The sequence below is a fragment of the Argentina silus genome (assembly GCF_951799395.1).
Source record: "Argentina silus genome assembly, chromosome: 2".
Taxonomy (NCBI): domain Eukaryota; kingdom Metazoa; phylum Chordata; class Actinopteri; order Argentiniformes; family Argentinidae; genus Argentina; species Argentina silus.
The window spans coordinates 23542908-23605386 of NC_139656.1; the positions used below are offsets into that span (position 1 = coordinate 23542908).

Consider the following 62479-nt stretch of genomic DNA (forward strand, 5'->3'; position numbering starts at 1 on the left):
CAGAGAAGAATGGGCAAAACTCCTCAAATACAGGTGTGCCAAGCTTGTAGCGTCATACCCAAGAAGACTTTATATGGGGGGGAACTATTCAAAATGCAGTTTATGTTTAAGAGGTACTTGGTGTGAAACTTTGAGAAATGCAGCTTTTCACTTTGTGAGAGACTTTTATGTGAGATGACAGATTTATCGCTAAAAGCCTTTCCAGAGAGTTGCTCACAACATTCCTCCTGTAAACCCTGTCATATAATGTTAGATCAGGGGTATTAGTCAGAAACATATATACTGTAATGGAAAACGCTCTGCTCACCACCGTAGGTGACCCCACTCAAAGGGCTGCCCCCAACTTGATGAGAGGTTAATGTTTGTGGATGAGGCGTGAACCTGAGAACCTCACTGTGATCTTAAATAAAAATGGTCTGTGCTGTTATGCTATCCCATGATTCAACAGCTGTGATGGCAGCGGTCCTCTGAGGCAGGGCATCAGCTACAGTAAACAACAGTTAACAGCTGGGGTCAGGAACAGAGATGGTTAAGGACACAACCAGGAATTCATGACTTTGTGCATGTTGCATTTTAGCTGTACAAAATGAAGCTGATTTCAATCAAGCCAAAATATAATTGTATTTCTTGTTCCTATTAGGTGTGTTTATCCTGAAATGGCCTCTTATTCTCTGTTGTCTCACAAAGGGATGGTGAGGGGTTAGAATGGAAGTTAAAACATGACCACTGATATTAAGTGTGTTCTCTGCATTTTGTTACTATTAAGGTACAGTAACCTACCTTTTTGTATTGAACTTTTCAGAAGATGACAAAACTGCATAATACAAATACTTTTCCTTGCAGTATCCAGTCCCTTGTCCCCATTTTGTATTCAAAGTGTTGAAATATATCACTTGCAACATCCATTATATGAGTAACATGTTCAATCTTAAGGAATTAATTGAAAACACAAACAGGTTGCATTCAGGCAGTACTGTATGTTGGGAATTTTAAATGAAGCGGAATTAACTGTTCTTTCCCCTCCATGTGCTCTATGTACAGTGCAGTAGATAGCTACCAGCTATGTTCAGAGATGGATGTACAGTTCCTCCTGAGCAGGCAGACTCAGGGCCACCTCTCCAGCAAGCACCAAACAGCCCTGGGTCCTTTGTCTGGACCTCATCTCCTGCATCACTTTCTCTATCTCGATGCAGTTTTTTTTGCCTGTCTGCACAGCACACTCCCTTTGGGCACACATGATTTTGTTTTATCCCACATTGTTAAAAAAGACTGTTGGTCAAGACAACCCAGTAAGAATAATCACTTGGTGATTAGACTCCATTCAGCTCTCTCTCTCTCTCTCTCTCTCTCTCTCTCTCACTCACTCTCCTCTCTCTTAAGGATTTCTCACTCTGGGGCATGGGGCTTTTTCTTTCTGCTCTCTCACACTGCAGTTATTTGCGCCCACATGGTCGTGGTGGAAAGGAAATAACCTCTAATCAGAGGGCCAGCACAATGGGATTACCCTGCAGTGCTCCGGCTTTATACGCTGAGATAGAGGTGAGCAGAAGAGGTTCCAGGTACGGAAGCAGGGGGCACTGTCAATGGGCCAGTCCAACCTGGCCCATTGGGGGGGGGGGGGGGGGGGGGTCAGGGAACTGGAGGTATATCCCTCATACCCCAATGCATTGCAAAAAGCAGTCCTTTAAGAGGTATTGCACTCATAATCATGCTGAGTAGGAAGAACCTTCCTGGTGTTTGCCTGTATGTTAGAAAGAAAAACTATCCAAGTTGATAGAGAGGACGGTGGACAGAGGTTTGAGACACCCTCCAGAGGCTCTGAGTTGTATTGCAAGTCTTCTTTTTTTTCAGAGGGCTTTTTGGATCACTGCAGCGGCCAGCAGGTGGTGCTGCAGAGGTGAGTTTGATCAATGTGCTGCTCAGCCAAGCAGCTGTACTGTAGTATGGGGAGGATGGAGGAATGAGGAAGTGGAGGGGCACCCACATCAGGATAATCATCATAACTCTGGGTGGCTGGCATGCAGACAAGGGAGTGATGGCTGCTGTAAATCCAGCATAAGAGAAAGAGGCTGTCATGCACCCTGTGGTGGGGAGACAGATCCTCTGCATTACTTTACGAATTAGAGGAGTCCCAGGGGGAGAGGGTTCTTTACTGCTCAGGGGTAAAGGCCTACCTTATCATCGCAGCAGACAGTCCTAATGACTCTCTCTTCAGTTTGGGCTTTGACAGAGTGCCTATGGGTTGATTACTGCTGATTATATTTTTCTTCCCAAGAGAAAAAAAACAAAAAATTGTTGTCACATTGTGGAACACAAATCTAGTCACAAAACTTTATCAATTATACACATTTTTTTTTGTGATAGAGTTGTGATTACATAACTTTTTAGTTTTTTTTCAGTGAGAGGTAGTAATGAAATTAGAATTGGTGATAGTGATAATCCATGAAATTCTCAGCATGACATCCTCACCCAGATAATCACTAAGATACAGTACTTGTACTGTGTAACTGAGTGGCACTGTGGGCACTTTACATAGCATATCGGAAGAAGCATTGTGGATGTGTTGGTAAATAAATAGTGTGTGTGTGTGTGTGGGGGGGGGGACCTCAGGAGGGCTTCCAGAAGCCCAGAGGTTGGCTGGCACAGGGAGGGGGGTGGGCAGACAGACAGGAACAGCAGATGGGTTTGGGCGTCCATTTAGCAGTGTCCCGTCAGCCAGGGCCAGCTGCCACTCTCTAGGCCCCCTGAGAGGACGACCCTGCACACCCCCCCTCCACCCTCCCACCCCCCACCCCCTGAGGAGTCCCCAACATCAGGAGCCCCAGCTAAACGCTCCCCTCCACTGCCCTTTCAAATGAACACGTCTGTATTCAGCTTTATCGAAGGAGATATGAAAAATTTGCAGATATTTCACATTATATAACATCACGGCACCAGGTTCCCAATTTAATGACGTACTTCAAGCTGCCTGATATTCAGTAAGGGAGTGCAGCTGACTGTGCTCACAATGGCATTAAGCCATAAGATGATATTTTTATCAGCTGTTTAGCAAATAATGTAATGTATATTTTTTCGGATTAGATTGATGATTCATTGCAATACTGTAGAACCTCTACCGCATCGCACAATTTTTAAATTATTGGTTCTCATTCCCACATCAGTCTGAAAATGCACCATTATAGCAAATCAGTGGAATAAAATATAGGTTACTGCCAATCTATGAGTGTACTGTAGAGTGTGCTGCATACAGTTACCTACAGTTAAAGACCACACACATCAGGGGAGGCTGGTGGAGGTAGAAATCGGATGGTGGGCTTTTTGCAATGCACATAACGGAATGAGGAATGGTATCACACACGTGTGTGATACCATTCCTCATTCGATTTCATGCATTAGAATGAGCCTCTCCTCCGATTTCGACTTCCACCAGTCGGCCCTGATACACACGTATGGTTGTTGATTCTGTTGATGCTGTACTACTGATCACTACTAAGTGTGGTCAGACAACAGTGATGTATAGAGTCCATATCTCCCTACCCATGTGTGTGTGAGCAGAGTGGCTGTGGCCCAGGAGGCAGTGGTACCCCAGACGGCTCTGTTGCTTTAATAACTGGAAGTGGTAATGATGGGATTTCCTTGCCCAGACAAGCAGGCTGCTTCTGTCACTCAATCTGCCCCGCCATTTTAAAGAGGAGCATGGCTATGTCACGCTTCCCTTTACACACCATTATACACACACTCATACTGTATACTGTGTACACACACACACATGCGCGCGCACACACACACACGTGTTCCCCCCTTTTTCAACCCCAATCCTTTCTTCTTCACTCGTTTTCTCCTTCTTTTTTTTTTTAAATAGCTCTTTGTTCTCTGCCCGTGTCTATTTTTATCCCAGCATTCAGGGGAGGAGTCAGAGAGATGACGAGGCTTGGGAGATTTGCTCATCTCCATGGCAACTGTATTGAAAGCCTTAACTGTCTAATATGGTCCCTTTTCTGCTTTCTACGCCTTCGTTGTCCTTTCCTATTGTTACATTGGCTGAGATCAGTCCTTTACCACACGTTTTTCTTTTTTAAACACTCTCTGAAAGTATTCCCATGCCTGCTGCCTCCCATGCATTCTAATCTCTCCATGCTGTGTCCCCCCTCGCCACCCCCCTAACCCCCCTCCCCCCCCAACCCCAGGAGCGGATTGAGCTGTCTTTTCCTCTCTGAACCAATGGGCGTGCTGTTGTAGAATAAATCTGCACTATCCCACGCCTCACTCATGAGAGGCGATTGGATGTCATGCGTTTTGCGACCACTGTGAGGCCTACTTTCATGAAACCAGAAATGTCTGCGTCCTCTGCTTCGTGCAAGGGGGTTTCCCCATTTTTAAATGCGTCCTGCTGAGGAGTACATGCCTTGCCTTCTGACATCTTCTCCCTCAGCAAGAAACATGTCACGGTGCATCCAATGCCTCTCTTTTACCAGCATCCATGTGGATTGTATCAGACCTGTTATCCACCTTGTCTTTCCCCTCTGTCGGGAGGTAATGCTACCGCCACCTCAGGATATTTGATTAGTCAGGAGCGTTTTATTCAGCGTGCACATCATTCTGCCTGTGTATGTGTGTGTGTGTGTGTGTGTGTAATGTGTGTGTGTGTGTGTGTGTGTGTGTGTGTGTGTGTGTGTGTGTGTGTGTGAGTGTGTGTGTGTGTGTGTGTGTGTGTGTGTGAGTGTGTGTGTGTGTGTGTGAGCGTGTGTGTGTGTGTGTGTGCATGTGTGTGTGTGCGTGTGTGCGTGTTTGTGTGTGTGCGTGTTTGTGTGTGTGTGTGTGCGCACACACATGTGCATGTACATAGCTGCTAGCGGGGTTCCTACTAGTCACATGTTCTGGCCACTGACTGGCAGTACAAACATATTGTATCACTGGAGGCTTCAGTGTACAGAAGAACAAGAAGCACAAATACACACAGATGCATATAGAATCACTGGGGCTATAACTGTACGGACATATTCGAGAGGGGGAGGTTCAGAGGAGGCGTTCAAATGAAACACAAGCAAGACAGAAATAACTCTGGACCATTGAGGCTTACTGCAAACACAGACACACACACACACACACACACCCACTCACAGTGCTTGCACACATCTGACTCCAGTGAGAACGTCCATCCATGCTTCCAAGCAGCAGTGAGCAGCTGAAGGTAATTATCTGTTGCATTCTGTGCCAGTCTTCACAGGTGATGTCGAGGTGCTAATAGAGTCCAATACTCCGGAGGTGCTAAACACTCCCCCCCCAGGCCCGCCCGGATACACCTAGGTGGCCCTGTCACTGGCCTTCCGTTCTCCATGGTGACGGTCGGCCCCCTCAACGTCACATGGCAACGAGGGAGCAGGTGGACACAGCAGGGCCAGCTGTGTTGGTAATGGCTTCACCTGCCACACCTGTCACAGATCCAGAACTATTACACACATTCACACACACCCACCAACACACAAATAGGTACACACTGTACAGTACACACATAGGCTATAGCCATACAGACACACATACAGCAGGCTACACAGACAAACAGACAGACAGACAGACAGACAGACAGACAGACAGACAGACAGACAGACAGACAGACATGGCTACACAGACACACACACACACACACACACACACACACACACACACACACACACACACACACACACACACACACACACACACACACACACACACACACACACACACACTCCAGAAATCTTATCTTCATTTACAGAGGCTGCATGGGGGAACAGATTTAAAGGAGCCATTTTCTCCGGTGCCATCTCCATGAGGATCTCTGACAGCATATCTGGGGGCATGGCCGGCCTAGCTGAGTCTGTTTGGATTTCACAGCTAATTGCATATCTGAGAATACTTGGGGTCTAATTTTTATACAGTACACTATCTATCTGCAACATTTGTCACTATACCAAGCATTACCAAATTGAGACGGCATGAATTAAAATATTTTCTATTGGTTTGCCATTAGATCTGGGACAGTAATACGTAGGGCAGTACATCTCTTGTTCTATCCATTCTAATTAGATGGTGTTGGCATTCAGTGTTTACCTTCTTTTCAATAGTAAACTCACAATCCAATGCAAACACAGCGCATGTGGTCGTATATGTCCGCAGAGAGAGTAGGCACCTGAATAATCACAGTGAGTGCCTCTCAGGCGGGAAATATGGCAGCCTCTAATGCAGAACATTATGGCTGGTGTCAAGGGGGTGTGACCCCAAACTGGAGTGAGTGACAGTCAGGCAATCTGTAACAGTGTCTGAGGTCACAGCTGCCCACCCTGAAATACCTCCCAATCAATATTGGCAATGAGAAGCGGTGTGACGAGTGGTCTATCAATACCTCTGGGCAAAGGGAGGTAGATTCATCAATCACTCTGGTCCTTCAGGTCTTGTTAGACCCCAGGCACTTAGAGTGGCAAGACAATGGAGGTATGTTATTATTATTTATTTATTTTTTCTTCCAGAATATTAGTTTCTGAAATCACAGATTATGTTGTACTGTATGTACTGTACAGTATGTCAGCTGACCAAAAAAAATACAGTTTTGCTGAACCCATGAAAATAACTCATATCAGGCAGCACTTTGTAAAGCAGTGACGCGATAGGCAGAGAGACAGATAGACTGCTTTTGAACAGGGAAATGACATTGATGGAGTATAGCACGATGCTAAACTACTGGACCACTGAGCAGCACTTCCTATACTGTCGATGACAAAAGAGATCCATTCCACACGCACTGGAATTTACAAGTTGCTTCTTTTTTTCTCTCGCTCTCTTGGCTTTGCTTACTATCCCTCAGCTTTTACTGCATGATGAATGTGGAGACAGACAGTTGTGCGTCACCTCTGTGCTGGCAGTCGCAGTTGTGTGGAGTGATTTAGTGGGTTCTGATGCCCTCTACCTGAAGAGAAAATAGAACAAATGTGGGGAAGTGTCCCTCCTCTCTCCCACTCTCTATAAACATCCCCATGGGCCATTTCTCTTTACAGATGCTCCATGGTATCTGTCCGTCTCGGTGTGTTCACTGAACTCACTCATTCAAGGCCGAGTATGTAGAGGACACACAGTATAGAGTGGACCCTCAAGTTTTTCTGCATAGCCCCCCCCCCCACCCCCCCTCCCAAATAACAAGAGAATGCTTGAACACAATAATGGCATAAACAAGACTTTAAAACAACTAACCTATATCATTTCAGTGCAACATGAATGTGAGCCTGCTCTGACATCTTTGAAAAAGATGAATTGCTTGTGCATTAGGATGATATACGGGATTCATAACACCCATGGTGACCTTATGTAACGTAGAACTGCTGTAATAGATTCCGCAGGAGATAGAAAATGAATCCACATCTTCACAAGTGTGGGCAATATAGTATGTCATGTGACACATGTTTTCCGAGCATGTTGTGTGCATTCTATCACCCCAAAAAGGACGCAGATCCATGCAAGGGCATTCGGCTCCGACCTCTGGTCCCAGAGGTAACCTCTGTTGGGAAATCAATGAAGCGTGTGTACGGAGGGGTCCCTCAGGATGGCCTGCATCTGCACAAATCACCACTGTTTTGTCACCATTTTTTTTTTTTTTTTTAAAGAACTCAGATGAGATCAAAAGGCACAAATGTGCCACATTGGAAGGAGCCACAACAGATCTTCACATCTTCACAAATAACCATGACGTACCAAAGGGATTGATGATGAGATTGGTCTTATATCACACTTCATATATAGAATATAGAATATGATATTTATAGAATATAGGCCAGGGCCATTGTATCAAGAAATGGTACATACAATATTTTAATTTCACAACTGTAAAAAGGTTGAGGCTGATGTTTATGATGATGTACATACAGTAATGATGGTGATGATGGCCCAATTCCCCATCGCAGGCTCCAGAGATATGTGTCCTCTTTGCATCTTCTTTTCCCCCAGGAGACCTTGTCCTGGAACAAACATAGAGAGGTGGTACTGCAAGAGGTTTGTCCAAGATGGGGGTGGGTTGTTTAAACTTAAAACCTTCAAGGGTATAAAAGGACATACGACTGAAATTCATAATGGTCCTACTATGGTACTGTGGTTGAGTAAGATATCTCAATGAATACCCCTCTTCTCTGTCTTACTTCCTTTTCGCTTTGTTTCAAGATCCTTGAGTGGGTTCTCGTCTCCACCCCCCGGGACTTACAGGCATGAACAGTACTGAGCTGTGCACATTTAGGTTGACAGATTAGTTTACATTTGGCGTGACACCACAAGAGAAGGGCTTGGGTTGCCCGCAGTGGGGAATGCTGCATTCTGGGTTGGTTCTGTGTGAGAGGCAGAGGAATAGGGGAGCCCAAACCCCGACCCAGCAGGACCTGCCCATGGGTTCAGAGTCCCTTGTCTTTGAAAATACGAGATTAATCATCTACTGTATATGTGAGTTTATATACCAAGTTAAGCAGAAATAAGCCCTGGGGAAGATTCTGCTACTAAATTAGTGGCCAATGAAGGCTGCATTACGGAAGAATGCATAATCAGGCTTCAAGAGTGCCTAATTCAACACTGACCATCTCTGAGAAGATTGTGTGTGTGTGTGTGTGTGTGTGTGTGTGTGTGTGTGTGTGTGAATGTATTTTTGCGTATGCAAGTGTATGTACAGTGTGTGCTCATTTCAGGAAGTGCTGAAGTCATTTAACAGCTGATAAAGAGGTGCTATTTCCATAATGCACATGCATTTAAAAAAAAAAAAATAACGTTTTTCAATTAGCTTGGTTGGGTTTTCCTCGTTCTTTCTGTGGATGAGGAATGGGAATCTCAAACTAATGTGTGCTGTTTACATCCAATTATTTCCCATCTATGTGTGGCCACCTATAAAAGTGTAGCGCAGCTGCTCTGAGACGGCTCAGATCCCTTGGCTGAACCCACCCCTCCCCCCTGTCCCCTGGTGTGGGGTCCGCAGCTGTTCCTGTTGGGGAAACCGTGTGGTTTGGACCACCAGGGCCAGAATAAAATCTACAGCACTGTGGCGAAAAACTCACACGCCTAAGGCAGTGGGCATGAATATTTACTCTTGGGCTATGCCGACGGCCATCTTGTATACTGTACTCTTTGAGAGTAAGTGGTGGGGCCGAGGCTTTGTACTGTAAGATGGGGGCTATGAGGACATAGCATAGTGTGGATGTGACTCAAGGCATGTGCTGTACGAAGTCACTGACCTAAACAAGGTTGTCCAAATATAAAAGACGTAAAGATGTTCATGTGTGGGCGGTCAGTAGGACATAAATATTTTACATATCAGGCGATGTCACCTGGCTGGAAGATAAAGGACGAATGCTTTGATAGGTAGGTGGAAGACTTGCAACACAAACGTCTTTGGGACAAACACACAAACGTCTTTGGGACAATTTTGACAAAAATGCTTTGAGTGGTTTCTTTGCTAATGTTTGCTAATACCTTCCCCTTACAACGTACCTGTACCTTAACCACTTCGAAGCTATTCCTAACCCTAACCCTAACCACTAGAAGTTAATGCCCAACCCTAACCTTAACCCTTACCCTAACCACTAGAAGTTAATGCCCAACCCTAACCTTAACCCTTACCTTAACCACTGAAGTTAACGTCTAATACTGCCTAACCGTCACAGAAGTTGTTGCTAATGTGCTTTGTGGAAACGGTGAAGATTAACATCTTACATAAAATATATGCCATTTATCCAAAGCGACTTACATTGCAGTAAGTGCCTACATTTTTCAGTATATATGATCCCAGCAGGAATCAAACCCACAACCTAAGTGTTGGTAGCGCCATGCTTTACCAACTGAGCCACAAAGGACCACATCTTCATACAGCGGTCACACGAAAACATGTTTACACTTTCTAGGTACATCACATTACGTATAATATCACACAAATCATTGATGAGATCACATTGATTCATGCAGAGAAATGGCCTGGAGAAATCAGTCACGGTATTCTAACCTGATATTGGTATGACCTGAGTGGAGTCTCCCAAATGAGTCTTTAATTGACTCAAACTGGAGCTTCCAAAGGATGACAAAGCAGGGGAAATCCAGCATTACAGTAGGCATGCAACTTAATAGACTAGGGACATCTAGCTGGAGGGGTATTTAGCTGGGGGGACGCATCACATCTCCTGCAGCATCTATTTTGAGGCACAGTAATAGGGACTCAGTCAATATAAATTCTAAATGTACAGGCCTTATATTTAGCTCTTTGTTCGTAAATATTGCAAAGAATCCGGGGGGCTGTGAGAATTGAACCTTTGAGTTCAGGCTTCAAAGTGGTTCGGGATCTTTGTGATCCACACTCATTAGTCCGGTGCCAAATACACATTTTAAAATGTGTATGATTAAAATGAATACGAATCATATGTATTTTAAACATTTGGAGTTGAAAATGTCTGGAATACGTGAGGAAAGATGTCGATGTCAACACTGTTTAATCGGCTATTTCAGCCTCTTGAAAATCATTCTGGTTCATCATCCAAGACTTGCCTTAATATAGTTATGACTTAACAAGATTGCTAAACACAGAACATACAGCGGCCAATGTTACTTTGCTTCACTGAATACTGCAAAGTCAGGCACAGGGCAATTAGTTAAACTCAACCCTCAGTTGGACGGTGATTCGATGAAGCCCTCTTGTTTACTCTGGCAACAAATTACAATGTTTCATACCACATGGCTACATACAACTACAGTATGTTAAACAATCTGGTGGGTTTATACAGTATGCCTCAGCCTTCTACTGAAGTCTATCACAGGGAAATGGTCTGTCCTCTCCCTCTGACCTTGTCCAGGAATACAGCCCCTCGTAAAATGTTTGAAATGCCTTTCACCAAAGTCAAAACCTAGTCAGAATGTACAGTACAATCCATGTCATTCCCAACATACCTGTGAACATTAACCAAACAACCCTCTCTTAATCTTTCCCCACCACTTTTTTCCACCCTTCTATTTTCATAACAATATTATGCAGAGTGATTTATCTTTAGGAGTTTAATTGACCTTATGCAAGGTGCCGGATTCCCAGGACAAAGTGGCAGTTAGATTAATGCAGCAGAACGCTCAATGGGCCAGTGTGTGTTGAGGACTGTCAGAGGACTCCACCCTGCTGAGTCTTTACATGGGAACGTCTGGACTCTGTGTCCTACTGGACGTTGGGGCAGGGTGTCCCTCTCACAGAGAGGTAGTCCCATCCAGGCCAGGCACTGTTCCACTGGGCTCAAGCACTTGGGTGTCCCTCCTACTTGGTCTCCCTCTCTCATCCACTTCAGTCAGAAATATGCTGTGTAGCAATAAATTAGTCTTCTTCTTCTTCTTCTTCTTCTTCTTCTTCTTCTTCTTGTGTTCACGCAATATGTTTCTACTACAGTATACTGTACAGTACACTTACAGTGCACATTTGGCTGGTTGAGATAAATGTCAGTGATGGAAGAAGAAGACAGACACAGGGAAGAAATGTAAGAAGTGAAGGGCTTAAGAAGGATGTGCACAAAAGTCCCCAGCATTCTGCCAGGACGGCACAGTGCGATCATTGAGCAGGTGTGGACTTAAACCACTTTGTGTTCCTCCTCAAATAACCACTGAGTATCACACCTTTGGAGATACATTGAAGGATTAAGAAATGCCACCTGTATCATTTTGTGTATCATTATGGAGGTGTTTTATGCAACTACAGTATTAGTGTTCAACACTGCTCCAGTAAGATTTCAATCCCATCACCATCAGCATGTACACACGGTTAGGTAACATTTGGAATGCTTTGAGCTTGATTGAATATGTGTCTCATACAAATCATTACATCTTAATGGTCCCTCCTAAAGACCTCTTCACCCCCACTACCCCCCCGTACCCCATGTAAATGTAAATCAATTGTTGTTGTTGTTGTTGTTGTTGTTGTTGTTTGTTGTTGTTTTACTCTGCACTTGAAGGCTATTTTAATGAACATGGGGAAACTTCCTCCAACAATTGTATTTCTATGTGGCTCTGTTTCCTCATCGGTATGCTAGCTGTGCACAAGACAGACTGTGATTGTTTTGTGTAATCCATCCATGCTCTGCATCGCCTGTCAAATTAATTAATCATCAGTCATCAGGTATTATGGGAAAAAAGGAGGCCTGTTTAATGTCCCCTCCCCTCAATATACACACCAATCTATCAATGTATCGATCTGACCGCAATACATGCAGGCAATGAGGCGTAGTACAGTACAGTAGATTGCAGAGGTTAAAATGGCATCAGTGTCAATTCATTGAGAACCCTCTAAATGAAAATAAGACATACAGTAGCGCGCAGGACAGAACATTCTACAGCAGAGACATCCTAATGTCCAGCTAGCTGTGGTGGACAGCCCCTGCCTCTCCATCTCCCCCCCCCCCACACACACACACACCCCCCACCCCCCACTTCCACAGCGCCTGTGGAGAAATGTGAAAAGCATGTCATCCCTGAGTAACATCTCCAAATATAGCTGAGCTCACTGTGGAAGGAGATGCATGGATAGAAATAAAGAGCTGTGCTTTCCTACGTGACCTTACTCAAAGTGAGATGGTTCATTGGATTGGTTGTTTTACTGTCCTTATTCCAGTCTTACGCTGCAATAAAAGACTGCGTTCAAAATTGAGTACATTGTTTCAATTTGTTTCTCCCCTTCATCTAATAACAACTTAGCACAGATGGATATTTTATGATGCCATTTTACAATAGCATTGTAGAACTGAATGGGACAGTGTCCTGATCAATGTCATTTTTTTCGGCAAGGTTATAACAAATTATGAGATTCTGACATTTGTGTTGGGGATAACCTTGCTGGGTTGTCAATTTGGAAGGTGAGTTATGAATCAAAGAAACAAGGCTGCCCTTCATAAACAGATACTGCCACATTTCAGAGTCTGTTTTCATGTTTATTCAATCCAAATGATCTTGTTCTGAGACCTTTAAAAAGCAATAAGATGTTTGTGGATATTGATGGTGACCTCCTTGACCTCTATGGTTGCCCTAAGGGTGATGTTTCACTTTTCCTTTGGCCCATATGATAATCCTTAGTGGTAATCACATCACATACCTGCCCAACAATGTCACAGAGCATGTCTCTAATTTGCTTTAGTGCTCTATTCTCTATGCCTCTGTGATAAGCAACGATAGCCACCTAATCTTGTAACTAGCGGTAGCAATGAGCAATCTCGTCAATTAAAAATTCCCACATGAGGATGGGATCCCAAAAGGAACTCCAGTGAATGATTAACCCATTCTGGCCTGCCTGCAGCTTTGTAATTATACTTTCTCAGAGTTCTCCCCCCATGTGTGTTGATGGCGAATGCTGAAATCCATCCCTTCCTAATTAACCTTGCCTGACACGGCTCAGAAACAGATATAATGGACCATTTCACAGCTGACGCGCTGGCCAGGGCTCCAGTCATGAATCGACTGATCCACAGTGAAATTGTGACATTTCTTCACTGATTGCAATCGATATTTGATATTTTCTAAAAAAAAAAAAAAAAAACAGATGAACAACAAACATGATAAGTCCTTTGTGTCAAGTGTGTGTGCTAAGTGTGTGTGTGTGTGTGTGTGTGTGTGTGTGTTTACGTGCACACATGTGTACATCTAAAACAGTTATAGCTCCTGATTTTGGAACAATTAAGTAGGATTTATTTTCACACAGTATAATGGACAGTTGGGAAGGTTAGGAGAATGTGATTCTGTTCCAGAGTGAGTTCCCTTCGGTTTGGCTGGAATAGGAGGGAATAGCTACAGTATGCTGTAGGTTTGGAGACCCTTTTCGTCCTAAATCATGGACAGAAAGCCATGTGAAGGGTGGCAAGTTTTTTTTTTACACAGAATACACTGTACTCGATGTCCCTTCTCTCTCACCCACAAACCCATGCTATACCAAACATTAGTAGTCCCAATGGACCTAAAAAGCTTTTAAATGCATCTCAAAATATTTATGAATCCAAATACAGTTACATTGCTGCAACAACTGAGTGCCAATGGTGAATGCTGTTAAACCAAACTACAGAATAGGGTCAGATTTGCAGACTCAAGCATAAAAGTCAATTTGGGCAGCATTAGATAATATTGACTTGCCATAGGCAGGAAGGGTAAATAATGACACTGAAACATGTACAGTATACTGTATTTCCTAGCCTTTATATCGTACTATACCAGGTTATGTGCAAAACAAGTGCATAGCTTTGAAGTATTTAGTCATTCACGGCTTGAAAACCTGTATCATTGTGCCCATGTCTCTTTTTTTATAGAGTTTATATGATAGCCATTCAGTGGCACAGGAGACATTCAAGATTTGGGAATTCTCTTCGGACTCCAGAATCTTACCCAGATTAGATTGATGTAAGTGCTATTATTTATTATTCATATGGAGCCATTAGGAATATAAAGGTAAAGGATAACACAATGTGAGTGTGTACGTGCATGTTCCTGTGTGCCTGCCTGTGTGCGCTTGGTGCATGTGTGTGTGTGTGTGTGTGTGTGTGTGTGTGTGTGTGTGTGTGTGTGTATGTGTGTGTATGTGTGCATGTGTATGTGTGTATATGTGTGTGTGTGTGTGTGTGTGTGTGTGTGTGTGTGTGTGTGTGTGTGTGTGTGTGTGTGTATGTGTGTGTATGTGTGCATGTGTATGTGTGTATATGTGTGTGTGTGTGTGTGTGTGTGCGTGTGTGCGCGCGTGTGTGTGTGTGTGTGTACGTCATCAGAGTTCTCAATATTTCTGTCTCTCCTCATTCACTCTTACTGCTAGGCAGATTGCCCAAGGTCTATAGTCTGAGTTAATTTATCTATCAACAATTATGTTGTTATGGGGGCGTGTGTGTGTGTGAACTTCATAATGCCACAGCCCATAATACACCCACAGAATACAGAACAAAGCATAATGTCCCACCTACTTCCTCACTGCCTGGACCTCATATTTGTGAATACGCTGCATTGGGTGTCTCCATGGCTATCCCCACACGCAGCTCCAATCCCAGTCGCACTCCTCTGAATCTGAAAGAGACTGAGATAGAGGGGGAGAAAGGGAGGGATAGGGGGTGCAAGGTGGCTACTCTTCACTCTCTGTGGCTGGTGCTTTTGAGGGTTGTTGTTTTTTTATTATTCTTAAACGCAGCTATGTGTGCTGGAAAGCCTCCGCTCACTGAATTTTAAAATACCTCCAGCACCATTGTTTTTTTTCTCCTGTGTGTACCGAATACAAGCTGCAAGCAGTCACGCAGCTGTTTCCATGGCAATATCTATCTGTGTGAGGAATTCATTAACCCTTTCTCGCAGGGGTTCCGTGTAGAAATCCCACGTAGAATACAGATAGGCAAACAGGCAGGGATGCTTCTATTTACAGATAGCTTCTCACATTTGATACATAATAGTAAATCCACACAGGCTATTTTTTTGGGTTATGACACAGTTGCTGACTTCTGTTGTTTTCATTATTTTTCTAGATATAGAAATTATATCTATCTATCTATTATATTACTGGAGGCATCAATTGACAATTCAGCTTTAACAGAAATAGAGTCAGGAGGTCTGTTTTGTCTAAATGCCATGGAAAGAAAAATCCATTTGAATTTTCTTTATCTTACGCCGTTGACAGATACAGGTGGGATTTGCATTTAGCATTGCAGCTGTAAAACAAAGGGTTAAGAGGATGTCCAGATGGAGCTCCTTCTTTGCCCCTTTAAGTCAGGTTCACATCACAGGTAGACATAGCGAGGCCCAAGATGTTTGATAAACAAAAGAGCTTGCTGAAATTCAGCTTGTCAAAGAGAGAAAGGAGACACAGGCCAAGGGAGAAAAATATGTCCATAGAAAACCCAGGCACCCACGCAAATACACACGCACACACAAACACGCATGCATGCACACACACGCGCACACGCACACACACACACGCACACACACACACACACGCACCCATGCACGCACACACACACACACACACACACACACACACACACACACACACACACACACACACACAGATAGACACACACACAGATAGACACACACACACACACCTGCCACTTCACTGATGATTATCCAGAAGATGGCTTAAGACACGGGGGCGTAAGTGAACACAACAGCTGAGTTTCACAGACATCAGCCCCCTGTCTGTTCATCTACTGTAGCTCAATAGGCCAGCCTCAGATTGTTGTCACACTGTGGCATGTGTGTGTGTGTGTGCGCGTGTGTGTGTGCGCGTGTGTGCGTGTGTACATGTGTGCATGTGAGCGTGTGTGTGTTTGTGTGTGTGTGTGTGAGCCTGTGTGCGTGTGTACGTGTGAGTGTGTGTGTGTGCATGTGTGTGTGTGTGTGTGTGTGTGTGTGTGTGTGTGTGTGTGTGTGTGTGTGTCTGTGTGAAGCAACTATTACATTACGTGATTGTGCTTGTACCATTGCTGAATGTGCCCCATCGACATGATGATGACTTGTAAGAATATGGTTCAATAACGATAGACCATTGTGAAGATTAACCTTTTGCTTGCCCTTTACAAAATACTTAATTATTCATGTGTTTTGAATTAATAGGTTCCATGTCTGTACAACTAAAGGTTAATAAATTGAGAGACAAGGGTTGAGTTAAGGGACAATATTGCAGACATCCAGTCCTTTTTTGCATCATTGTACTGCACCACCACTATCAAGCATCAAGTGTTGGGCAGGGCCTCATCCTTGCTAATTTGGGAGCAGGTCATGTGACTGTGTGAGATGTGCAGTCTCCTGGCTTAGAGGACAGATGAGTGTTTCGGGTCAGTTAGTAGCGAGCTGCCTGGAGAGAGGTGAGCCTGTGGTTCAGTCCGATATGGGGATGCACAAGTAGACTGTGTGTGGCCTGGCAGTACTGTATGTGGGTTATTGATCGCATCTAAATAATGACATTTGTATGAAAAGTGAGGCACTGTGGATACTGTGACAGCATCAGTAAGTATATCCCCAATGTGCATGACACATACAGTACAGTATGGTACAGTAGGACTGCTATATTCTTTTCTATGACAACGTTGTCCTGTATTGCTGTTGCCACAGTAACCCACACATTTCAATAGGCTAGAAGAGTTTCCTTCTTTTTTTTGTGGACAAAGTATGACACACTTTCATGATCCTTTTTTTAAATGATTGTGGTTATTCTCCTGCCATTTTCAGTGAATGGAAATGAGTGGCGTGAGATATCGTGGTAGTTAAGCAAAATAATGCTCTGGGATCTGAGGGCCTTACGTGATGGATGATTGGGAGCACCCAGCCTTTTGTTTGTTGTTTTGCTCCCTGCCTATTTTGTTCATTGCCCTTCTTGTTTATGCTCCGTCAAGACTTGCTCATCCATTTGGTTTAGAGCTCCTGTATCTATTTGTGTTCATCCACCCTTTGACTCTCCCTGACCAATATTAACCAAACATAATGACTACAACAGCCTACAGACTATACGCAATCCAGTAGTATGACCTAAATGACTGATCTTGAATGTCCTCTACGTGTCTGTATAGGAACACACCTTTTGTGGTGGTTGTTCATTGACATGGATGGAAATCCCCCTAGTAACCCAGAGTGAAGGAGGTTGTGTGCTTCATGAGGATGTTTACATGTTTACGACCTCCCTGTGGCATCCTATTCACACTGTCAAGTCGTGGATTGTCATTATGATGAGTTCAATAAGTAACTGTAAAATATATGAAAGAATGGAAGCAAAATCTATCTTATCCAATTTCCACAATTTACAGGGTTTTTTGTTACCATAAAAACAGTTCAGGTGAATTTCATCAACATGCACCAGTCTCCCTGAAGGTCCAAACACAAGCAGGGAAAAATTAGGGTCGCATGACTCAACATGCACTTATGCATTGTTACTCATTCTGGCTCCCAGGACTATCGGCCAGACGATATACATTTGAATAACCCAAAATAGTTTGAGGGATGAAGAACACATTACCTGATCCAGCGGGGTTAGCAGTTAGCGAATCTAGAGGTCATGTCCTCCAGATTGATTTCCACTCTCAATAAAACTATTGTCCACTATTCACTGGCTACTGAAATTCATCATTTCTTTTTCAGACGAGAGCACAGATCTAATGCAAGTGACGTATCAAGCCCTGTGACCTTAATTTGCTGCTGCTTGTCTTTATAGCCTCAGGGAAAGTGGTGCATGTTGACAAAATTCACCTAAACAGTTGTTTTATTGTAAGGAATGCCCCTTAAACCTTCCATACCTTTTTGGAGCATCATTGCACTGAGAACCAAACCAAATGACCTCCATAACCACTTCAAAGACTTTTCAAAATCAGTTTAGGGCCATCTTCCTTTTAGAGTAGTGTTCAGAGTTTGTCATTGGCCTTCGCATTTTGTATTACGTCTAAAAAGTGAACTGGTACAGTACACTCATGACCAGGGAGAGAGCAGTAGTGACAGAGACCAGGGAGAGAGTAGTAGTGACAGAGACCAGGGAGAGAGCAGTAGTGACAGGGACCAGGGAGAGAGTAGTAGTGAAAGGGACCAGGGAGAGAGTAGTAGTGAAAGGGACCAGGGAGAGAGCAGTAGTGACAGGGACCAGGGAGAGAGTAGTAGTGAAAGGGACCAGGGAGAGAGCAGTAGTGACAGGGACCAGGGAGAGAGTAGTAGTGAAAGGGACCAGGGAGAGAGTAGTAGTGAAAGGGACCAGGGAGAGAGCAGTAGTGAAAGGGACCAGGGAGAGAGCAGTAGTGACAGGGACCAGGGAGAGAGCAGTAGTGACAGGGACCAGGGAGAGAGCAGTAGTGACAGGGACCAGGGAGAGAGCAGTAGTGACAGGGACCAGGGAGAGAGCAGTAGTGATAGGGACCAGGGAGAGAGTAGTAGTGACAGGGACCAGGGAGAGAGCAGTAGTGATAGGGACCAGGGAGAGAGCAGTAGTGACAGGGACCAGGGAGAGAGCAGTAGTGATAGGGACCAGGGAGAGCGTAGTAGCATGAGTGAGTAGCTGTGGTAACTCATCAGTGAGATGATACCCAGAGCAAGATAGCCCAGAGCATTCATCAGTTATACAACCATTGATTTTCACATTCCTTTCTTCCTTCAGCCAAGGCGCTAGTCGTCAAGGTGAGACTTGAGGAAAGGCTGTGTCTTTCAATCTCTGGTGCTCTACGGAGGTCTGCCGGAACTCACTAGGTCTATTGCTGCCAACTTTGACAGAGGATGGTCGTGGCATGATCACTTGTTAAACCAAGGTACGTTCCAATCCTCAACGCTTCTCCTGCATTTGGGCACTTCCCCTCATGCATTTAAAAGCGTTGGATTGGTGCAAGCATCGCTGAAGAGAGTTTCCACTCTATTCCGTACACTAGTCCATACCTTTTTAAATCCATGAGGGGGAGTGTACAGTCCAAGTGCACACTGCTGTCATAGTTGGCAGCAATTGGCCCACTGTTCCCCATGGAGGAGAAGCAGAATGATGGTGTGCCTCAGGGGGGGCGGACTATAGCCCTCTACCCAACACTGTCATCCCTCCCTGTCTGTTACAATGTGTGAATGTGACCCCTCCAAAACAGATGTGTCACACGAGTCATCGAGTACATTAACTCACATTGTACTGTACTGTAGTGAGCTGTTTGTCGAGGAAAGAAGTTGATCACTCTTGATGAATCCAAGATGGTTTCGAGATGTATTTCTTGATGACCAGGCTTCTACATGCGGAGTATGAAGAGAGACCCAGTTTATTGTACGTTCTCCTCAGCCACCACATTTCCATTGCTCAATGAGGGAGATGGTGTTGAAAGAAGCACAACGTGTACTTAGTGTGTCATGCCAAGCCTATATGCAGTGCCATTAGTAAAACACGGGATGCTCATTTCTGTCTCAACAGGGTGGTGAGGTAGAAAATGTAACATGGATCATCTGATTATGATTTTGAAAGCTTAAATATTTTATTCAAATGCTGTCTGTGTTGTTTAGGGGGGAACTTGAGAGATGAACAGCAAGAGGAAAAGAGCAGGAGAGTGACTGGAAGGCAGCAATGCATTAAGCATGTGATACTATTTATATCAAGAGGAGTAAGGGTGACCCAGTAACTCACATGCGTTATGCAACATGTGAGGAGAAAAAAAAGAAAAAGAGTACCAACCATTCACATCTCAGGGGCTTGGATCGCCCTATCTCAGAGGCCAATTAGAGCCAGGTGCTGTGGTGATGACCCTGAGACCGGGGCAGCACTGTGCGTGGATGGGCCTGGCGGGGAAGGCGAGAGGACAGAGGGGTGGATTTGAAGTTCCCCAGAGGCTGTGATGGGACTAAGGGGGATCCGTCTGGCACACTGTCTGAGAGGCTCTGTCTTCACACAGCTCCTCTGCTGCACTGACCCTCCACCGTGGCCTGGTTATGTACTGTATGCTGAAGACTTACAGAGAATGGTGTTGTGTTTCCCTACATGAAAGCAATCAATTCAAGTGAAATACCTGTCCATCATTTTCACTGGAGTATAAATGGGAAGCTATTTGTTGAAGTAATGACAAACTTGTTGGCATTTTTTGACATACAAATGTAAGCAATTCAACAACCAACATGTGTGATATTTACAAAAGTAAGACTGTTGCCAACAAACAAGTCATTGCATTATTGCATTTCCAAACAGCAGGCTTGGCCGTGTTCATTGAGTCAGCAAAAAGAAATGCCTTAGCTTCAGTGAAATGCAATTCTCTCTCTCTCTCTCTCTCTCTCTCTCTCTCTCTCTCTCTCTCTCTCTCTCTCTCTCTCCTCTGTCTCTACTCATCTCTATCTCTCTCTCAGACAGTACCTCCAGAACATTTCTTTCTCTTTAATAATTTACTTTCTACAATATAAACAAAACATACAATGTGTTTTAAAGATATGTTATTTGGTATGAAATCTTTTGTGATTACAGTTCACTAGAGAGGGTTTGAGATAACTTGGTCCTGATTGTAGACATACAGTATAGGCAACATAGTGCACAGCATGTGAAAGTAAGCAATGATGCATGTTAATTATAAGCGTGTCATGTATATATATATTTTTTAAGGAAAATTAATCAAATAACACCAAGAAAAACATTAGAAATATACATATTCAACATCATGCCCTGTATTACACTGTATATTTGAATGAAATTACTCATGCAACAAATGTAATTAACTTTTAAAATGTAAATATAGAGGCTTAGAATTAAAGTTAATGAAATCTCTCCGGGCAGATTGCCGTGAATTAAGAAAGCCCAGGAGTAAAGGCTTGCTGCTGATTAAGATCACTGTCAGCTATTGGCACATCTGACAATGCGCTGTCCACTGATATAGATTAGCTGTTTTAACACTTTTTTTGTGCAAATGTGTACTTTATCACCCTCAATTAAGTTCATGATGCAGAGAAAGCCTAAATAGTTGCTGGTTTGGCCTCAATATCAATCAGTCCAGAATCCCTGACACTCCCACATCACCAGACTCCCAGAATAGAGGGGTTCCCCGACAGAGAGGGGCAATACTCTGTTACAGGTGTAGGCTGCATTTAATTCAGTGTGTGACCATCTGTATCATGTATTTGATATGAATGGCATTCCTCCCCTGATTAGATTACACTAGCCTACTGTCATGATGCTGATGATGATGAGGATGATGATGATGATGATGATGATGATGATGATGAGGATGATGATGATAGAGATCATGACAATGATGAAGATGATGGCCATCACAAGTCTCAGAGCCATTATGACGCTCACATATTTTCTCTGCTTGGATTGATTTGAGGGGCCTATACATCGGACAATGTCTGCTCTTGTGTCCCACAGACGCCACAGTGGTGGCAGTGCTCCTTTAAATGAGCCTTTGCACATAGCCTTCGAAACACCACAACTGCATCAGTGCTCGCTGGGTTGCTTAGCAACTGGACAGCACATAGATCCCTGCAGAAAACCTCCTCTTCTGTATAAAACACATCTTGTCTGATTGTAATATGTGATGTGCATATTAGCCATTTTCCTATACTGATACCAAAGCTGATTATGACTCAAACACACACTTGAGACAATGTTTTATTCCTATGGTATAGACAGTGTGTGTGTGTGTGTGTGTGTGTGTGTGTGTGTGTGTGTGAGCGCGCGCACGCGCGCGCGTGTGTGTTCATATGTGGCAAAGTGGTAGAAATGCATGAAAACGCACCGGCACACACTCTCAGCATTCTAATGGGTTGCAGGGAGAACAGACTCTTATGGGCATCATTTCTCTTCATTCCTTGGCGATTCAGCGCATGGATAGGCTGCCGCTGAAATTGCTCCTTAGCTTTCAGATGTTTTTTTTATTCAAATGAATTTTAGCATTTTATACATTAGGAAAAACTCATTTTCCATAAAAGCTTCACAAGGGAATTTACTTTCAACACTTGGTTTTCACCATCAAGGCTCTTGCGGGTGTTCTTCAATCTGTGTCATTATTTGCTCAGTGTTTCGTGGAGAAGACGAACGGAACATGTTAAGGTATTCAATCGTGAGATAAGGTTGGACAACGGAGAGGACTGGGCTTTTCATTAGGTTAGCATCAATGACATTAAATCCAATGTTGTTACATGCATTGGCCGATATATGACGGGTCATCCATATTTCGCTGTACCTAATTTTTCACCAGAGGGGTAATATAGCCCGCTCTGACGTCTGCATCAGATATTGCCCAGTGATTTTTTTCACTGTGCATTTTCCCCTTAGTGACTGTGTTGAGAGAAGCAAATCTACATCATCATCAGCAACAAAAAGGGAATGAAGATTTCATTTATCTTTTTTTTTTACCCACCGCTCCTCCCACCCCCCATCGTTTACAGCTAAAACAAATCCTTAAACACAAGATACATTGTGGAACAATCTCTAGCGCCGGAGCATCGCTGGAACCATGCCTCTTCCGCAGATTTGGACTGGGAAATTGCAACTGCCAATTTAATCAACAAGACGCTGCTGCACGTTATCAAACGCCTTTCATTTGTGCCGGACTTTTTTGTATATAAGGAAGAATACTTATTATCACTTTTTGAAAGCCTTGAGTAGGCTGCTTTGAGCAAGATGTCTGATCTTCTGGTGTTGGTTGAGGGGGTCTGTGACCTGCACGGATTTCCATAGCTTGGGAAAACAGCTGGGACCAATTACAAGGTTTAAACACACGCATATTTTAATAAAGCCATTGCATGAGTAGATGCATCATATATGTTTTTCAAGCAAGTTATTTTGATTGGCTCTCATACTTTGTTTTCACAATTTTTTTGGACCACAGGCGGTTGGATTATTGAAACTCTATAAGGATTTGTGGAAATGTTGGGTCCTCAAGAAGATAAATTATGTGGAATTTTCTCTGCTTTGGCGGCTCTGTCCTTCGTTTGCTTTGCTCAAAGGTAAGAGAGCATGTCTGAGGTTTATAATTTCAAGTGTTCAGTAGGAAGATAAAAAAAAGCACACACTGGAAACCAGCTTTTGTCGGTACCGACATAAGAGCGACATGACTACTCATATATTGCACTTATAGGAAAACCTTTTCTGCGGCGCGCGCGCGTGTGTGCGTGCAAAGGATGCGCGTGCATGTTGCCTTTTGTAAAACCCACTCCAATGTCCAAATTGTAAATAGCCGTTAATTGGCTTTGGCGATTATCAATCTGATACGACTGTACAGTCATACTGTAGCCTACCCGGTAATTAGGTAGCTGTAGGCTGGATAGCCTACATTTAGATTAGTCATAGCCTACTAGTCTATTGATCAGCACGACCGTTTAATGGATATGAGCCAGATGAATGAGTCTCATGTTTATTCAACATAGCATTGTCATGGTCAAAATAATCATAAATCCACAAAAATGCAAATAATCATGGCAAGTCGCTGCTTCCACCCCCACCCCTATCAACAACATGTCGCGTAGCCTTTTACGATTCATCATTGATCATAGAAAATAAAACAAAATCCCTTTGTCAGTAATTTCAAGTAGGCATACATCATCAGCCAATACATGGAGTAGGCCTAGATATGTTACTAAACATAGGCCTACTAAATTAAATATTCCCATAGCCTACTCTTCAGTCTTTCTCTCCTATTGCGTATTTTTGAGCACCTGTAACCGCCTTTGGAAGATGATGAAGTGGACCAGGCTAATAACGATTATTATTATTTTTTTTTTTTAATGCTTGTATTTATTGTTCAGCGTAAATTAAGATATGTATCCAGCATGTAGGCCATCATATTAACGACTATATCACGTTATCACAGTACAGTCCCAGGCAAAATTATAGGCTATTTAAAGATCCTGACATCCTCCTGCTAATCATCAAACAGCGGTGGCCCCAAACTGGGTCTTCCATTTTGACGTTTTGACATTTCGATAGCATTCCAGTCGCCCACCATGACAGGAAATGAATAGGATGATCACATTAATACGAATATAGCCGATGCGCGCGTACACGCAGAAAGCTGACAATTTGAATTGGATGCTTTTTGGTCGTTATAATGTTATTGCCCCATGATATGATGAATGATGTGGTTCGTGATATTGTTGTTCAATGTTGGTTATGTCCATAGGTCTGTGTCAGTCATGTGATTATTACTTTTGTTTAAAAATATTAATGTTTTGTTGACATTATTTCTCAATGTTCAAATACATGCCACTTAGATGAGGGATAGCATGTCAGGTGTGCCCTAATTTAGATCTCTAAAACACAGATGGCCTCACTTTCAAAGGTGCTGAGGATGCCATATGCCTATTGAAAATGTCCTTAGCATTGAATAAGTTGTAGAATGCATGTCTAATGAAACACCTCAATCTGAAACAAAGTATTTTTGGATGAGGTGTGTGAGGGTGTGCTAACTAATTCCAGTATAGGACGCACTTGGAAATGCCCTTCCAAAAACAACTGAGCAAGATGTCCAGTCAATACCGTCAGACATTGAAAACTGTTCATCAGTACATGGTTTCCTCCCTCAGCACCTCCACTGGACACACCGGAATGTCTTGGGCCAAGACCACCGTGGACAAGTTGCTGAAGGGCTATGACATCCGTCTAAGACCTGATTTTGGAGGTATGTATCGAGGATACACCTGTGGTTGGAATACATTACCCCACCTTCCTTCATCAACAATGTAGACAAGTCTGGTCGTTATTTTTCTGAAACCAGTTGAAACGTTAGCCTTTGGCACACCAAAGGCAAAGGCTTTGAAGTGACTGCTACCATCTCATTGCTATGCATCTATTCACTACCACATATGGAAGATGGCTTCTTCTCCAGAAGTAGGGCACACGCGCAGAGAAGCAGTCTAACACTACAGTACATTTCTTGGCATCCAGCTACTGTACACTGAGGGATTGTTAAACCAAAGCTACAAGCTATTGGAAGGGGTCATTGACGAAGCTATCACCTACTAAAGCAGGAATGTACATATTTTGATATCCTACTGCTATAATTCTAGAAAACAACACAGCAGGTTAAACTTTGTACTTATGTTTAAGTTTTGATTCATTCAAGAGTCATTGAAGCAAACTAAATGGCATAAAATAGTTTGCTCAAAATACAAATGTACATGTCTTCAGACAGCCCTTGATTGTTGTCATTACACCCTGACAGTTTTTTTTAAGTTAATATTTGGGTTTACTTGATACAGCAGCCTCTTGCTCACAGTAGGCTCATGGGATCACACATGAATGGCAGCCAACGTGGCACACTAAAATGCACTAAATAGCATCAAGATTTCCCGAATGCAACCTGTATAGTGACATTACGCCACAAAACTGTCTAGATCAATCTACAACAGCCAATGCCTATGTTGTATTTTCAGTAAACTATACAGTACACCTACGTTAATTCAAACTGTCTGTGGTCATTGTTCTTGATTTTGATCCATTGTAAAATGCAGATGAGGCCTTATTTAAGTTAATCCTGTGCAATGATACTGTGTCAGTATCTGCTGGAACACTCACGACGAACAACAATATGTAGTGAGATGAAGAATAAGTTAAGGTTTGATGGTGCTTAAATTGTAACATGAAGCAACATGGCAATATCACTAAACTATTACAATATTGATCTGTTTTGAGAGTCTTGAAAGAACAGGGTTGGGTTTTTTACAGTGTGATGTTGTTCTGACCTTGGATTTGAATTTGACTGGTCAAAGTATTGGCCAAAGCCAAGCATCCTCGTTGGAACATATTTTCATATGCATGTTTCATCATAATGGACCATTTTCTTCACTTATCACCTTACATGTACTCTCAAAAACATAATACATTATTCAACTTGGTAAACAGGAGATGCAGAACATCTGCTTTATTTTAGAAGCAGACTGAACACCCTGATGAGATACTTGGCTGGCAGATTTGCCAGAGAAGCACAGGGGGTTACAATGACGCTGAAAACCACTTTCATGCGTTCGTTCATTCATTCACAGCCATTATCTACATTGTCAGGTTTCTTTATATGATCTCCATCTCTTCAAGGGGCAGTTCCTCGGATGCAGATTCTGCCTAGTCCTGGACTAATACACATCAATAGAGAATCTCCATTAAAAGTGTGATTTAGTCCAGGACAGGCTTAATCTGTGTCTGAGAAACCATCCCTCTCTTGGTTGATTGATGAATGAAGTTGCTGTGTCTATACGGTCCACACTTGAGGTCACAAGAAAGAAAAAAAAAACAGCACAGGATGCTTTTTCATGTCCAGTTCTCTCCCTTTGCAACCCTAGTCAGTTCTCATTGTGCCTTCACACTGCAGCAAGCTAAGTTGTTAGTCTGAGTGTCCCGGGCAGGGAGCAGCAGCGCCTCCTTCCCCAGCCGCGTGTCCCTCAGGCCAGGGAGCTGCAGTCCATCACATTCTGATAATTCCATCATCAGTCAGCCACTTCTGTCCTGACACAACTGCTGACCAACTTCAGTTCCGGAGAACAGACGAGGGCTGCGTTTTAATTGGGCTCCATGCTGGACCCAGAGTGTGTGGCTCCTGTAAGCCTGGCCAAAACCAGCAGCGGAGATAAAACTGCCCCGAATGCTTCGGTGGAGAGTGGAGGCTGTGTTTTAAATGGTTGAATGCTAGGTTGCCGGGGGTGCTGCCGTAGGATTCAGTTGATGTGTGGTGGCCTTAACGCTAGAAGAGCCCCATGAAAAGCCCAGGCTGCAGTTCCTCAACACAGCCCCCTGTCCTCTCCTCTCTCCATTGATCTCTGAGCCAACCTGGAATTCAACTGACAGAGCCCTAAAACAGTCAACACAACCAAATGCCAGGCTTTAACACATATCTTCCCACCCCAATCCCAACCCTCAGCAACCCAGGGATCATATCAATTCTCCATGGTTTTGCTTAAAGACAATTGAAAAATATTTAAAGCAACACACCGTATATACAGGTATGTTGCGTGGCGTGACTGATAAACCCGTTTTCGTGGGATTTCATTTTTATCATCATTTTGTGAGGTAAAAAGGGCAACTGTAATTGTTTTTTAGACTTTCCCACACCCCTCCCCCCGTATATATATATATATATATATATATATATATATATATATATATATATATATATATATGCAGACTTTGCATATCTGGGTCCAGGTTTGCATGCGTAAACAGTTAGTTTAAAGACAGTTGCAATCAAACAATAAAGATGTCCAATGTATTCAGTGCTGTGTAAGTTGCCAATGGTGAGGCTTTGTATTCTTGTACTCTTATACTCCCTGCATGTTTGTGTGGATTATTGGCTTTGGCTCAATGCTTCTCAACAAATAGCCCATGGATGTAGTATACTATCTGACGGAGAAAGAGCTTGTGCTAAGCAGAATCCAAACCACCCGGGTGCTCGTTGAATTTGATTAAGCATTGAGGTAACTAAAGACACAGCACAGAAAAAGATGTCAAAGCACTTGATGATGATGGTGGTGATGATGATATTGGTGGTAAGGTCAGTGGTAAATTTATAGATGTGAGGGTAGATTAATTTCTAAGGCAAAGATTCTGATGAAACCAATGTGAGCTGATCGTGTGAACCCCCCCCCCCACACACACACACACAGGCCATCACATGTTTACTGGACAATCTCAGTCCGTTTTTAGTGTAGGACCCACATACTTTACAATGTTTTGTCATTTCACTGTACATAGCTATACTGTATGATTGTTCTGTCTCTTCTCCACCCTCATTGTCATTTAAAAAGCTACCAAGTCCATGGGTTGATTTTGTTCTCTCAAATATAAATGCACCTGTGTAGTCAGTATTGTGTCGTTAAATCTTGTATTGGATGTTGTCAACTGCTTGGTTAGATTTTGACAACAATCTCCTAAATCATACTGCCCCACTAATTGATCCAATTTGGTATGTGCTCATGTCCTACTATTGTAGTTTTACATTATAATTCCCGCTATAAAATGTATATGGAATCAGCTATTTTCTCACTGACAATGCCACTAAATGAATTACCTTCTATAAAAGCCTTATTTACAGTCCCATTTATAAGGTCAGCTTTTGACAACCTTGATTTTTTGTGAGATTGTGGTTTGTCATTTGAAGCCAGGCCAACAAAGACACCTCCATGTGACCATGGGACTCCACACCAGGATTGTCTCAAGTCCAAGGCCTCATCATATTAAACATGGTGCAGGTTTAATTAGTGAAATTGAAAGGAAAGCAGTTGCCTAGATACACAACACTGTCACACCCGCGGCCATGATCCATAATGGCTTTTTGTAACAGAATTTCTCGACTTTAGTTTTTTGGTTTTGGTTGTAAATTGAGGCTGTTAGAACGCTGTGGTGTGGTCGCAGCAGTGAGTAATGTGCTGCTCTTGAACTTGTTTTAATTTCAACAATGTGAGGACACATCGTCATCCTACTGTCACTGCAGGGAAAGAACAGCACTGTGAGAGCATGTGGTCAGGACTAAAATCCCTCCTGCTTGCACCAGACTGGCATTTGCTTTCTTTTTTTCTTCATATTTCTTTCTTTGTTTCTTTCTTTCTGTCTTTCTGTCTTTCTGTCTTTCTTTCTTTCTTCTGCTCTCTCTCTCTCTCTCTCTCTCTCTCACTCAAACAGACATATGCACTCCCTCTCTTTTCTCTCTGTCTCCCTATTACTGCACAGACAGACGCATGCACACACACACACACACACACACACACACACACACACGAAGCAAGCTCAGACTGCACAAGAACCTGTCTATCTCTTTTGCATCAGAGGATCATTTTGTACAGAGATCCCTATCCGAGTCAGCTGCCAACATGATTACAATCTAAAGTGCACATCCCAGACTGCTACATCTCACTTTTCAGACCACCTCAATCAGGTGGATAGAGTGCTATTGATATAGTATATTCTCTCTGATCGTTTTAAGCTCTGTTTATGATAAGATTGAAATAGAATAACATAAGACAGGACTTCTACATAAGCATGGCATGACCTCTGACAAGCCTTTTTATTCATGAAATATTCGGGTATGTTCTGAGACATAGATATACTATTGTGTTTTTGTAAGAAGCACAATGAACAGTATTACACGTGAACAAATCAAATACAAGATGTATAAGCAAAAGTTGTCTATTTGACCAACATCCTACACTGTCTGAACTAATCAGGATATTCTCTTTATATCAGCTTGAGGATATACTCATGTTTGTTTCGATCTAGTTGATGTCACATATCACAATATGACACATTCCGTCATATGAGCACAGTGGTCAGGTGGTCATATCAGTCAATAACTGATCAATGATTAAGGCAATGGTCCAATAGGGAAGCCACTGGACATCCTATTGAAAAATTAAACCATGAACTGAGTCGCTAATTGCATTATCTTTGAGCAGCTCACCATTTGGGGTTTTAAGTGGCCTCAACGGACTGTTGGAAATCTAATAAAAACCAGTGGTCTGTAAATTGTATCAGCAAGTGTTTTTCTCCGCTATGTTATCTAATCTTCCACCATTTTAGTGCCATTGGCAGCACTTTAACAGCTTTCTTAAATGATTTGACAGCAAATTTGTTTACAATGGAAATTATTTCCATTTTACTGTTATGTCTATAACGTCAGTGAATACCACTGTAAAGGTAGTCTATCTTGATATGGATTACCAATCTTGTAGTCCCGGCAAGTGTAGTCAACTTACATTTTGCTGCAAGGTGTAGCTGAAGGTTGTTAAACATCATAGATGCATTTATACAGCTTCATTTGTCATAGTATACTCAATGCTTCCATACAGTATATAGTACTGTACTGTCTCTGATGATCGCAAGGTCGAATTAAAAACTGAATTAAAAACTTGAACAAGGTGTGGCCATACACATCTGATTTATATGGCAATTTACATGATTGCAGGGTCTATACATTACTGTAATGGACAACATATCTCAGACAAATGGCAGCATTCAGCAGCCTGAGGGGAGCAGAACTCGTTAGTGATGTGATTTAACACCCCCAGCCACACAATGGGGCGGCCACAACAGAACACTCGAGTTCTAGTTCCTCCTGGTTCCGAGTGTCCCCTTCCCCAGCACAATGTATCCGAGACTGTGTCAGATACTGTAGACAAATGTATTTGGAACGCAAACATGGTAGCGCATATTTCTGTGTTTGTATTTCATTACAACATTATGACCAGTGCGAAATGAGTACTGTAGGAGCTCATGTTTTTTCTTTGTACGAAATGGAGGATATTGTGAAGGCCTGTCACAGTCAGGGGGCAGACTGCTGCTACGAACATTGCTACAGTGCTGCATGCGTGCCTTTAGTGAAGGTTTGAGGTACAGGCGTTCAAGTGAAGCATCATTACCTCTTGTGTTTGTGGTCACCAAACATTGACTCTCAATACTTGTTTAATCCATTGCTCAATGCGTCTCCCCTCCCCTCCGTGACAAAGACAATGACATTAAGATGAGAAATAACACAGATGTGTTGAGGGTCCTTTTGAGATGAAGGTTCCTCTGATGTTGCGTTATTTTATTCCTTCTGTAAATCTGGTATGAGGCTGCTACTTTGTTCCCTGAGGCTGTTTACTGCTGGTGTTGGAGGTCCTGGGCTGCTATGGGCTGTCAGTGGTGGTGGTGGGAAGGTGGGGGGGGGGGGGGGGCAGTCGGGCAAGGGGGGGGACGGGACAGAGACCAGAGCGTGGTTCTGCTTCTGCCTCTGCTACCATCGTCATTGATTTGGGTAGGGGAGCGGGGATCATGAGTCACCAGTGTGCAGTGGTGCTCCGGATCCTACCGAGGGGAATTGGGTGTAATGATCTCGCACAAGAGTCGCAAAACAAAAAGCCAAGCTGCAGTCAAGTCGGAGCCAAGCGGCGAGAAAACCCGGCTTAGTCGTCACCTCCGTCCCACACCCCTCCCCCCAGGAGGACGCACTTTAAATGTAGCTGTCATCACTGCTGAAATGGGTTTTACGGTCTCAGCTTCCACCGTTAAGAAAGCTTGAAATGGGGGTGACATATCACTGGTGCTGCGAACATGCTCCTCTTACCTCTGAGCCCAGAGCTACGCCTCTCAAGGCCTCAGTTCAATACCCACTATCCGACCCCCTGTGTGTGTGTGTGTGTGTTTGTGTGTGTGTGTGTGTGTGTGTGTTTGCGTGTGTACTGTGTGTAGAAGAATATGATTTATGTGGCTTCTGCCTCATACATAACAATCCCAAGATGTTGCCATATTCACCACAATAACTCATTATCACTTCATCGCTAAATTGGGTGCTGGACCAAAGTTTTCAATTGACCATAAATGATAAAATGGCAAGAACTGTTGTTTTGTACAAGCATATTCTCAACATGCCCAGCGCAGGTTTTCTGCCCCTAAAAGTGCAAGTTTCTGACTGGGGACAATGTAGCTTCTGCCCCTGTGTACAGTAGGTGCCTCTCCTATATCCTGTTGCCTCCACAGCTGGCTCTCCTGTGGAGTCAGATTCACACAAGCTGCTGCATACTGTAGAAAAACTTTCTTTGATGACTCCCCTAAGCCTGGCCTGGGGGTTTGTCACAGTCTACTGTAAAGCTGCTGGCCATTTGTGTTATTGGTTCCAGTTGAGGGACCAGGGACATTCCAAAGTTAAAGGATCCTCTACAGTGTGAAACACCGTGAGGGGGGGGCTGCAGTCGTGTGGAGTGTGAGTCTAGGAGCTCACTCTGGCTGTGTGCATCATTCAGCCATAACCGTAAGCACCTGATCTCTGACTACTACTGTACTACTGTAATATGGGCACCACACACACTCTGATGCGGCTCAGTGCCAGTTCACCCCTCAGCCATGGCATCAGAGCACGGCCACCAGTCCCTCTCCCCGCCACACGCATCCCTGTTTTTACTGATCTCATTCCCCATTGAGCCCAAATGAGACCCAGCTGCAGTGTGATCTTATTTGTAATGGCAGAGTGGTAAATGTAGTCATGGAACAGCAGTGACGTGGATGCTGAGTACAGTATGTGCACTTAATGGGTGGACGAATGCAAACGTTGTTGTTTTGTAGTTGTTTATGAGATTCAGGCATTTCTGCCATTGGCGGAGGCAGACGCTAGTTCTATCCATGCCATCCGTTTGGATGTGTTGTCCATACACGGTATCCAAAGAACCACATCCCTTTCTAGTGTCTTCATGAAAGTAGAATGGCTCACAGTGGCCGTGTACAGCACACGTATGTGCAGAGAGTTATTTCCATGCTGTGAAATGTGTCCTTTTATAATCATGACTCCTTATTGATGCAAACAAGCCTACAGTATCTTTTCAAACCTGCATATCAGCAACAGCGTTTACATGTTTTATGCATGCATCCCTATAATAGCCCACTCTACTGGTTTCACCCCACACTTTTGCTACATTGGAGGCGTGTGTGTGTGTGTTTGTCTGTCTGTCTGTCTGTCTGTCTGTCTGTCTGTCTGTGTCGCCACATGTTAAATGATGGGCCGTTTTGCGTGTGGGCTCATTACCCGACCCACTGTAACTCAGGGCAAAAGTAATGCACATTCAGCACAAAACAGGAGTGTGTTGTCAGAACACCAGGATGGATGTCGGAGCGTGCAGGAATGATATCTATCCTGATGAAGAGAGAACAGAAAATGATTTATTGCAAAGAGAGCCCCGGCGAAAATGTTTAAGGAGGGAGCACTGCACTCTTCCCTTTTCCCCAGGTGTGTGTGTGTGTGTGTGTGGGGGGAGGGGGGATGGCATGCAGGGAATGGGAGGTGCTTCATCTTCAATTTCAAAGTGTTGTTTTCAGCAACTTTAAACTGAAGGAGGTAAAAAGCGCTGATGGAAATTACACCAAAATAGATCCCAGCGGAGTGCGGAGTACAGAAACCCCGGGTCGGACACCGGTGAGGGATCTTGCATGCAGGGCGTTTTTTTTTTCTTCTCGACTCTCCTCCTAATGCCCCCAGTGACGCCCTTTTTGCACCCTCAGTGATTGATGGAAGGTGCGTCCTTGAGAGGGCCGGGGGAGAGACTGGCCAAGGGCGGCGTGCAGCTATCCAATTGTTTCAGATAGATAAACAAGGAAAGAAATGTCATTTACGGCATCCAGAGATTGATGCCGCCAGTCCCAATGCCAGGAAGCGTGCTTAAAAGCCCATCTCATTATTAAACTCCACGTTTCTGGAACCACACTATGGTTTTCTTGGATGAGGCTACCTTTCTACCTACCCCTTTCTCTCTTTGTCCCGTGTCTTTCCTTAATTTACTTCCTTTCGCTCTCTCCCTCCCTCTCTTGCTCTATCTCGTGCTCTCTCTCTCTCTCTCTCTCTCTCTCTCTCTCTCTCTCTCCCCCGTGCCCTCTACGTCTGACACCACTACGGTATAGTGGAGGCTGCTGGAGGTAGAAATTGGAGGACAAGGCTCATTGTAATGCATGGAATGGAATGATCCATGCATTACAAAGAGCCCGTCCTCCGACTTCTACCTCCACCAGTCTCCACTGGTATAGATCTGATGTAATGACCTCCCTTCATTCATCAACCATCGTAAGTGTCAGAAGGCTATTTCATTAGCCTTAGTTACCTTAATTATATCTTTCAGTGCCTCTAAAGAGATGATGTACTATTCTGGCCTACTAATGCATTAGTGTTTACTGCTAGATTGTGATTGTTATGTTAATGGTCGAATAGAGCAATGGACATCTGGGGTACTGAGCTCGGTGTGAAAGAGAGTCAATTGACTCTCTTGTATTATATGGATACATACACACTATATCACTTATGTAGCATCGCTACTAGCACTTTTATGCACTGCTTTCACTACTGCAACAATCAGCACTGCTGCTACTGCTACTACTGTAGTACTACTGAAATTCTGTGTAATAGTAACACAAATAATGATGATAGCGATATGATTTTGAAATGATAATTTGGGCTAATTGTACGTCTACACATTGCTCTTGATAGTGTGGGTGTTCCCAATGACTATTGAAGCATAAATATGGCAGCCATGAATTATGACTCAGAGCTTCCACCACCACATGTTTGAAATGGCAAGAACAACAATCACCATCAGGCTTGAATGATGTTAAAACATTCCTCCCTTAGCACATTCTACTGATGTCTCCTGTACAGCATGACTCATAGACTTTGGCACCTTGGCTATCTTGGCCACCCTGTGCACAGTAACATTGAACACAATGGAGGCATGCAGAGTAACATAGCATCTTAGTTTATTGGTTTGTTTATTGTCTCAAGAATGAGCTTTCATGGCAGCGAGTGCAGATTCAACACTATGTATGTAAAGCACCGTGCTTCCCTTGTAATGTTATAGTGAGAATGCTGCGCAGTTGCCATGGAACCCTCTGTTGCTAAGCAATGAGTCGATTATTAGATTATTTTTTTTTTTTTATATATCTGAGCCAGAGTGGTATTTTCTTCGCAATGGCGTTATCCAGCAAATTTGTTTTCTGTGTGCAATTGACTGCATCCATGGAATAGCATGACCAACACAAACCTCACAACAATGCAATTACTCCAGTGTAACATAGAATTGGCAAACACCAAAGTGCAACAACAAAATCCTTATTATCCACGATGTCTTTGCTTCATCTCCACCTTCAAATGACTGGCGGTGTGATATGACAAGCTTCAAATAACCTTGCTCCACTGTATATATCCATACTCCTACAAATGCAGCTTTGTTAGGCGTCACACAGCCCTTATCTAGCAAACGCCTGAACCGGAGCAGAGAGTACATCGAGGGACGTGGGAGCCGGTGCCATTGCCTCAGTGTGCATATTCAAGGCACAGCACAGTGGGAGGTGAAGCTTTCTGGTTTTAAGGAAGTCCTGACACTCTTAACGTCACAATGAAATCCCCCCAACAGCCATCCCAACACCATGACCAGTCCCAGGCCTTTGAAGTGAATTAGGACAATAGATTTAACAGACCTGCTATACGTACTCACTGCAAAGCCAGAGATGCTATATACCATGTATTACCATGTATAGAAACTGTATGTGTGCAGGTAGATACATTCTCTGAGTGAGTCCCAATTCCTCCCCAACCCCCCCCCCCCCTACTGTTAAAACTATTTAAGATCATTATTATTGTCTTTACCTGTATGAGAGAAGAATTGCAGCATCATGGATAAAAACCTGCTGAGGGAGAACTGCTGGCCCAAAGAGGAACCAATCATAAAATGCCTCCATCTATCTGCGGTACTCCCGATAATAGAATCAGTTTTTTCATGGAGCATATCCTAGACCCTCTACTGACTTTCCCCTCTGTTTAAGAAAACCAAAGCTTTTGGGGGAGAGTGACAGTAGTCTGAATGGAGTCAGCACCTCCAGAGATGCCACCTGCTTTACATTTGTCATTTAAAATGTGTACACAGATGATGGGGCCATCTGGCTGCTGAGTGTAAAAAAATGTGCAGAAGAACAAACTTTTGAGGAAGCAATGGACCTGCTCAGCGAAGCCCACAAGCACAAAATAAGTAGAGGGGAAATGTCGAACAACGCCAAGGTAGAGAGCAGGGAGGATTCAGTGTGCTGTGTCTTCGAGGTATCTAGAAAGCTGCTCTACCGACAAACGAACTCATTTTTCCTCATTTACTGCCCCAACCTATATCTGATTCATGCTCAATGCAATGGCATGCAGTGTACAGTATCATTATTTTTGTCATATGCTTTAATATGGCATTCCTTGCATTTCACTGGGAAGTAAAATATTCCTGGATGTTCTCATGTTTGTTTCAGTGTTTTAGTGTTAGGTTTGATTTATAAAATTGGTGTTGATGTTAGTGTCTGCATAAGTATTGGTATTAAAGCCACAATCCGTAATTTGAGATGCAGTGGTATTATGGTATATGCCCATTGATTCTTGAAGAATATTACTAAAAGATGCCTCATGAACTTGATACTGTACAACTGTCTTACCCCATCACAATCCAAAATACAAGGCAGTCTTACTTCAATGTTTACAAAGAAAGGGAATGTAAACACATACTTTATGGCGATGGCCAGACTACTCCGCTGTATCCTTAAATTACGGATTGAGACAATGTTTGTCCGTTTTTTGACAGACTAAATATTTCGGAATAGTTGAATTTTTGACAGCCTTCACTATACATCGACAGATCAAATCAGATGGTGACATTATATGTATACGGTTGTTGTGTTGTTCTCTCTTTGCTTTGTGGGTGCACGAGAAATCAGAAAAGTGTGTTGAATGTTTTGTGTGTCTAAACCTTGTGATTCAACCTTGTGGGGGGGGGGGGGGGGGGGCATTGGGATTTTGCACTAAGCCAGTGGTCAGTCCTTGCATCCAGAGTACTGTCTCTGAATTTGAGAGTGATAACATTTCTCGAACCCCTTCCCTCAGCTGTATGTGGGGGGGCTGATGTTTAGTTGTTTTTTCAAATTACAGATTGTGGCTTTAAAGGTGAAGCATGTAGTTTTGCACTTTGCTGCCGTCTTTGGCCATACTGACAATTTAAAAACATAAGTAAGCTAGAAAATAAGGTTTCTATGTACACCAGATTTTAGAAAGCGTCTTGTGTGGACTCTTCACTGATCAAGTGATCTCATTCCTTGATCGCTGCCAATTTATCATGGCCGTTAAGCACTATTTTAAAATCGACATACTGCACCTTTAATGTTAGTAGTGCTGGCTGTGAATTGAGGCCTCTAGCCGCTTTACATCTACAATGCTTTTTGGCATTGGGTCTTTATATACTAGCTCCATGGTTGGGACCACACCCACTTTTGTCAATAGCTGAATTAGATGCTCATAGCCAAAGCCAAAAATCAAAGACTTTGGGATAAACAAGTGCAAACCGAGGATTAAGAATATCCATTCTTCCTGTCTTTTAGATTTAAATTAAAATGGAGAATGTGTTTCCTTCCTCTAAGGGCTGTGCCCTGTTTGGCATTGGGGAATGTGCTGAGATCAGAGAGGAAAGGAGACTGGTAGACAATCAAAGATCAGGATATCTTTTACATGAACTGAAGTGCCTGAATGCTGGATGCAGAATTGGTGCAAGTCTGACTTTCTTAAAGATTCTTTTTTTTATAACCAACTCTCCTTTTATGTGCCACGTCAATACCCGGCGAGTTATCAGACTCTGCTGGAAGTAGTCCCTACTCTGGGATATCAGGTCAGAGTTTGATGTCGGCAAACAGCATCAGGTCACGGCAGTCAGTGGCTTAGAGGCAGCTTATTGGGAAAGCACTGGAAAGTGCTGACACACTCTGATGTGATAATTGCAAATAGTAGTTGGGGCTTGGCTCTGGACATCACTGTTCGCCCATCTAACACACACACGTACACACGTACACACGTACACACACAAAGGCTCAATTCTCTGACTTGAAATCTTGCTCTACTATCTGATATTATTGCTTGGACAAATACTTAAAACATTATCTCCAAATTATGTACAAAATGTGAAGCCATGAATTGATAGAAACAGACATTTGAGGATTTGACGCTGCTATTGCAATGTTTCCTTTCAACTTGCAAAGTGCAGCTGTAGGTAAGTGCTTTTATTTTGAGAAAGCCATGGCGGCAAAGTGGATCCCTCTGTTTCATTGAAGCAGGGTAAAAAATAAGCAGAGAGAGAGAGAGAGAGAGAGAGAGAGAGAGAGAGAGAGAGAGAGAGAGAGAAAGAGATCTTGGTGCTTTCTGTTTACAACTAGCGAACGAATGTACTTTGACATCTCTGGGGAAAATTGTTACTGGTTGCCTTCACAAAGCGCAATGGAAAATGGCCCCACTTTTTCCTTCTTTTTTTTTTTGAAGAGATGGGTCAGGGAATATGACAAAGCTGCAAGGCATTTAAGAGAGAGGTGGGCTGCCGTGTCAACATGGCAGCTGTAGTGGGAGGAGAGGGGGGGAAGAAAATAGGATTACAAAAAAAGGAGAGAGGAGAGATGTGCACTCTCAGTCAAGTGCTGTGCTGGTTAATATTTCAGTGCCAGTATTTGGAGAAACATGGTAATTGTCCGATCTCTTCAGAGTAGGCCTGAGCAGGAGTCATCTGTGGATTATTTGAAGGAAGGAAAGTGGGTACGGTACACATAAACAACAGTAATGGATTTGAGAAGGACGCAGAAAATCACTGTTTTGAAGTTTAATTTGAGCCCCATGAAAAATGACACAAATTGAGACGCATTCTGAAATGCAGATATGGTCGCCATACAAGACCATCTTTCACAAAGTTCCCTCCCTCTCTTTGGGTGACATTTTTACATCTTAACTCACTCCTGCAATGCGCAAACATAACATAGTTGACACCTCAGAACATAAGATTTAAAGAGAGAGTTACACCCAAATTACTAAATCACATATGTGGTTCTGAAAGTCTATGGAGGAGGACAGATTTCAAATAAAAATGTTGGTTCTGTTTATCTGGGCACTGTCAGTAACCTCTAACTATTAGCATTGTGAAACAAAAAACAATGGAAGTCAATGGATCCTAAATTAGCATGTTTGAAATGCCATGCCTGTATCATCTCAAAGTCGAATTGAATTTTTTCAGAGAATTTGGGATGATTTGGGCATGACATTTCAAACATGCTAAGTTAGGGTCCATTGACTCTCCATTGGTTTTTGGTTAGAAATGCTAACAGTTAGCAGTTAGTGACAGTGCCTAGATAAACAGTAGTAACCAACAAAGTGTGGTTTGAAGTCTGTCCTTGTCCATAGACTCTCAGGAACAGTCCCTTTAACAATCTAATAAAATGTATGGTACACAGCGATATCGCAATCTACTGTATAGTACATAACTAATTGCCACATCACTTCTTTTGAAATGTTACGGTTACTGCACACAACCACACAACCCCTGTGAGTTAAGAATACAGCAATGGGGGCCTACAGTATGTGTTTGAGCTGTGACAGTGGAGAGAATGTGGAACAACTTTTGGCTGGCTATGTGACAAAGCCAACCTCCATTGCCTGCCATAGTTTGAGAGATCCTTTGTTCAATGCCCAACATTGAAGTACTGAACAGAAATGTTGTGGTATGTGTTTTGAAGGCCACCTCTGAAATATGAATGCAACTAAGAAAACATTGCTGTTGATGGCAAGCCAGCCATTTCAAGTCCACAGGGAGGTTGTTTCCCATTAACAAATCTCTGACTCCATAAATGAAACACACCTGATGAAGCTGACCAAACCAAGCTATCTGTTCATGCAAACCTGTTCAAAAACTGCTTAAGCACTGGACTGTGAATGAACCATTCAGCTGGAACCTTTGACGAATTCCTGCACCAAAAGGTTGGACATTCCTTTCAGCCATTTTTGTTTGTTTTTGGTCATTGTTTTGTGGTCATACTTCCTTTCTCCTTCATTTGATCGTTATGATTCACTGATCTGCTAACTGGGAAATGACTAATTTGTTCCTTGTGGGGGTGACACAATTCCCTTGTGCTGAAATTTTGGAATTGTTACAAATCACAGAGCGAACATTTGGGGTGAGGGGAGGAGGGGGGGGGGGTGTCCTTGCTTTGAGCTCCAAAGTTGGCACTGCATGAATTATCGCCAGATGTTTTGAAGGTGAAACACCTATGTTATAACCCAACTTCTATAAGGAGAGTATTTCAAACAATCTCTCATTTTTTTATAGAAGTGAACCAATCCTGCCTTCTGAGAGATTAATGTATATGGGATTCCATGTTGATGTCAGAATATTTAGAGATTTAGCCAATACAACATACAATACAATGCACACACATATTGAAGATATGCAGACACGTATTGAGGAAAACATATTTTCTTTTGAATTTCTGCAAATATGAAATGATTAACTGAAAACCAACCAGAATCGTTGGTCCCTCATCCATGTTATTGAAATGAATCGAAATGTAGAGGTGGATATACACTCACTGAACACTTTATTAGGAACACCTTCTCATGGTGGAGGTGGTGTAATGGTGTGGGGAATGTTTTCTTGGCACACTTTGGGCCCGTTAATACCAATCAATCATTGCTTGAATGCCACAGCCTATTTGAGTATGGTTGCTGACCATGTGCATCCCTTCATGGCCACAATTTACCCATCTTCTAATGGCTAGTTCCAGCATGATTATGCACCATGTCACAAAGCAAAAGTCGTCTCAAACTGGTTTCGTGAACATGGAATGAGTTCTGTGTTTTTCAGTGGCCTTCCCAGTCACCGGATCTGAATCCAGTAGAACACTTTTGGGATGTGGTAAAACGGGAGATTCACAGCTTGAAAGTGCACCTGAAAAATCTGCAGGAATTGCGTGATGCAATCATGTCATCGTAGACCAGAATCTCAAAGGAATGTTTCCAACATCTTGTGGAATCAGTGCCACGAAGAATTTAGGCTGTTTTGAGAGCAAAGGGAGGCCCTACCCAGTATTAGTATAGTGTTCCTAATAAAGTGTTCGGTGAGTGTATACAGTAGTGTTCTTTCACTCTGCAGTCAAATAATTGTTCAACACAGTAGTTTTTAAAACCCAAAAATATGATTAGCTTTGAACACTATACAATGACAACTGTTGTTTCATATGGGAGCAAAGGTCTCAACCAATTTATTCTGATATCCTTGATTTTAATGATGGTAAACAAACTCCTTGGGGCAAGGATCTGGAGAAGGCTGACTAACCAAAGGCTGACTTACTTAGTCATACAGAGAACTTACTGTAAGCATATTTGCGAGTAGTTTCAAACCTTTTTGACCTGCTGTTTGCTATGACTTTGACCACTGTCCACTCACTGTTATGTGCATATATATAGTCATTTTTTATTTTATTCTTTCAACTGACCCAACATAGATTGCTGTCTGTTGTAAAATCCAGGCCACTGATGACAGTATATGAGTGTTATTGCATCTGAAGGAATATTTCCTTATCTTATTCACTTTGAAATTGCTGAATGTCAACATGCCATGACATCTCTGTCAGTTCAAGTTTCTTGTAAGAAGGTAAAGGTACTGTATGAGGAGATAATCAAAGATTACATGATTTCGGGTTTTGAATGTGAAATGAACATGATGAACTTGAATGTCATATGGGAAGTTGTATGAATATTCAAAAAAGATTGAGTCAAATTCTACAGTATATTGGTGTTACAAAGGCGATGTGTGTAGGTACTTGAGGGTGATTTACAGTAACATACATGTGATACTGGCTTGCTATTAGTCCGAAAATACCTTCAGTATCCTAAAAAAATGGGTATTGACCACTCTTGCCATTGTTTCACTTTCCACATGCCAAATGAGAAGAGCTCTGAGTTTCTTTTGACAGGGTGACCTGACCAGGAAAAGATATGGGTCCTACAAATGTGATGTTTTAAGTGATAAGGGTTGTCTTCATGCTTTTACTGTGTTTTTGTCATGCTTTTACTTAATGCTTGTCATGCTTCTAGCTATCATCAAGGGTCTTCTGCTCTCAACAGAGGCTTGTTCCCAGAGTGACGCATTTATGACAGTTTCCCGGAAATATCCGATTCACTGATACTGATGTCCCACTTTAGAAATGTCCAAATTTTGCCTTATGCGTAATACACATAAAATGTTACCACAAAGAGCTTCATAAAGGTTTTTTCCAAGGTACATACTGTACAATAATGATCATTTCCTGAGATGAAAGATAATAATTTGGATAATGTTGTTGTTATATGTATTTTTACCCTTTACATTAATCAGGATTCTAAAAATGTATTTTTCATAACTCTGTGAGTCATTTCTCAGAGAATTTGGTGTCTGACTGCACAAGTTTAATTGTGTTCCCTCAGGTCCTCCAGTCATCGTAGGAATGAGCATCAACATCGCTAGCATCGACTCCATCTCAGAAGTAAACATGGTGAGTAACAAACCTTAGTACTGTACCTATAGTACATTAACTTAAACCCCACTTTCCCTCAGCATTGGTGTCATTGGTCTTGGGATTACTGTTTAAGTAATATTGTAATGTAAATGAATGATCTTATGTTTATCTTACCTGTGTTGTATACACAAATCCACTAGCTCTACCTTTTGGGCTGACTAGTGTACGCACCTATGTATACCTTTACCTATCAGCTTGCTATCTGAACCACCACTGATCAGATTGTGGTTGTGTCGTATGAATTGAAGGGATATTGTTGCAATCTGCTCTCCATTGTCCTTCCAGCTAATATCACTTTCTTTTTGTGACTCCTGGTTAAAACAAGGTGTATCTATTTGATAACAAACAATAACATGGTATCAAATTACTTTCATTGTAATGTCATTTGTAATACTATTTCAGTCAGTCTTTTTTGCCCTTTCAAACATTAGATAACCATAGACATGGTGTGCATCTGTTATGCTTGATTCTATTAGCTAACTTGTGATGGTCAGAGAGCTGTGAGAAATCAGGCTCAGTCTTGTGTGTCTTTAAAGAAGACAATATGGCTGGTGTCTGAGCAATGACATCATTCTGTCTCTCTACTCTCCTTTTTTTTTTTTTTATCTTATTCAATGTGGCACAGTCGCTCACAGAGTTCACTCCCCCCAGAAGCAAAAGGAGCTTTGCTATTTTGTTGTCGCTTTTTCTTCTCCCTTCAACATTGCCATTTGGAGTCACAAGAGGATTTTCATCTAGTTTCAAGAAACATCCGATTTTATTTTTAATTTGATGGAAGTAGTCACTCATGTATGAAGCTGTTGTCGTTATTTTTATGAGCAAGCAAGTGTAGCACTTTGATTTATTCATCTTGAAGTTGTTGTAGAGGATTCTTTTGTACTCTTTTGGTGTTTTTGTTTTATGTTATTTTGGTTTCCCTGGACATTTGAGGAGGCAGAATAAAGTGCAAAGCAGAGAAGGTTGCCAAAGGTTCCTGTGTACAGACAAAAATACAGACAAAAGGAATGTGTAATTTTTCAACTTAGAAAACTATTCACAAACTGAACATCCAATGTCTAATGGCATTACAAATCTGTACTCATTTATATTTATGTAAATTGTTTCCGCAATAGAAAACTAGATCTTTTTCCAACAAGATTGTTTTATTGGCATGGGCCTTGGTAGATGTTGCAATCAGATGAAAGCCATACAGTGTAAAGGAAAGTTACTTCTTTGTGTTAATATTTCATTTTATTCTATTTTTCACGATGCCGCAAATAGATTTTTTATGGAAAATATGTAATACCCTTTTCATAGGGTAAGACTCTGCAAATGTAGGTCATTTTATGTCCAGCTGAATAACCACTCCGATTAGCTCTCAGTCTGGTTATAAAATGTGATGTACATTATGGTTCACTTGTATTTTAAGACAATTATATTGAGATTTTAGGACACTGACGTTCCCAAAATAATTGGCAGCATTTATCATGCAAAATTCAGAAGGACTGCACTGTCATCAGAGGGCTTATTAAACTAAACTTGGCCTTCACATCACTTTACTGTTAAGTCTATCTATTTTGCTAGATTTCAATTGTATTCCAAAATGCCTTGTTCATGCTCTCACTTAAATATATACATAATAATGATGACAAATGTATTTATTTATAGGTGTTTCTTTACACTGTACATATACTGTAGCTGCACTTTGTATATAATACAGTACGTATGTTCAATGCATAGTAAGCATAGTATTTAATCAATGTAACAAGCCATATAATGTTCCATTTGGAGCCATCTTAAGAACATTAACAGCGCTATTTACCATTTAACACATACTGTCTTTTTGTGAGAAATTAGAAATAAACATCACACCCGAAACCCCCTTCATTTCAATCACACTTTGCTGTTTTCCTTTTTTCCCCAGGATTACACCATCACAATGTATTTCCAGCAAAGCTGGCGGGACAAGCGTTTGGCCTACGCTGAGCTGGACCTCAACCTGACTCTGGACAACCGTGTAGCAGACCAGCTGTGGCTCCCTGACACCTACTTCCTCAACGACAAGAAGTCCTTCCTGCATGGTGTGACAGTGAAGAATCGTATGATTCGACTGCATCCTGATGGCACTGTATTATACGGGCTGAGGTAAATATAGTACTTTCACTTTCAATTGCATTACACTGTCACAACGCTTTGACACCTGGCCTATCAGACAGAACCAGACAACAAGATTTTGGAAATCGTGAGACATGAGAGGAACTTCAGTAGCAGCACTATGTCTCAATACTATTCAGGGCCTCTCAGTTTCATTCAAATGTGATATCAATAGCTATTGGTTATTAGTCGAGGTAGATAATCACTGCTCTTTGAGTTATATAATGTGGTTGTGCTTGGCCACTGATGTTGCTTTGTTCCACAGGGCAGTCCCATTTTGAAATGTTTCAATGCTAAAAACAAATTCAGCTGTAAATGTTAATTATAGGAAGCTTACAGCTAAATGCACAGATGCTGCTGTAATGGCTACATTACTATGTTACGCCTCTGCTCCATTACCTCATACAACTCCACACAATCAGTGGGGATGGCATTTCACTCTTGTCATGTGCTTTTCCTGTTGTCTGGAACGATTAAATATAGCTTAGGTCAGCCTCTGGAAAAGGATTTTGTTATTTTTGACAAAGCAAAACCTTGCTCATGCACATGCTCATTGACATAGGATATAATTAAAGCATTAGTGTCAGGAAGATAATCTTCTCACACTCCCAGGTCATCTTTCAGACAGCCAGCATGCAATTAGTAAACACTATTCCTGAGATTCGCAGGACTTCATACATACAAGCCTCTTGTCTTCGGTCTATCCAACCAATCTCTGGAGCTGTCACTGTGGTATTGATGAGAGAGTCTGAAGATATTCGGGAATGAGAGGGGAAATTAATGGAGTGTTAAATACTTGCTTAATATATCTCCTGGTGGAATCAGCTGTGGGTGCAGGGGAGGGGTTTAAGTGTTTGCAGCTTCCAAGTTTTCCCCGCTGTCAAGAACAGCAGAGTGAGATCGAAGTAAAGACTGAAACAGGCTCAAGTAGAGTACAGAATTGCTGGGGTGTGTGCAGTGCATTTACACCTTTAATACATCCTCGTGTGACACCACTTACCACGGCACCACACCCATTTTAATGTCTATTTGTTCGATTTATTTCTTTGATCGACCCGATCGAAGAGTTTTTCTCTGATATGAGATAAAAACCTATACTGTACGCAAATCCAGGGTGTGTTCAGTAGGCACCAAAAAGTAGACAATGTTTGGAATAGAAGGGGTCCTAACTGAATTAACATGGTGTAGAACCAATGTATTTCTAGAGAGCAGGATACAGTAAGGCATAATTACATGTCACAATGTTAATGATCTGATTCCATGTTATTGTGTACCATGTTCTGCACAAGACAAACTAAAACTTCACCACTCACTGGATTGTTTCTTGGAGGGGGTGGGGAGTACTCCTTCCATCCTGAATTCTCTGCCCCAGAAAAAAAAGCCCACAGAAAATGCTCTAATCCCTTACCACCACATTGTCCCAGTTTCATCAATGAAACAGACTAGACAGGGAGTCTGCTATGAGAGCGCCCAGAGGGACCCACCCAAAACGACTGGGGGCTGCTGGAAGAATGGGAGCATCCTGGGGCCCTTTCAAAGCCAGAGTACAGCCGGAGCCCTGGGGCCCAGGGGCCAGAGGCTTTGTTTTTTCTCACAACTTTTGGCTGCTTTGCTTTACAGGAATCATGTACCGTAAACTTGTGTGATGGAGAAAATGCACAGTGCAGAGTGAAAAGTCCTTTTATGATAAAAAAAAAAAGCAAAAAGAGGAGTGATGAGCTCCTGTTTTGGCATCGAAATTGGAAAACATTCACGACAGCAGGTGACGTACTGGCAAGTAAGGCGCCAAGTATGAATTGTGGAAACGTACAGGCATCATCACAAAGGGTCACTTGTTTGTTTGGCATTTGCAGAGAACACTGCACAACACATTACTTCCCCCATCACAACATATACACTTCACCAGTACCTTGTACTGTACATACCATTATTAATTGATTAGCTTTCTCCAGCTCTGCTTTATTGAGATGTTTTGTATGCAATTGAATGTGAGGTTATTTTCCATAAGAAAAAAACAGGTATGAGGCTGATGATACAGTACCAATATGGGGCATTGTCATTTAGTTAACCAATAAGGTATTATCATAAATTGGTTTGTTTCGCTGTAGGTGTGGTCCCTTGTGTTAGCCTAAGCCTACCCAATCTAAAGGTCTTGCTATGTGGCTGATTGTACACCAGAGTGGAAGACCACATGGCATGGACCAAGGCCTCTTAAATTATCTATCCCAAATGTAAAATGGGCTGTTATAAAGTGTAAATTTTGCCTCCACTCTCCCCTGCACCCTAACGCACAAACACACAAACTGTGTACCTATCAAACTCTCCGCGTGAATGTGTCGGTGCATCTGACACAGAGGTGATGAGTTGAAACTCAATTACTTTTTCTATTCAGGCAAACCAGTGAGCTCCCTATTTCATTTACACAAGAAGCCTGAAAGCGGGAGAAAGCTGGTATGATTTAACAGCACAAATGTAATTACTAAAATGTGCTGCACTAGTAAATATCTCAGTTAAACGCCAAAGACTCCCACACAAATAATCTGTAACCAGTGCGGTTTTCCTGGGCCACTGGATTTATTGAAATTGAATATAATGCAAACACTGCTCATAAACACACCTGGCAGAAACATATTTCTATATCAAAGTCAATCACAATTTATTGTGAAATTGAAACACACACAATCAGCAAACACCCAGCATTGCTCAATTTTTCTACTTATGCAAAGCATCCTTTTTTGGAAGATAGACTATTGCTGTTAAATTTGATGTGGGGTATGATGTGTTTGAAGGATGTGCGTGTTGTTGGTGTTGAAGTTAGAGGTGTTATGTTCTTATGTTTCTAAAATGCCAAGTATGCATGCTGGAGGTATCTACTGTACGTATAGGGAAGTCTGTGGTGGGGTCTCCCACTTTTTACCCTTTCTAACCAACCTCTGTCTCACACAACTCTGATTAAGGTTTTTTGGAAGTGCACAGTCAGTCACAACATAAATTAGACTGTCATGAGGCCTATACGCACCCTAGAACACTGCTCACTGTGGTACATTAATGTTGGATTCCAACCTCTCTGTTTGGAATCCACTTGCCTCAGTCAGAACACATCCTTAACAAAGTCACTTTACACTATTTCCTTCATTCAAAATTCATTAAGAAATGACCACCGCTATTAGGGAAGAGCTCCAACCCATGGCCAGATTATGACGAATGAACCAACGTGTATCTCTCTCTCTCTCTCTCTCTCTCTCCCCTTCCTGTTCTTCTCTTGCGCCACAGAAACAGAGCAGGTTGTATGCAACACTGGCCTGCCAATGATTGCAATACCTTTTTTTCCTTTTTTTCAACAGGAGACAACTGCCTAACATTACTCATTTAAAGATTCACATCGTGCAGTCAAGGCTAAGCTACGATTTCTTAAGGTTACCAAGGTAACAGCGGTTCTCTCTCTCTCTCCCCCTCTTTTTCTCTCACCCTCTATGTCTCTGCTCTCCTTTTTTTCCAGAATAACCACCACGGCAGCTTGCATGATGGACTTGAGGAGGTACCCCCTTGACGAACAGAACTGCACCCTGGAAATTGAAAGCTGTAGGTGGACGTAATACAAACACCTTTCACCCTATCCCTCTCCTCAGAGGCTCCTCACCCGCTAAATAACCCCTCCCCCACCCCTCCCTACACACACACACACACACACACACACACACACACACACACACACACACACACACACACACACACACACACACACACACACATCCTCACTCACTGCCTATGTTTCTCAAGCATCTCAGCATGAATGTCATCCTGCCATTTTCACTGGGTATCACAGCAAATTTTTTAAAACACTGAAAAGGTACCTTATATGATTTCAAGTGTTTGTTTTTTGTTTAGCTCAAGTCTGTCTATACATTTAAAGCACAAGCAAACATTTAGATGTGTCATACATTTTCCATTTTATTGCGCCTACTGTAGCCAAAAAAACTGATGCATATACTGTATGTATATGTATATATACATACAGTATATATGTGTGTGTGTATATATATATATATATATATATATATATATATATATATATACTGATGTATATACATTTAGATATTCACAAAATCACTATTTTCAATCCCCCCCTCCCAAAATTGTTGCTGTATTCTTCATCTGGCCATCGCCCTCTCATCCAATGTGGGTTATTCGTGCATTTTCAAAAGAGAGATATAGCCAAGGTCCTCAGGTCAAAAGCGTTCCTTGTAAAAACTAGTGCAAAGTCTGGGCTGTTGTAACTTGGATTCTGGGGTGGTTTTGAATGGCGTCCTCTGAGACCTGGAGTCAGCAGATGTGATCATTTGGATCATTTGAAGCAGCCATCTTGGCCAGCAATATTGGCTTCTCTGACTGTGTGCACCATTTCTTATAGATAGCTCAGAGGCCAATGACTGCAATTGACAAATGCAGGTGAAATTGAACATGCTTGCAGGTATATCAATATATTGACCACTGCATTCTACTTAACCTGGTAGATGAACTATCTGTCATACTGTAGCAACATCAGTGGTGTTTTTCATGGCACAGTCGTGCAGGAGCACGGCAAAGGATGGATACATTTATTGAGCCAAAAACACAAGTGACTCAATTTTGCAACCCAGTGCATCAACAATTTACAATGCAAATTATGTAAATGTCAAACTTGAAATGGATCAATAGAAGGTACTCTGCTGCTGTTCCAGCTATGTTGCTGTAAGACAGAATGCCTTGGGGAGATACTGGAGTGTCCATGATCAACTCAATAACATAGATTAAGACGCAGCCAAATACATACAGTAAACATTTAAGTCATAGTTCTTCAACCTCCAACTTTATGAACAGATTAAAAAGGGATATATCACAATCCTACCCAGGGTTTTATATGGTCCTGGACAGGCAGAAGAGGGGTAATTAAATGTAAAATATAGCATGGGCATTCATATCTTGAGAAAGCGATTGCAATGAAGAGCTACTGCAGAGTGAATGTGTGAGGTAGCGTACCGCCTTGAACTGCACGACGTCAATCGACATCATAGGTGCCTTTGATGCCATCCATATTTTGATTGAGCCTCTTGAGAGTCCACATAAATCATGACACACAAGCATGACTTGACACATGTCATAAATATTCATGTTTGTGTCTGACATAACTTAGCTATATCATAATGCATGCAGTGATCAATTCATTGAGCGAACTGGGTGGAAAAAGAAGTAAGGAAGTGAGTTTGGGCTACGAAGAGAACACCCATTTTCTCTGTGTTGGTCTTTTTCTGCCTTTGTTGGCAAGAATCAGAGAAAACTGAATCTTTATGGGGTTTTTTACCCCCCCCCCCCCCCCTCCACCCGTTTCCCCTGAGACAGATGGATACACCACAGACGACATTGTGTTCTTCTGGCAAGGAGGTGACAGCGCCGTGACGGGGGTGGACAAGCTGGAGCTCCCTCAGTTCTCCATTGTGGAGCTCCGTCTGGTATCCAGGGAGGTCAGGTTTACCACAGGTAAGGGCTCCAGTCACACAGCTCATACTTTAGTTGAAATATACATAAGCCTTTTATGAGGCACACTTAATCAAAATGCAGAAAGGTGTTTGAATGGTCACACTACATTTTGTTGTCTCCCTTTATATTTCCATCACTTTGTAATGGCTGTGTAGAGGTTGGTTTTGCTTGCAGGATGGAGCAAATCTTATCCGGCCACTTCCCCACTCACTGTTGTGCGTTATTAATCTCATTCTGATGGGCAGCACTTCCAACAAGCTGCTTAACAATTCAGAGAAGGAGACCCGAAGAAGATTTAAGGTCATCTCCATGTGACAGTTTGCTTGAATTAATTTAGAAAATGTTGCCATCATTTAAGTGGTCTTGCCCTGGTGTGTATATACTTGTTTATTTATGTAGATTCACCAGGAACCAGGAACAGACCTGCAGGGATAAAATATGTATGCCCAGCTATTGATTCATTAAAAGATTTATTGGAAGGGCGAGATGATCATTTCTCATTGTGTGTAGCTCACAGTCAATTGCCTTTTAAATTAAAACCATTCATAGCGATCTTAAGTCCTTTCTCCCATTTTGATAAAGTGGTTATACAAAGTCCCTGGTTGGAATGAGTTATGCATCCATAGTGGTAAATATATCACTCCAGCTGAAGTAAGGAAAGTCAAATCCACAGGGAATATCCTGATATTTCTTTCACATCAACAACTTGTTGTTGAGGTTCTTTTTGAATAATCGATACATGCAATGCACCAATGAATATCTCATCACAAGCGACTGACATTTTTTTTCTCTGGGACAAGCAGAAATGTTAATCACATAGGTTCACCTCACCAGCTACACCCGCTCCTCACATGGTTCCCTCGCCCTCATTTACGTAGTAGGAAGCCTTGCTCTCCAATTACGCACCTTTTAAAATCCCCTTTTGGTGATATTTAGAGGACAGAGAAAGTGCTAAACAGAGGAAAGCACAGCAGCTCTCCGTGACAATTCTCCGAGGGACGCTGGTGCTGCCTGCTGAGATGGGGGGGGGGGGGGGGGGGGTTGCAGAAAAATCTGCCGTGTTTGCGACTTTCTGCCATGTTTAATTGGAATCGAACTTGTCCCTGGGAAGGAATCCATTGCTTTGGGGAAATTAAGTGCTCCGTCTGAACAAATGGAGAAATGACTACCCCCGCGCATTGTCAAAGTGTAGACTTTGGAACTCATAAATTGTGCTAACGTTTCTTCCCTCTCTCATTTGAACATTTTAACTTACGTGTTTTCTCTGCCTTCTCCTTGTCCCACTCCATCACTCCCATCTTCTCTCCTTGTTCCCTCTTGAAAGGCTCCTATCCCAGGCTGTCGCTGAGTTTCAGGATCAAGAGGAACATTGGCTACTTCATCCTGCAGACCTACATGCCCTCCATCCTGATCACCATCCTCTCATGGGTCTCCTTCTGGATCAACTATGATGCCTCTGCAGCTCGGGTGGCCCTGGGTAAGGCACTGCCACCACTGCAATGTTTCAATACAGCGAGTATTCCCAGTGAACGCAGTAGGCAAGGTTGCCTTTAACGTTGCTCACAAGGTTGCTGTAACATTGCGGTAACTTATGTTGCCACAACAGTACAAAATGCTACGCACAGCACAATTGTGAATGGCCATACACAGATTAGTGACTACCTCCCACTTGCACAAAGAACCCCTTACAACCACAAATAAAGTGTGACTTCCATTGAATATAGAGAGCAATAAATCTCTACTCAGCAGTAGCAACTTGTCCAACAATGTTTAGAGGCACATACTGTACATCCTCCTCAAAATCATTACCTTGCATTTTCATATCTGTTGACTAAATATCCCTGTATCCCTGTTGACTGAATATCCCTGTATCCCTGTAGACTGAATATCCCTGTATCCCTGTAGACTGACTGAATACTTGGGTATGACTACTGGTTTGTGTCTAACAATGACATCTTTTTGTTTGTGTTTGCGTTTTTTCAGGTGTTACAACGGTGCTCACCATGACAACCATTAACACCCACCTTAGGGAGACCCTCCCAAAGATCCCGTATGTGAAAGCCATCGACGTCTACCTCATGGGCTGTTTTGTGTTTGTGTTCCTGGCCCTGCTCGAATATGCCTTCGTAAACTACGTGTTCTTTGGCCGGGGCCCCCAGCAACAGAAGAAAATCAACGAGAGGCTGAACAAAGCCAACAACGAGCGGCCGCGATACGAAGAGAAGCGTCTGAGGGAACAGGTTGGCATCTTCAGCCTCCTTCTCTCTGGCCAATTGATGTATTTCTTCACTATGTCAATCAGTGTAAAACAACCATATTGTTTTTATATCCCTAGCACAGGCATCTGTTCCTTTTCCACAAAGACCCCAACACCTTATTCCCCTATGTGAGCTTGTGTAAGACAGTGCTTTCACAAGCATAGTGATGCCACCCTTCACCAGATACGCATCCAACAACCATCATCCATTGCTTTTCGTCAAGCACTGACTCTTAAAATTGAAAGAGTATGAGTATATGAGTATAGGTCTGGATTGGTGTAAAACAACATTTTCATTCTCCTGTCAGGTTGTTGTCTATGTTTTTGCTGTGGGCTTGATTCAGTCTCACCACTGTGCCTTACCTGGGAGTTACATTGGACAAACATTTGCCAACTTCCCCCAAAAGATTTCCAAATACCAACATGATACGTAGGAGGAAACATCAGTATGCAAAGAGATGTGGATGCTAAAATGGTCAGACTGAATGAAGCCCCTTGTCTCTGTGTCTGAAATATGACATGCCATGCTTATGCAAAAAATGTTCTTGTTAACCTCATGTTTATGCGTTCTGTATTTGAAGAAAAAAATTGCTTAATTGTCAGTGTTTTATAGGCATTTTAATGTTCTCTTCACTTTTTTTTCACATTGCAAGGACTCCATTTCCGCGCCGTTTCAAACCAACACCCTCAGGTCATATACACAGAGAAGAAATCTGTATCTCGAGGAACAAAGAAAAGTTGGGGTACATGCATTTAGAAATCATATGAGCTGTGGGACAGCAGACTAATTGAGGTCTGATAAAAAGGTTGATAGAGTGATGGCAATTAATTTGTGTCAATTTACTCTAAGTGAAAAAGCACTGTAAGACTCTGTAAGCGAGAACATTTGAGAAGTGCATAGATTAAGAAATCTTTTAAGAGGCATGGGAAAATGACATTGCTCATCATCATTACATTTGCTTTAGCTTGAAAATGAAAAGCTGTATTGAGGGGGGGGGGCGGGTGGAAGGGGGTAGGGGTGCATTAATAGGGGAGGTTTTTTTGGGGGGGGGAAATACCACTGGGCCTTAGTTATCCCTGACACTCTCTCTCTCTTTCTCTCTCTCTCTCTCTCTCTCTCTCTCTCTCTCTCTCTCTCTCCCCTCTCCTGAAAGGTGGACGCGTACGGAAACATTCTCCTCACTACGCTGGAGATGAATAATGAGGTGATGCCCTCTGACGTCGGCAGCAGCGTCAGCGACTCCCGGAATTCTGTCATGTCCTTCGACAGCTCCGGGGTCCAGTTCAGGAAGCCCATGGCGCCTCGGGATGGGTTCAGCCACCACTCACTGGACCGGAGCGCTATGCGGAGCAGGGCCAACTGTCGGCTACGACGGCGCTCGTCCAAGCTCAAGCTGAAAATCCCCAACCTGGCAGATGTCAGCACCATTGACAAGTGGTCCCGGGTCATTTTCCCCATCACCTTTGGATTTTTCAACCTAATCTACTGGTTGTACTATGTGAATTGATGTGCATCCCTCTAGGAATCATGGGCCATATTTTGAGAGCACATTCAATTGGCTTTGATACGGTTGGAAAATATGTATACACATATACAAGTTGATACATATGTATATGCATATTTCTATATATTATATTTATATATACACATGTGTGTGTAAATCTGAAGGACCTTTTCTCCTGTATAAAGTATTAATATAATGACTTGAATGTTTAAGAATAATTGTGAGAGAAACATTTCAAGCCTTTGAATTTCCTTTTCCTCCTGAAACAAACAAACAAACATCAGATCCCTGTGAGGGATTTTGGAACTAAAGACTGCATGATATTTTTGCTAAAAAATAAAGCGAAAGCTCTCTCAAGAGAGGGAGAGGGAGAGGGAGAGAGAGAGAGAGAGAGAGGGAGAGAGAGAAGAGACGTCTTAGAGTCTCATTGGCTTTTTATTGACACTCACTGTAATCAGCGTCCTCTACTGCAGTTCATGAAATCAGAGGTGGCTTGTGTGCTCTGGCATCGGCTAAGTGAAATCCCTGATCTCCAGCTTTTTGTTCCCATCTCCCATGGATAACATGCACGGAATTCTCCGCTTCTACTCTGTACAGCAACCTTGTCTGGATTATGTGCTGTTCCTTGGGTTTTTTCAAGTGACATCGCTCTCTTTATCGGACATCAGCTCTGGCACAATGGTCTCCATATGAGGGCCATCTGGGATGGGATGTTAAACCACTGCGTTCCTGCCCAGAGTCAGTGCAAACTCCTCTACTCATTTCTCTTCTCATGTTGGTTTATAGAGCAGTTCCTTGGGGTATTTTTCATTATAGTTATGAAGATGATGATTATTGTAATTTATTATTTTGTCTTGAAGAAATACTGTGTTTTGGGAGAGTGTCACTTAAACATGTTCTAGAGTTAGTGCATTATTAGATAAAGAGTCACAGGTATGCATTTCTCATTTTGATTGTTTGAAAAAATTAGACATATACTGTACATTTTGTCATTGAGTATCCTCATGGACATAGTTGGCAAGTATAATTGTACAGTACTCTTTTTTTTTTAACCACCATCTAGTGATTCACTAATCTGTAGATACAGTACTCATTGACTTCATATCCATATTGTGTTCAGTAAGGAAAGGGACATACCCTAGTGAGCGATTTGAAGTTATACCACGATAAAGATGTGAGAAAATGTTGTGTATTTAAAAAAAAGAAAAAAAAAAGGGATATCGCCATTGTGTTTGATATTGAAATCAACATATCAGCCCATAGTTTGACCTGTTGTTGTATGTACTCTCTCACTGTATAACGTTTTTTTTTTCACCCTCAGAATGTTGGACACTAATGTTATAGTTCCTATGAAACGGTAACGTGCCTGTCTTGAATTTCAAAAGGCGTGTCCTAAATTGTTCATTCAGTAAGGGTTATAGCGGGGGGGGGGGGGCGGATAAGAAGAAAAAAACTCCACCTCTTACACCCGGTTCCTCTCAACACACTGCAGACCCACCCACCCTACACATGTTATGTCTCTGAGGGTGAAACCCCAAAGATTATTAACATCAGCATAATCAGGACAATGGGTTTTAAGTTTGTAGGGGGGGCAAAACAAGATGTGTAATAAATAGCCATGAAATGAGGTGACAACCAAAAGGCCTATACTCCATTTATCTTCTTTTTCTGTTATTCTCTTTTAAGTGACTGCATCCCCTCTGCTCATGAGTTGTCCACGACTGGATTGATACCATGCCTTGTTGATCCAGGTTGTAGGACGACAGTTGGACCTTGTTTTTCATTATTTTATTCTGCAGAGAGTGAAAAGTAGAAAAGAGAGCTGCTTCGTGCATTCATCTCTTCACAAACAACACTGGCTCTCCATGTTCAAACTAGAATAGCTTTGATTCAACAATGCCGTGAGGTGCAATGCGTTGGAATATTTAAGCTTAGGAATGTCATGATTGAAACTTTTTCACAGAGCATTGTTGAATCAAAACCTGCTGGGTTTGTATGGTAATCAAACAGCACAGGGTTTGTGAGGGAGAGGCAGAATGCCATCGGAAAAACAGTCATAGCCAAAAAAAGGAGAGATGAGGGCTCCTCTGGACATTGGAGAGGAGAGGAGAGGATGTCGAGTGTGTCAGAGTTACTGCCTTGCACATTGCAGCGACTGATGAGCTCCCCTCAGATCTCACTGATGGCCTCTCACTGGGCCTGAGTTTCAGGAGCCTTTCTCTCTATAGTCTCCTTCCCCTGGCCCTGCCCCAGACAGGCATGGCCGTGCTCAACCTGTAACGGGGGAGGGGGGGGGGGGGGGGGGGGCGCTCCTGGGCTCACACAGAACAACATGTACCAAGGGGCCCCATCCTATCACGAGAGAGAGAGAGAGAGAGAGAGAGAGAGAGAGAGAGAGAGGGAGGGGAGGAGAGGGAGAAGAGACAAGTGGGAGAGAACGCATAGTGGGCTCGGATGGACAGAGGGGAATAAAATCAAGAGGAGACCAGTGAGGGAGAAGAAACTACATGTACTGTAAGAGAAGGGATGGAAACAGAAAGCAGGGGAGGGAGAGATGGAGTTGCAGAGAGAGCTACTGTAAGAGAAAGAACAGGGAGTAGAGGTTGCTGATAACAGAGAGATACTCCCCCCCCCCCCCGGATCTTAAATGGGTGTAAGAGCTAAATCTGGTCACCCAAAAAAAGCTGGATTCCAGCTTCATATCCTGATGGTGTTGATAAGTCCATTCTGTAAGTGTCATGTAGGAGAGCCAAAATGAGTGCTGAGCCAGGCTAACGATGTAGGCTAGTTATTATCTGCCTCACCTTGAAGCTAATAGAGGACTGAATCCGAATTTGCATTAAATCAAACCTGGATAGTTGGGTTATATACTGTAGCAGAAAATACACACAGCTTAAGGACTGGGCCGAAGTGGGTAATAGTAATGTATTGATCAGTAGCCTATGTCATTAAGGCATAGTATGTAGTATACATAATACATTCATAAACATGACATGACTCTTGTAACCGTTCATCTCTTTGTGGCAAATGACCTCTGTGATGTCACATAAGCACTACGGTTTGCTAGGGTGCTGCTATAGTTAGCTTACAGGCAGTCAAATATAAAATGTTTGGATAGTGAACGTTGGTGGATTGTCATGAATGGATGTAACATGTGTCATGTCATGTTTAAGAAAGCATACTAAGGGATTTAGTCCTGGTAACTCATAAGTAGCCCAGTGCAATGTTTTTTTATTTATTTTTTTATTTCACACACTCAAGTCATTGAGTTTGGATGTTGTTCTAGCCCCAAATCAGCACTCTCCAACCAGATGTTTCACAGAGATCAACCAGATCTGGCATTATTTCGTAGTTTGTTGTCCACAGCCAGTGTAGTAGATGAACAATGTAGCTCCTTTTGATTTCCCTCTCTCAGTGATCAATAATTACAATGAAAATCCCCACCTATGGCTGAAGGGATGATTTATGATTTCAGTGGATAATTAGCTGGAGTCAGAATCAGGCACATTCAAGCATTTTTATTCTACATCTTTGGTAGGGGAGAGTTGATTGTCTTACCTTCACACATATCATTTTGATAGGCCTAGTGTTATCAAGCATTCTTACTTTCCATAGGGTTATCTGCACCACCAATAGTCTGGATCTAATGTATCATGACCAATCAGAGTTAAGCAGGAGAGACGTCCTGATAAACAAGCCCCACCCCATAAAATCCTTTACATTTGGATTAGAACCTATAATGACTACAGTAGCAATCTTGTTTAGATTATTCATAGAAATTACTGACGTACAGATATTTTGAAATGGTTGGATTTGTTTGTGTTTATCTGTCTTTTGCAATTTTTCAATGAGGTCTAACTACTGTAGAGTTTGTGGGCTTTTTTTGGAGAAAACATAATTTGCTTCATTTCAAACACATCAAAAGCAAAAAAGAACTAATGATTTGTCAGGATAGCAACACTTGCATGCTTGCAATTAATATACTCATTACATTATGTTAAAGACTCACTCTACTTAATGTGCTTTTTGGACAAGATGTACCCACTTTCATATCTCTAAAGCTGTGAGGAAGGTTTTTCCATTGATGGTTCCATATGATTTATTTGGGTTATGCCACATCTTTTTTTGTTGACACACTCATGTACAAGGAGTAGTGGAGGTAAAAAAAAAAAATACTGTTGAACTGATTTCAATGTGAATTTTCTTGCCTCTTGTGTATATGTGTAATTATATGTGAATTGTACTGTAAATATGATATCTTTCACTTAATATTTCTTAATGCATGAACAAAAACAGGGCAGTTGGTGATAGCAGCTAGCCTCACTGCTAATGGCATGGACAGCTTCTATAGCATTGGCATACTTCTGCAAACGAAACCTCGAAAAAAAAAATGAAAAGATGACAAGATATAGGTTTTGTTTTGCATGACCCAAGTTTCGAAAGGTTTATTTTCGTATTTTTTCTATTCCAAACTGTTCATCAGTATCATCCACACAGCCAGGAAAGGAAATATCCAGTGTTTACATGCTCTAGTTGCACTTGTTTTACAGCCAGCTCGACAAAACCTTGTAAAACAAACTTGACGTAAAACTGGAGAATAATAGAAAAAAATGAATGTACATAATATGATTCATGGTCAACATGAATGATATGTACCTCTCCATCATATTCACTTACTGTGCACATACAATTTGGAATAGATGCACCAAGTCCATACAGTAGTGTTATCAGGTTTAGCTTTAGCACTAACATCAATCGCCCTCCAACTACAAAGGATGTAAAGGATGCTCACCAGTAGCATCTGAACTTAAGCCATGAGATTGCACACTGAGTGGGTGTTCCCTGCCGTTTCTCTTAAATGAGTTGCCTCTGGACTGGGGGGTTATGGTCTGTTGCTGATTATGATGATACTTGCAGGAGGCTGTGCTGAGTCCCAATTATACATCAGTATACCTCCCTCTTTCAAGGAGCTTTTACCAGGGAAAACATAACTTGTAAACAAATAGCTAGGGGAAAGAATTATGTAAAAAAATTGGCAAAGAAAAAAAAACATAAGGCCAACAACCCATATTTATTTTAAAGTATCAATCAATCAAAAGTAAATAGTTTTTTGGGTTTTTTTCATTCGTAATTGGCTGTATTTGTTGCTTTTTGTTATGAATTGTTATTATTACTGTTGTTGTTGTTTTATCATAAAAAGGAAATGTATTTCTACTTACATCCTGCCCTGGAAGTAAAATACATTTTGTTTTTGTACTGTAAATGTTTTGTTCACATTGGGCGCTTTATTTGATTATCTAATGAGGTGTTTTATTTAATTTGGGGTATGAGTTGTACTCATGGAATCAACATTTGTATAGTATGAGGTTGTATTTCCTTTTTTGTCAGTGCCAATTAATGTTAAAGTGTCAATCAGCTTTTTTAGGTGTTTGAGCAAAATGTGTTTTTTACAAATACAAGGTGTTAAAGTATGTGGTATAAAAAGGGTTATCATTCAAACAACTGACTTTTTACAAATAAAGGCTTATACAGTAAAGAATGCTAATGTCTTTTCGTTTGCCCTTTGAGGACTAATATATGTTGTTTCATTTAATTTTTGATGAATTTATTTTGACATGTTAGTCCCCAAAAGGTAAATAGCATACTCTGTTGCAAAAATGATATAATGAGGATACAAATCAGTTCTATACCATAGCAATTCCAGGCTGTCATGGGAGGTTTCACCTATTTGTTGGTGTATTGCTTTTCATAAGGGCTGTTGACTTATGAAGACAGCCATAAGTACAAAAGAAAGAAAAGACGAGTCGTCTTGTTACAGATTTTAATTTGATCACAACCATGACGCATTAATGAGAGTATACCTCCTTTCATACCCTATTTCCTGAATAAAGACGCAAAGTGACTCCTGCTGAGAAGTGTAATGTTTGCCCCTTATTCAACTCAAGCCTTGGCACTACTGAACCCAAAGTCTTCCCAATGTTGGCCAGAGATAAAGGGGAGAGAGAGACACTACTAAATGGACAAACTGTGGTCTACATTGAGCCAATCATTGGTCAATGGGAACCATTGGGTCACCTGGTTCATCCCATTGTCTTGATGCACTAGCTTATACTATGTGGAGGCAGTTGTTTGTGAGGGTATTTGGAGAGAAAGCATACAGGAGGAGAAAGAGCAGGAGGTCATCTGCAAGAATGATGTTATTGTACCTTAAACTATTGACTTATGTTTGATTTACAAGATGAACATATGAGTAACAAACAAAGTAGAATTACTGTAACATGTTAAGTTAACACAGTGGTACAAACAGGATAGCCACATGCTGTTATTCAAGAGCCTCTCTAGATTCCTTGCTCCATAAACTTCTCTAATCATTGATGTTTGGGATGGGATGTACAAGATCATCCGGGGGCAAGTCTAACCAGAACGTCTTGGGCCTCCTGGCTGGTTTTTCTGTCTCTCTCTGTATTTCTTTCTATGGTAAACTTTGAAAATGGCCCCAGTGGAGGAGAAGCACTCACAGAATTGGAGTGCATTGCTCTGTTAAGAAGATGGATGCAGAGCCATTGAACTAGATCGGCAAAATGTGCCCTCCATTTCCGTGTTCTATTGTCAGCACTCCATATAAAAACATCAAATATTGAAAGGGTGCATTAACATGGGCCAGAAATTGATGGCTGCTCCGCTGAGGAAAAAAGAGAAGAAAATGGTAAAAAAGCAGAAGATGCTTTCGCTCTATGGCTCATGCTCTCTGCTGCTTAAAAATCTGTTGGCATAACCATAGCTACTGTAACCCTAAACCTGCACTGAGGTTGAATGGTAAAAATCTGATTTTGCAATATATTTGAGAGAGGCGGTGGATATACAGTATCGTGGTACATGTTGATTGTACATTACGGATTGAAATCTCAGTTGGCCAATCATAAGCCTACAGTAATAGCACAAAGCCATCGTACAAGATCAAATGGAGTTGTGTTGAGAATATTGTACAGAAAATAGCAATGTAAAGCACACTGTCAGACATTGTTACCTGAATTGTACGAAGCACAAGGCAGTGGACCTCACAATTGTGCTTGATAAAAGCGATTGAGCATCATCTATTGGAATATCTCATGTAGACAGATCTTTGGTGTCCTTTTAAGTTGATTTATAAATAGACTGGGAAGACTGCTTCAGGGAATGAAATAGCTTGTTAGAGGCCAGAAATATTCCAAAGGACTTATCGTGCTCTTCTAGAATATACTGTACTATAAAAGTTGGAGAGAAATGATGACTTAACATCAGCAGTCCGACTGTACCACAGCTCACATTATTGAGAACACAGTTAGGTAATTGATGGTTGATTCTTATATAGGAAACAAAATATGTTGCCTACAGAAACATATATTACTGTAAATATGGAACATATGGCAGTCGTCAAAAACATTTGGCCTTTTCATTGAGAGAACCGATGTAAGTTGCTTCTCTGGAGAAAGAGTCACTTCACACCAGGCTGTCCATCCCCGTTTTCCATTTTCAGGATGACCATCCATGTTTTGGCTTTTGGGTTTTTGTTTTGGGGTTGTGGAGAGAGCAGAGAAATGAGGGGGAGTGGAGATGGAATGCGTCTAATAAAATATTAAGACACAGCTCTTTTATCCATACAATGTGACCATCGCTGCTCTGCTGAATCTGTTTCTTTCACTCCTCATCTCTCTCTCTCTCTTTCTCTCTCTCTCTCTCTCTCTCTCTCTCTCACTCTCTCTTCCTTATTTATTCAGCACATACAAAGAGACCCTCACAAATGTTAGCCAAATAGACTTTGAATAGCAGAGATGGAAAAAGACGAGAGGTTGGCTCTGACTCCAGCTATGCTCCTCTTATTTTAGCTCTCTTCAAACAAAATAACTACAACAAACGCAGTAAAAAAAAAAAAATATTGCTTCCTTGCAGTTGACAGCAATGCAGGATAATGGTTCAGTAGCACTGCATTTGGCTTCTAGTGAGGAAAAAAAAAAAACCCTGAATGTTGATTTTCTTTTCTCAGAAAAAAAAAAAAAAAAAAACAGCAATCGGCTGACTTTGACATGGATGTGGTTGTGTGTGGTGGTGTGTTCTCACACATGTGATTTCACCGTGTAGCCATCCTATCGTTTCTAGGTGGTATTTTCTGTGGCTGTGGGGACAGAATGAAGTCATGCTAAATGTCTGGCCTGTATTCCTGAGGCGGCTGAGGATGGGAGGAGGGGCAACGAGTGAGCCATGTTGAGGACAGAGAGGCGCTCTCGTCTCTGTTGTCATCGCTCGCCTCCAGCTCCCTGCACCTCCATCTCCCAAATGGCTCTTTTTTTTCCCTTTTTTTTTATTCAGCAGCCAAGACTGCACTCTGCTGGCAGGTTATCATATTACACTGCTGCTATCATCTCTCTCGTGAGCTGCCCTGGTTAAACAACAACAGCAGCCAAAACCAAATGTCTTTGTCACCTCATGTAATCTAATACAGGATGATTATGTCTAATTTGGGGCAGGCCCGTTCATTGTGTCCTCCAGGCTAATATGCTCATCAAAAAACTGTAAGTGAAGCCCTCCACTGGGTATCAAGGAGCCAACATAGTTTATCATTTCACTAAACATTGACACTTAGTTGATTGGGATAATTTTAAGAGACCATAAAAATCAATGAGCGCAAAGAGAGGTCTGCGTTCAGATTTAGGACCATGTCACGACTCCTGGAAGAGTAACAGGGGCCTCTTTTTATGGTGTGATTAATGGAGAGAAAGAGGACATGTAACAAGCGTAGTGTTAATAGATGGA

At 42.2% G+C, this 62479-nt stretch overlaps 1 protein-coding gene across 1 annotated transcript; it reads left to right on the top strand.

Moving 5' to 3' along the window:
• Positions 1-23323: 23323 nt before the first annotated feature.
• Positions 23324-53692, top strand: gabrb4 (gamma-aminobutyric acid type A receptor subunit beta4; the record flags this gene model as incomplete). Its single annotated transcript, XM_083690691.1, has 10 exons — positions 23324-23403; positions 24979-25073; positions 42186-42253; positions 44181-44401; positions 47910-47992; positions 49790-49927; positions 51252-51404; positions 51911-52167; positions 52838-52927; positions 53339-53692. 10 exons carry the CDS (start codon positions 23324-23326, stop codon positions 53690-53692), a joined length of 1539 nt encoding a protein of 512 aa, XP_083546817.1.
• Between the last annotated feature and the right edge of the window lie 8787 nt (positions 53693-62479).